General features: G+C 45.9%; 3 protein-coding genes across 3 annotated transcripts; all 3 read right to left on the bottom strand.

Moving 5' to 3' along the window:
- Positions 1-5,339: 5,339 nt before the first annotated feature.
- On the bottom strand, positions 5,340-14,495 carry LOC135826615 (uncharacterized). Its single transcript, XM_065339219.1, has 8 exons — positions 14,438-14,495; positions 13,340-13,549; positions 11,717-12,415; positions 10,911-10,954; positions 9,880-9,981; positions 8,928-9,089; positions 7,792-8,226; positions 5,340-6,535 (listed from the first exon to the last, which is right to left on the bottom strand). Exons 1-8 carry the CDS (start codon positions 14,493-14,495, stop codon positions 6,329-6,331), a joined length of 1,917 nt encoding a protein of 638 aa, XP_065195291.1. The 3' UTR covers positions 5,340-6,328.
- A 16,813-nt stretch (positions 14,496-31,308) lies between these two features.
- LOC135825993 (mucin-2-like) lies at positions 31,309-47,140 on the bottom strand. The gene is made up of 8 exons (XM_065338626.1): positions 47,011-47,140; positions 38,061-38,624; positions 35,631-35,671; positions 34,846-34,947; positions 34,260-34,436; positions 33,549-33,968; positions 32,774-32,932; positions 31,309-32,287 (listed from the first exon to the last, which is right to left on the bottom strand). Exons 2-8 carry the CDS (start codon positions 38,560-38,562, stop codon positions 32,066-32,068), a joined length of 1,623 nt encoding a protein of 540 aa, XP_065194698.1. The 5' UTR covers positions 38,563-38,624; positions 47,011-47,140; the 3' UTR covers positions 31,309-32,065.
- A 14,584-nt stretch (positions 47,141-61,724) lies between these two features.
- Positions 61,725-67,426, bottom strand: LOC135826420 (uncharacterized). The gene is made up of 3 exons (XM_065339030.1): positions 67,221-67,426; positions 63,773-64,024; positions 61,725-62,631 (listed from the first exon to the last, which is right to left on the bottom strand). Exons 1-3 carry the CDS (start codon positions 67,363-67,365, stop codon positions 62,348-62,350), a joined length of 681 nt encoding a protein of 226 aa, XP_065195102.1. The 5' UTR covers positions 67,366-67,426; the 3' UTR covers positions 61,725-62,347.
- Positions 67,427-71,899: the final 4,473 nt, after the last annotated feature.

Below are 71,899 nucleotides of genomic sequence, written 5' to 3'. Positions count from 1 at the left end.
AGAGGATTGAGTGCCACGTATATTCGCCGCTACGAATTAGCTCCATTGATGCTAAAACTACAGAAATGGTCTCCGAAATGGCACGGCATGAACGTGCGGAATAAAGCGACGACGCATCCTTCCTCTTTACAGAGAATCATCGCGCGAAACACTACCAGGAAGTGATGGAACGTAACTATAGACCGCTGGACCTATCTGGTACATGTATAGATTGAGAATGTGGCTTTCTCTAGTTACATTTCCACTGTGCCGAAAACGCATCAAGTACGACTTTCACAAACAGACGTGAATAGAGGATATGCATGATCCGTCAACTTACATTTACACACACTTGAACAGAATTAAAAGCGTTTCTGCTGTAACTCTGAGTTACACGGTTTTAGCCGATCATCAGACAGCAACAGGAGTTCCAGTTTTTTTGAGCTTTTGAAGTCGGTTTGGAATTTTGGTGCTCTGATCCATCCTTGGTCAGATCGAGCAGTGCTGCTGACATGTACCATTACTGTTCCTTTCCGGTAGATGGCTACGGCCGAGAGTCTTTTCGGCCCTACCTTGATGCTTTGGCTAAATCCCCTAGCATCATCTTTCATACCAATGAGCAACCGAAATCTGCGATCATGTACCAACCACGACACATCCCACTTGTCCTTAGGGTTCATGAACGTATGCAGTCTCCGCTTCAAGGTCCATGCTTTAACCGCACTGATCCCCAGGTACGACATCCTGTGTATAGCCGAAACATGGCTAAACAGCGCGATCTCTGACGGAGAAGTACAAATCCCAGGTTATAACCTTACCAGATGTGACCGCGAAAACAAGACTGGAGGCGGTGTATGTATCTACTACAAATCATCACTTCCCATCACGCCACAGCCAAATCTCCGCCTAGACGGCGTGGAAGCCGTCTGGATACTGCTGCGATCGAAGTCCCAGAAGCACCTGGTCGGATGTGTATATCGTCCCCCGCAGGAGCCTGTCGCGTACTGGACTCTCCTGGACTCTGCCTTCCATAGAGCGTCTCTGGTGACAACATCAATGACCGTTGTAGGAGACTTCAATGTGGACATGTTCCGAGGCCAGAGAATGGCGCAACGTCATCACCTTGAAGATGTCGCATCTGCTTACAGCCTCACAAACCACGTGCTGTCCCCGACAAGGATTACATCTCTCTGTCCCCAAGGTAGCACCATAGATTTAGTCCTTTCTACAGAGAACTCAGTGTCAACGTGCACGGTTGTTCCGTCCACCATAAGTGACCACTTTACCTTCCGTGCTACTATGACCTTTACTGTACAGACGAAGAAGTGCGTGCGTGCTCCACCAACACGTAAGCTGCACAAAATCGATATTCCGCTATTTCGCGAGGACCTTAAATATTGCTTTGCGCAAGACTTCCCCTCTGATGCCGATGTCGACACTTACTGGGAGCTCTGGCACGATCGGTTTATGACTGTGTTGGACACACATGCCCCGCTTGTACAAGGGGCAATGAAATCTGCAGAACCTGTGCCTTGGTCAAACCGCGACATTTATCAGCTGGACAAGAAGAAGAAAAGGTATCATCGCCTTTGGCTGGCCGACAAAGGAAATGTTCAAGTCCACCAGCAGTACCGGAAGGTTCGAACTCAGGCAACGAACATGTATCGCCGTTGTAGGAATGTGTACTTCGCACGTCAATGCCAAGAACATTCCAGAAACCCCCGCCAGATTTGGAAAGTCATCAATACCGTCACCGGACGCGGGAAGCAGAAAACCGAACCAACCTGCAACATCGAAGAGGTAGCCAACGTGTTTCATGACATTGTGACGGATCCAAAGCGCCCATCATGCCTAGCCTCTCCCGTCGGCCCACTTCCATCGGATAGCCTGCACACGTTCCAGCCAGCCTCTTGTTCCGTAATCTACCGTCTACTAAGTCAAGTCAACCCTGCGAAAGCAACGGGCAGCGACGGTGTCCCAGGATTCCTCCTGAAGTCCTGTGCCGAGGTCCTCACACCATCTGTCACCACACTCTTCAACCTGTCACTGAAATCTGGTGCAGTGCCTGCCGGTTTCAAGTTGGCGGCTGTAGGCCCGCTGTTCAAGTCTGGGGATCCGTCTCAGCCGACAAACTATAGGCCAGTGTCGCTACTTCCGATTTTGTCAAAGTTGCTGGAAAAGCTGGTCCAGCGGCAGCTTGTACGGCACCTCGACCACACCGACGCTATCCCGGAAACTCAGTTTGCATTTCGCCGGCAGCACTCGACGGGTGATGCACTAGCCTTACTGGTTGATCAGCTGCAAATGGCTCGCGACAAGAAGGACTCCTCTGGAGTGTGCTTCCTTGACATGTCGAAGGCCTTCGACAAAGTGCGGCATGCAATTATGATCCAGGACTGCTTTGAAATTGGAGTTGGCGGTACGGTGATGAAATGGCTCGTTAGCTACCTTACAAACCGGACACAGCAAGTCCGCATCGGTAGCGAACTGAGCAACATCACAGTATGCACAAGTGGAGTACCCCAGGGATCTGTATTGGGGCCCATCTTGTTCAATATATACACCCGAGCGGTAGCTGCAGTAGCTCACCCGACCCCTAGCATACAATTTGCTGACGATATTGCACTGTACCAAAGTGGTTCCAACACGGCAACTATTTCACTGGGACTCTCGTCATCCGTCACTGCGCTGGCCGACTGGCTCGAAAACCGCGGCCTGATATTGAATGAACGCAAAAGTCAAGTTCTGTCCATCTGTGGGAGGGATGCGCAAACCAGTATCGCTGTAAATTGCCATCAGACCCGCTTACCTGCTTGTACTGCGGCCAAGTATTTGGGTTTAACCATCACAGAGCAACTGACCTGGGACCCTCATATCCACGATGTTACAGCGAAGGTGAACAGGAAAGTCGGAGCATTGTGGCGAGCCCGGCGATCCCTTTCCCAGACGGCCAGGGTCCAATACCTAAAATCCGTTGTGATGCCCGACCTATTATATGGAAGTGTGGCCTATAGCACGTCCCTCTCAGCTTTCGCTCTAGGGAAACTCCAACGTCTTCAGAACCGTGCCATCCGCGCTGTGTTCAGCCTACCACCCACATCTTCGGTAAGCCACCAAAGGGAGATCATATCCCTCCGGAAAATCGAGGAGACACAACACCACCGACTCCTCGATCTCATCTGGCGCGGCCTGAACGGCCAATGTAGTACAGCGCTTTCCAAGCAGCTGAAGCCCGCAACCACGGCCCCAACTCGACATCAAGCCAACGCCGGGCTCATTCTCCCGCTGGCCAGGACGAATACAGACACTCGCCGACCGTTCTTCCGTGGACCTGCGCTGTGGAACACTCTGCCAGCCAGTGTACGTTCCTGCAAAGCCGTGGCCGATTTCGCAGCAGCCGTGTACCCGTACACTCTCAGGCCATAAACGTTTTTAAAAGAAGAGAAACAGTGACATGCCCCCCCCCCCACACACACGGACAGTATGTATAGGCATATAACGAACGGTCTTTTCCTGTTAGCTCTGTTTGTCCAATACATGAGATATAACGTCTTTCTTGTTGTTTTTCCTTCTCCATGTAGCTGCTTCCAGCATGGTAAACGACAGTACCATGGCCTTTTCAGATTTTCATTGTACCTATTTGTAGTACCTCCCGGGATCAGTATTTTCCACTTGAAATAACATCCACCCCAATGCCTCATTCTTAGCATTCTTTTATTCGCTTCCATGTAATTGGGCTTATTGCCCGTTTGGTATTGCGAATTCAAATAAAAAACAACAACAACAACAACATTTCAAGTGGTGTGTTTACTGCTTACTCGGCTGTGCACATTGGTGTATTGAGCACTGTCATGAGCAACGGCAACTCTCTCCGAGTGTCAACTTACAGGTATTATGCTTTGTTATTGGTGAAAGGAATTCAGGTGGAAACACCCATTCCAATAGGGCTGCACATTCGAGCCAGTTCCGTTATTGGTGTTCTCCTTACCTCTCCGCTCCTAGTACATGTACAGGTATGTTAAGACTACACTGTACGTACTTCAAATACTTTGGACCACCAGGAGCTTGATATTCGTGGATCCACTGTAACGTGGAGAGCTGCTAATAGCTTCGCCTCTACTCACTGTATACATAGTTAACAACTGGACAGGGTGCTAATGCTACATTGAGCGCTTTCGATTACACGCATTTCGGTCAATTCTAGAATTAGTTATTGTTGATGCGCAGTTCGATTACACAAAAAGTGACAAATTCCGTCGTTAGAATTGATTTTATCCAATTCCGTCAAATCCGTCAATTCTGAAGAGATGGCGGAATTTCTTTAAGTCTGGCGCCAGAATTGCACAGTCGGTGTGTTACTGGTCTGGTCATGACTCAAGCGCGCGAAGAGCCTCCCTGGCCGGCGTGTGCGCGATGCTGGGTCCACGTGCGCGCGAGGGTGTACGTGATCTCTTTTTACGATTCATCAATTTTGTTTGTGACATGACATGAATAAAATGCGTTGTGAATTCCAGTCGTTCGTTTACAAGGCCGGAATACGCTCATTCTGGTCATTCCAGAATTAAAAAACCAGTTCCAAAATTGTGTAAACGTGTAATCGAAAGCACCCATTATATTAATTATTATGTCTTGTATGGAGTGGCGAATATGTGCACGTGATCCCACTCCACAACAATCATCTTGGTTGATGCCGTGCACGTTGTCGCACAAACTCCATTGCAAAATCTGCATGTGCGTGCATGAAGGCAAATGTTTCGTCAAACACTATGGAATATTCTCACTGGCTGGAGAGCCAAGGATGAGTTTTAATACAGAAAATAAAAAGGACCAAGTGCTAGAGCTGTTAGCCACTTACATGTAGTTGTGGAACGTCAATACCGTCGGTCCGTGTAGTGCAATGTTATCGCATGAGCTGATTGTTGAGTAACTGGTGGTGTTAGTGGATAGTATAGCGTAATTTGTAGCTCATTGGTCCCTTTTTCTTTTCTATAAATATTCTCCTTCGTATTAAACATTAAATTACGTAAAGCCAATGAAGACTTTGACAGGCTTAGAGCAACAGTGACACCGCCAGTCATCTGGAATGTAATGCAGCAATATTACGATGCAGGTGTGTTCAACCAATACCATAATTGAGAATTTTGCCAAAGGGATGCAAAGAGCAATGCACTACATAACTCAATGAATAAAACTACTTGTAGAGGCGCACCCATATCACAATCATAGCAACAAATAAATTGTTCCAGTTTTCTCGTCACAAAAATATCAATGGAAACTCGTGACTGAAGATATTATCAAAAAAAGCAATAGGATGTATAAGCTTGGAGTGACAAAACAAGGATAAAAGTAAGAAAGAAGAGCGTAATTGATAAGAGATTAACATACAGGTGAGAATATGATGGGACATTCAGAAACGATAGCACTGTAAAATGTGGCGATGTATGGGCAACTATGCTACATAACGCTTGCCACTTATTGCGATAATACCAAGCCTGAGATACAACTTCACTGGCGAAGTGATGCACGTTTTATCGACTGTGGTAAGGAGAAGCAAAAAACAATTTGAACTGGGATGTTGAGCCAATTTAATCATGGATAAATAAAGAAAGGACAACATGTGTCGAGTTATGACCAACTGTCCATCAATGTGACGAGATGATAGTTATACAGTCGGCAGGTGCGGCAAAGGGGCACAAAACTGACTCCTTGTCAAAAAAGAATTATACGCACGGCTGCGATAACCTAACAGTTGGAATCTGTTGTACGACTTTCGGATGTTTTAGAGCATTGGCGCTACTCATAAAGACTACAGTCACGACACGTGACATCAGAATGGATGAAAATGTGATTAGTAAGTTTGTGCGCTGGTTGCGATGATGGGCTTACATGTATACGCCGAGATCTCCTGCTTAGGTATTGTTGTATTTCTGAAGAGAGCCGTGAAGTGCTACTGTTAGTCTCTAAAGGGAATGCATGCTATCTACAATAGAATTGAACGAGTGAGGTTTGTAATTCATGATAGAGAGAAGATAAAATTGAGCAAACAGTGCTCTATTAACCAGGGCCCAACACACAGCTGAAAGGTGACAGCTGACCATGGGAACTGTCAGAAAATGGCTGTGTTCGTGTTTTGTGTGTTGTGTGCGTTTGTACGTTTGTGTGCGTGTGTGTGTGTGCGTGTATGTGTGAGTGTGTGCGTGTGCACGTTTTGTGTTTTGTGTGTGTGTATGTGTGATTGTGTGTTTGTGTGTGCTGGTCGCGCGCGCGCGTGTGTGTGTTCACGGGAATTCGATTTACACAAAAAATGGAGGATGGGAATGATAGCATTGAGAAGAACTTGAGAAGTCTTTCATATCACTTTTGTGCTATCATACGTACATTCACCTGGATGACCACTGGCCTCTACTTGCTCCTTTGGATTGGTTGTCTGCGAAATGCCATCATTTGCACGAAACTGAGATCGATCCAATACGTCATATAGGGACGTCGGCTCGGCTGGAACCTGTTCGGTTATCTCCCGCAGGGTGTTGTATGTGTGTTCATCTGCGGTAGTTGGCTGAACAATGCAAGGAAAATGGAACAACAATGAGCAAATGATATAATAATAATCTTTACTAATTTTCAGCATTACCCAAAGGCTAACGCCGATCTGGGAGATTTCCTATTCATGTATGTTGATTGTGTGTTCAGCAAGTGATCAGTCCAGTAGCTTCTCTTAATTGTCTACTTCCACACGAGATCTAGATTTGGCGTTCTATTGGAAGTATTCTATACCTGTGTGCTTTGTCCCTGGTCTTGAGTACAAGTGTACCCTCATAACGTCACAAGCGATAGAGTACCAGAAGCTGCTAGTGAAATTGCAAACATTTTAGTCATATTCAACGAACTCCGAAACAGTCCTCGTATCCAATCCCATTCAAAAAGGAATAGAAGGTCGAGGAAAGAGCCAAGACAGGTAATGTATATGGAACATACAAGGAGCCTGTACCGTTGGAGGAGACTAGACTGAAACAGAGCGAGTAGACACGAATAGTATCATAAACTATCAGCGATATTGTAAGGAAATTATACAATTGCATGATACGTTGATAAGGATCATGTAATCTTAACCGCCCACCTCTCCACACTGCGCTCTTGACCCACATTCCCAACACCACTCCATAGCGAGGAAGATCGTCGAAGAGCGCAGTGTGGAGAGGTGGACGGTTAAGATTATTTTCAAATGGCCGAGTTTGTCGCTACTTCTGAGTTTTAAAAGATCATGTAAGTTAACCTTAATCTGGCCGTCACAAGAATTCAGCGTATTCTTGCAGTTTTTTTCTTTTGTTTCGGCTCGTATTGACTATTGGACCACTTAAGCATGTTTATAAGTTTGAACTGAATATGTCCATGCGTTATGGAAATATTTATAAATAAGGTGGCTGGGGCGGTACAACTTTTTAGGGTTCATTTTGATCACATTTTGACTGCATTTTTGAGTTTATCGGCAAGGTGGAGATGAAATTTGAAAATGTTTTCTGGTGAATCTCTGGAGAATAGCCTTCTCTAGCCTCCTATAGTTTTATTTTACTTTTGGACAAAATTTGAAAAAGGTTTATGAAAGGTCCGTGAAAAAATAACACGAACCTTTCATAAAACGTTTTCAAATTTTGTCCAAAAGTAAAAATAAAACTATAGGAAACTAGAGAAGGCTATTCTCCAGAGATTCACCAGAAAACATTTTCAAATTTCATCTCTGCTTTTCCCAAAAAAGTTGTACCGCCCCAGCCACCTTAATGATATCAACTAGACAAATCGATGATAATTCTTTACCTTCGACAGTTTCACTTCGTTGTCGTAAACAGATTCCACTGGGTTTGCTGAGGTGGTCCCCTGCTTGCCAGCTCCGGACACAAACGTGAAGTTGTCGTACTGATCCGCATTGAGATCTTGGTCGGCTGTAGTCTTCGTAGCAGGCTGGAGTGGCGAAAGAGCGTTTGCGTATGCCCCATCACCAACACTTTGCATAGCGTTCTGGGCCAGGGAATATAATCCTGTGGTGTTCATTAACTGGAGAGGCATTTGGTTGTCATACGCGCTCTCATCTGGTTTTGGAAAGATTCCTTCGTCCATCGTATCAGCTGCAGTCTCAGTTGTCTTTGCATTCACAATCTGCTGTCCCTGAAAGTGAGATACGACTCCATATGTAAAGGCAATGCCTTCAGATTTCAGGCTGCTGCTTTCCCTAGCGACTTTGAAGTCCGTTGGCTAAACACAGTACACACATGAAGGATATTATATGCTTATAGAACAGAAGAAAGGACCAAGGAACTACAGGTTACCCTATAATGTCCACTAACACCAACAGTTACTAAACAATCAGCTCATGCGATAACATTGCAGGAAACTGACCGACGGTATTAACGTTCTACAACTAACTGGCTGATTGGCGAGAAGCCTTTGGAGAATCATTCAGCAATATAAATTGACAAAATTAGAAACTAATGAATAATAAACAGCGTGATATCTCGGTATTCAGTCGTTCTCCGCAGTCCTGTCACTAATGATGATCAAAGATGAAGAGAGCAGCTTGAACAAAAATAGTTGTATAGTCCATTGGCGTTAGGCTTCATGCCTGTTTGGGTACACCAACTACATAACAACAGCTGGAATCACATTTACATGACGAGAAGGCATTTGATCATTCTTCTGCCAAAACAGGCCGCCAAGAATAATATCCTCCATAGTGGGTCCATCGCTGGTTACGATATGTGCATGCATCCTTTCCAATATTTACTCTTTTTGTCTTTCTACAAGGAAATGCAGCATCTGCAAAGAACACTGAATACATGATTGCCTTTCAGCACAGCACAAGCAGCTATCAACTACAAGAAAGATGGTGGCAATATCCTCTTCACAACATACAATGACAAGAAAGGAGAGATTCATGAAGCTGTTGCGGGACTTACCCTATCTGATTGGTTCGAGGAGACTTTACCAACATCAGAACTGCGAATCTCACCCTTCAATGGTCCTTCAGATGCAAGTTTGCTGCTGTCTCTGACACTTTCTGCACCAATCACTGCATAGGAGCTCTCCAATATAGCTCCACGAGTAAAGACGGAACAGTTCTGCAGCGAAAACAACACCGAACAGTTACGAAGGAGATGCGGTCTGTGGAAGTGAACACTCGGAGTTGTGACGCTCCATATTGGCCATCGTGCAAAGATGTATTTTGTGTCTTTGTTCTCGCTATTTCTTTACTGTTGCTTATAGTATCATCACGTATACATTGACACCCAGTAGGGAGAAAGAAAAGATTAAAAAAGACGCATTTCACGCTCTGGGTGATCTGCGGGTAACTAATGGTGTTCTGCTAGTCATTTGCACTATTGTACATTAGAACGAGGTCTGTCTCGTTGTACAGGAAATGACTAATCAGCGAAATTCCCGCCAAGGGCCTTATCAGAGTTTAAAGCCCGCTCAATCGCAATTTTACTGCTCTTGATGACGGGTCGAGGGCCTTGGATTAGCTCAATAATTATTAGTAATTTTAGTGATTAGTTTGATTTCTTTGGTACCCAGTACCCACCTACTAATAAGGTAATGGAGGTTTTCGTGGAAATGTTCAGAAATGTTGCTTTTGAGCAGTTGGATGATAATTCAGTTCTTCGGTCTGATTGATGTGTGGGCGAGGCGTTCATTATACATTTGTTCTACGTTCCGATGTTACACACAGTCAAAAGTGTGGTATTGGTAGAATTCAATTTTGTTGATCGCAAGCTAGGTACTCACCACTTTTTTGAGACATAGAAATAAAAAGATTCTTTGTTTCCAGCAGCAGCGACAATCGAGGATAATTAAAATTTAAAAGTATCCCAAACACCACACGCCATGGAAACAGTTGAGTACAATACTCACACGAGCGGGGGCATCATCCTCAAGATTTCCCTGGAACTCATCCTGGAGCTGATTCGGTTCGTCAATTAGAACACCGATGGAAGGCTGTTGATTTGAAGGATTCTACAAGGAAATTAAAAGAAATTTAAAGGATTGCGAAAAACAGGGAGGGGATAGAGAGGGGAGGAGTGTGTGCACGCAAGGGGAGAAGTGATGTGATACCGTTACCAAATATTGGGCCACATTGTTGGGAAAGCCTGCATATGAATATTGCCCATGCCTTGTTCCCGTTCAATACACAAAGATGGAAGAATAGCTGTGAAAAGCAGCGAGTTTTTACTGAATTAATCCCTTATTCCAATCATCACCACTGGTAAGAGTAAAACACTGTGTTAGCTGGTTGAAACATCAACAGTAAGGGTTCAATTTAGTACGTTTTGGGTGTAAAATATCAGACAATCAAAACCGTAACGATTAGCTGGTGGCTGGCCACGGTGCAGCGAAAACTTGAGAAAAGAAAGAAGAAATACGCAGACCGTGACAGAAGGCTGAGGACCCTACTTCACTCATTCCAGGCACGACCACCTCTGGAATTCCTCAGAGGACACACAACCTGACCTTCAACGTTGTGGAGTGATTAGCTGGAATTGAAACATTTTCGCTGCTTGTCTATTGTTCCTCACTGATCTGCTCACCTCTGTACACAAATGGAGACCGCCTCGATTGGCTTAATGGCCTCTGGGGAATCCTTGACTCATTATAATTTAAAATTCTCTCCGTCCTTCTTTATTTTTTCTTTCTTTCGGTGAAATGTCTGTTCGGCGAATTGGCCGCTCGGTGAACTGTCATTCTGTGAGTTGTGCATTCGGTGAAATGGGCATTCTGTGAACTGGGTATTCGGTGAGCTGTCGTTCGGTGAGCTGTCAGTCGGTGAACTGTCGCTCGGTGAATTGTCGTTCGGTGATATGTCGGGACACCCAGAGGTCCGATTTTCCGTATTAAACTCATTAGAAACATGTCCTGAGATAAACTACACAAGCAAGTTTGCTTACCTTACATGTACGTGAGGCGAGGTTATTGTGCAGTACGGTGGGCCCTACGAAAGAGAAGTTCAGCATTTAATAAAGCCGTAGAACAGTTAACTTCGTTGAGTAATATACCCACTCATTGCCCGGTCACTCAGTGTACCGTTGTCCATATAGAGAGGGGAAACAGTTGAAAAGGAAATGCTGGAACATGTATGTAAACTGGTACATTCACCATACTGTTTAGTGAAGGTACTAGGAAGAGAGAAGGCTCGTGGCTGCCTCTTCACCCGGGGTCCCGCATTACCTTGGTACCGATAATTTACATGTGCATGTTGCATGAACCAAAGTGGGGGGGGGGGGCAAATCCATTTGATACATCCAATAATGGACCAATACACATGGAATTAGGAAAACTCAATCTTCGTGCATAACAGTTTCTTCCTTTGTGGAATCATCAGCGCAGCACAGAGAAAACGAGGCCGAATCTAATAGAAATGACTATCTTTTCCAAAGGCACATTTCAACCAGGTTCCTTGCCAGAGTGCTCAGACTTACAAGTCAGTGAGCTCTACGTGATGCAAACAGCGAATGCATTTCCTGACATGAGAGTGCTCAACTACTCCAAGACCAGGAGCAAAACAGGAACATGAAAAATGGCATAGAGTACACCAACACAATCATAATCTAAACTCGGATACTCAGCCAGTAATAAATGTAAAAACGAGCATCATGTATTTCTTCCTTTTTTACAATCATAATCCTAACTCATATAACAACGCCTTGCCAAACAAAGGGATATTGGTTCTCTATACATGTAGGTGAATACTTACTGGCTTGTAACGCAAGGCCAAACTTCCCTTGTTGCCGTTTCTTCCATACAACTAGGATTAGAACGGCTATGATGATCACAGCTAAGACGGCTACACTAACACCAATAGGTGTAGTCGAGGACTGCTTCTCCTTGCTAGGTTTCACCAGATTGTTGTCGCCATTACCAGCGGTAGCAGTTGGGATAAACTCAACAGTGTACGCATTGGAGTTCTTAGCCTCTCTCGATACCTGTGCCAAATAATGAGTTGTTGGCCCGATCCTTCCATCAGAATAGACCGGATTACCAGTAAATGATGTTTTCGTTGTCCAGCTGGAGGAAGTGGAATGATCACCGTGCGGTGCTTGCGCGATGGGTGCAGTCGGCTTTGGACCAATGGCCTGGGTCGGTATTGCCATGGTACTGGACTGAGTGATATGATGTGTTGTAGGCAATTGGGTTTTCGTCGCGGAAGACTCTTCAGGTGACACTGAAATCGGTTTTGGTGAGATATATTGCGTCATCAGTGTTGAGGTGCTTGGTTTGGTTATCCGAGAAGTGTTTTGCTGCGCGAATGACTTAGTGAGTGTGGTGGTCGTAGCGGGTGAGACTGTATGTATCCTGGGAGCAGAAGATGTACGAGTAGATAGAAGCACTGTCGTTGTGGATGAGTGATTCTTCGCTGGGGAGAGCGTTGAGGTAGAAAATGATATACCTGTTCCTAGGGATGAAGTAAAAGAAAATTTAGAAAGGTAAATGATCGTGTCAGTTCCCGAAGGTAACTCAGAACGGCCGGTAACACCCGATGAACCATAGCGGCAGAGGCAGCGCCTAACGGCGGGGGTGAGGGGATAAGTCTCACAACAACGGGCGCAAGTGCCGAGAAACCCCATTATCCGCGTCTATGTACCCCTTGTGCCTGGCCACAAGTTCCCAGTTTCTTGTGAGTAGCAGCACGGCTGGAAAAACCGCTCCCAGGCAAGACTTGAACCACGTACCTTTCGTATCCCAATCATGGTCTTAGACCAACCCACTGTGCGTGTTTGGTCTTTTATGATGAAGTCCAAACAGGTGCGGAAGTGATAATAGTGAAATGAGACGAAAACTAGGGGTAAAACAATTATACCGAATATTCGAGTACTCGCTCCGGTTTTTCAACCATACTGGTACTCGGGATAAATCAGAGTACTCGTTCATACCTCATACATGCATTTACAACAGAAATCTGCTGTTTCAGAGCTGCAGTCAGCAGCTATTGATGTGCAGACTGTGTGGTGAACATTTGTACACAAGTAGAGAGAGCCCAAATGACCCACCAACCAGTATACCCGAGAAAAAGATGACTGCCAATTGTATCATCATTGTACCACGGTTGTATCATGTGATTCTAAAGCGCATGGTTTGCATTTTTTAGGAGATGAAGATACTCGAATATTCGATCGGAGAAAATGATGTCTATCAATAGTTTGAGGGGAAAGTGTTGCAGTGTGGCCATAAAAAAAAGTTTTATAAGTATGGCGTAGGCAAGCTGAATTCAAGAAATGGGCAAGAGTAATATGTTCCTGTATCTGATCAGGAAAAGAGGAGCATAGAATGGGGGAAATGTCTTTACCGTTTAGTACCGTACATAAAGGTAGTGTCTTACCTGTTGGGGAATAGCGCTGGCACACAAAGCTGAACGTCTTCGTGCAATCTTCATTATAAAGGAACCAACCCAATACGTATGCTTTGTGTATGTATCCGCATCTATTGTTGTCGCTATTGATGGGATAGAAAGGGTACCAGCGGATCCTTCTGTCTGTGTTGGATTTATAGACTGCAGACCATTGCCAGCCACCAGTGATCTTGGTGAGTCCTACCCAAATGTTGCATGTACGGCGGCACGCAGAGGTATACCCACAGTTGCATCTCTCCATTGCAGTCACTGCGCAGTTTTTCCAATTGTCGCTCTGTGTGCTCGATAGATTTCCGCCAAGGGTCTCACAATGGGCTTTAGCCTGGTGGAAGTTAAGTTCCTCGGAGAACAGTCTCATTTCAAGCTGCTGAGCATTTGGATCAGTGCAAAGTGTCCATCCTGTAGATCACATAACACCATAGATGGATAGCGTTCGAATTTCACAGAGCTGGTTTGCAGTGATGTAATAATTATGTCGATAGTTTGAAATGACAGTGTTGGTCTAGCGAGGACTCGAAATCCAGAGGAAGATAATATATAGAGCAACCGTGCAGTAGAGCTGCGGCAAGCACTCAACTGGAAGGAATTTACCTCAGCGTAAGGAAGTAAGGTGCTGTAGTGGTGCGTACGGCATACTCAGCCACAGATGCCCTCTGAACACTCCCTGAACACCCTCTCTACTTGCACCCTGGCTCCCCCCTTTATTATTTTTATTATTATTATTTTTTTATATTTTTTATTATAGCTATGAATAGGATGAAGACCGCAGACATCACGCAACTACGTTACTTGTTTGAAATGTATTACTGTGTATTTTATAACAAAAATATTATTGAAAACCCAGAATCGATTTTCTCGTTCCTATCATCAGTGGGAAAAACGGAACTAAGGATACAACCAAAGAAACTGAAAAAAAAACAGGCTTATGAATACGTATACAAACTGCCTCAAGGACTTTCAACTGTTGGACATAACGCGCACGACACAGTACAGAAAAATGAGAGTCATCATACACACCAAGACAGTCAGGACGAGATAACAAGTGTGGATACACAGCTGACGTCTTACGATCAACACATTCATCCGCCTCATCTCGCTCCTTCCCACCCGACTCCTCCTCGTCCATCTCATCGTCCTCTTCCTCGTTCCGCTCGTCATCCTCACGATCATCATCACCACCATCATCTGCCTTGTCCTCTGTCTCCTCACCAACCGTTTCGTCATCCAATTCCTCTTCCATCCTCTGATCATCCGTCTCATCCTCCGTTTCATTACAGACCACTTGTCTCCCACTTGCTAGCTGCTCGTCCCGTGAGCGGAGTTGTTCCTCCAGATCCGCTTCACTCACTGACTCATGATACTGCTCGACCCTCCTCCTGTTGGTACTGTCCACAACGCGCGGTCCTTGGCCATTTCTGGCATAGATCTCTGTGGAGTAGTTTGCTGTTGCCCTCCGAGGTCTCTGGATTAATGTAGGGGGCGTGGCAATTCGTGTGAGAGTTGGTGATGCCAGCGCGAGTGTAGGTGGGTCCACCCCAGCCCCCGCCACAAGAAGAGCCGGTGGCGATTCTGGTGGTGGCAAGGGCGACGGTGGTGCTGCTGGAGTTGGCAACTTGGGCAGCCTAGCTCTCCCACACGGCACCGCATTCTGTGTTGGCTCAGTCTGTACCACTGGCACAGGGGGTGGGTTCTTGCGCGGTCGGCCACGCTTCGGCCGCTTGGATTTGGCTGCATCCGGTAGAATATGCAGCGGTACATGCTGTTTGATACGTGCGGTCAGGTGTTGAAGGGTCCTACCAACGTACCGGCTACCACAATTCCGGCACTCAAATTAGTAAACCAAATGGCTCAAAAGATGGGATGGTAGGACGTCCTTCCTCACCATGAACGCACATATCGTCGTGAATACTGGAATGAAATGTGCTGCGAAGTATGTTCTCATTACTAGCGTCTTGACTGCGCGGCACATGGTCAGGGATGTGTTTCCTTTCCAAGGCAAACAAAGATAAATTGGGCATCGAGCAGGACCAACACTCACTTCTTTCGATTTGTCTGCTGTTTTCATTAGTTTATTTAAAAGTACATCTTCAGGGTATCCGTTCTTTAGAAACACAGACTTTAAGTATTGTACCTCCTCGCTGAGTTGACTTGGCGAGCAAATGCGCCGTGCCCTGTCAACTAGGTTCCGCACCAAATTCACTTTGTACTGGTAGGAGCAGTACGAATCATACACAATATACTGCCCGGTGAATGTGGGCATTCTGTATACGGAGGTAATGATATCATCATTCGATTTCTCAACCAATACGTCAAGAAACGAGAGTTTATTGTCGTGCTCATGCTCGCATGTGTATTTTAGAGACGGATGTAAGCTATTCAGATGATGAAGGAAGTGGTCGCACTGCTCCGTGGAATCAATACATGTAAACGAGTCGTCGGATGCAGCCAAATCCAAGCGGCCGAAGCGTGGCCGACCGCGCAAGAACCCAGCCCCTGTGCCAGTGGTACAGACGGAGCCATCACAGAATGCGGTGCCGTGTGGGAGAGCTAGGCTGCCCAAGTTGCCAACTCCTATGTTATTAGGCATTCTGCCTGTTTTGATTTCCACTATAAATAAAGTATACAACAACAACAACAACAACAACAACAACAACTCCAGCAGCACCACCGTCGCCCTTGCCACCACCAGAACCGCCACCGGCTCTTCTTGTGGCGGGGGCTGGGGTGGACCTACCTACACTCGCGATGGCATCACCAACTCTCACACGAATTGCCACGCCGCCCACATTAATCCAGAGACCTCGGAGGGCAACAGCAAACTACTCCACAGAGATCTATGCCAGAAATGGCCAAGGACCACGCGTTGTCGACAGTACCAACAGGAGGAGGGTCGAGCAGTATCATGAGTCAGTGAGTGAAGCGGATCTGGAGGAACAACTCCGCTCACGGGACGAGCAGCTAGCAAGTGGGAGACAAGTGGTCTGTAATGAAACGGAGGATGAGACGGAGGATCAGAGGATGAAAGAGGAATTGGATGACGAAACGGTTGGTGAGGAGACAGAGGACGAGTCAGATGATGGTGGTGATGATGATCGTGAGGATGACGAGCGGAACGAGGAAGAGGACGATGAGATGGACGAGGAGGAGTCGGGTGGGAAGGAGCGAGATGAGGCGGATGAATGTGTTGATCGTAAGAAGTCAGCTGTGTATCTACACTTGTTATCTCGTCCTGACTGTCTTGGTGTGCATGATGACTCTCATTTTTCTGTACTGTGTCGTACGCGTTATGTCCAACAGTTGAAAGTCCTAGAGGCAGTTTGTATACGTATTCATAAGCCTGTTTTGTGTAAGCAAAAAGAGCACATTGTTGCACTGAAGTTGTATTCGTAGGTTGACACTTCCTTCAGTGCCTTCTCGCCTTTGGTTATGTAATCTTGTTACCCTTTTTTGCGTTTCCTCTGGTGGTTTTATTGCACTTGTATCTTGATGTTACATGTATTTCTAACACCTTTCTATTTACAGTACTTAACTTCAGTTTCTTTGGTTGTATCCTTAGTTCCGTTTTTCCCACTGGTGATAGGAACGAGAAAATTGATTCTGGGTTTTCAATAATATTTTTTGTTATAAAATACACAGTAATACATGTCAAACAAGTAACGTAGTTGCGTGATGTCTGCGGCCTTCATCCTTGTTGCAAACCACCAGTTCTCAATTGGGAAAGGCCTTCGCGCTTATGGCATTGTATTCGTCGCAATGTTGTCTTTCGACTCCGCCGTACCGCTGATGTTGCTGCATGGCATACGCTATATGCGCTGTGTGTGTTTTGCTGTATACGCTGTTATGTCCGGTTTTATATGCGTATGTTTTTGCATGTACGCTGTTTTTGCATGCTATAAATAGCTGGTGTTATTAGTGTTCATTGTTAATTATTCGATGAAGTGAAATATACTGTGTAAAGGAAAAGAGTTGTCCTCGTGCCGTGTGGTCGTACGATCCTGACAATTTAGAGAATCTTAGAGGGTTCATAACAATCCTATTCATAGCTATATTAAAATTATTATCTCCACGTAGGTTATTTGTATATTTTATTTATTTATTATTTTTAATAACCGCAATCAATAAAACTAGCTGAACCGACATTTGTGTACTTTATTCAGCTAGTTTTATTGATTGCGGTTATCAAATTATTGTCTCCTCGCCGTGTGTTTATTATTTTTATTTATTATTATTATTATTTTTTCTTCCTCTATCACATGTATCATCTTTCCGTTTTTCCTTCCTCTATATAAATGTACCCCCCCTCCCCTCCCCCTGTGCCTACTCCTCCCCAGTTTTTGGTGCTCTGAAGTGTCGCTGAAGCCGAGACCTCAGGTCGGCGGAGATGCTCTAGTTTCACCACCACAGTTGCGTCTGCAACCACCTCTACCATGCAGTATTCTGTTCTCGAGGTTCGTGGTTTCTCGTAAAAAAAATACTCTGTATTTTGCCGGTAGCAGAGCTTGAACATATGTTATCATACAGCAAGCCAAATAGAGAGAAATATCCTTTTCAACTCAATAGGTACATGTACACTGAGAGGTCTACGAGGAATGAACGGAACAATTTTACCACTCCTGCTGCTGGTCTTCGGAACACATGCTCTAGCAGATCTACAGTACTGGCAACTGAAATCCGACCCCCTTGCCGGCGCGGCGCGCCAGCAAGGGGGTCGGATTTCAGTTGCCAGTACTGTACCTATCCATACCATTATCCATACACATATGTGTCAAGGTAGTGTACTACCTCAGGAGGTGCATCTGTGCCTTCCAGAATTGAGGGTTGTGGCGTTGCAATGGATGCGGAAAGCTCAGTCTAAAAGTAAAGATAACTGAGTTTAGAACGAGGTCTGTCTCGTTGTCCAGGAAACGACCAATCAGCGACATTCCCGCCAAGGGCCTTATCAGAGTTTAAAGCCCGCTCAATCGTTATTTTACTACTCTTGATGACGCGTCGAGGGCCTTGGATTAGTTTAAAGCCCGCTGAATATACTCTAAACTGGTGCGTACAACTCCCTGTACGCATAATAGTACGGTGCAGATAATGAACTCTGCATAACGTGTACGGTGTACTACTAAAAGCTACGCAATTCAGAAGTGTGTACGGTTTTTGCCTCCCGTATTCTTTCATCTGTACGAATTTTCTTTGTCAACAGTAGTAGTAGTAGTAGTAGTAGTAGTAGTATTCTTTTATTTTCCATCGGAAGCCTCAACAGTGATGAACACAACTCTTAAGAGGGCCGATAACAGGGTAGAGGGGTGTGGGGTGAGAAAAAAAATAAATAATAATAAGAGATATTTAAACTAAACTAAACTGATACTTGGAACAATAAAGCAGCAGTAAGCAGTAAGCAGTAAACACAGGTATACAATACAAGCGATGCAGATCAATGAGGCCGTTTGCTGAAAAGAAGATCTAAATACTTCTGAAAAGACGCTGCGTCTTTAAGCATGGTCATAATGGGATAGTGCAAGAATTAAAGAGATGTTTTTAAAAACGAATTTAAACTAGGAACGCAGTAAACACAGTTATACAATACAGGCGGTGCAGATCAATGAGGGAGTTTGCTGAAAAGAAGATCAAAATACTTCTGAAAAGACGCTGCGTCTTTTAGCATGGTCTGAAGGTGCTTAGCAAATGTAGTGCGGTGCTGGGTGCGCCACTCCACAGGCAAAGAATTAAAGAACAGGGCAGCACGATTTGAAAAGGAATTGACACCGTCAGTCGTCCGGAATTTAGATATTGCAATAGCAGCATTAAAAGAGCTTCTTGTTGTCCTAGGGCCGGTTGAAACTTGAGGGAAAAGGTCCGTCAGATTTGGGAGAGGGAAAACGACATGATTAACATGGATAAATTTAGCAATGCTACGAATAAGGTAATGTTCAAACGGATCAATCGACAATCTAGCTAACAGCGGCATGACGTCCTCTTGTAGTTTCGAGCCACAAGCAGCGCGTACAGAACGACGATAAACGGACGAGAGTCGCTGTCGGTCCTTGGCGGATAGCTTCATTGCAAAGCAAGAGCAGCAGTATAATAAGTCAGGCAGGATAACCGAGAGGATAAACTGCCGTGTTGCCTTCAAACTTAGTTGCCGAAAACACCGTCGAAGAGCGCCAATTTTCGTGCAAGTCTTCCTAACGATAAAGTCTATGTGACCAGACCAAGAAACATCACTGTCTACAATGACTCCCAGGATTCTCGTGCTAGACACTTGAGTCAGAGGCTGTTGGTTAAAAACGATTGGAGTTGAGAGGGGTTGAGAAGACTTAGAAATCATCAAAGTTACAGTCTTTGTTGTATTAATGCGCAGCCCAAGCTCGTCTAGATCCACAGAAATTGCAGATAACGAATCAGTAACGGTAGCGACGGCCTCAGCTTGTGTACGTCTGCTGGCATACAACGTCATGTCGTCAGCGAACATCGGGAGCTTGCAAGAAAAGGCCTCTGCTGTCAATGGGAGCTTCCGTACATATATGTTAAATAGCACCGGACCCAGAATGGTGCCCTGTGGCACGCCACTAGTGATTGCCACCAACGGAGATGTTCCAGTGTGGGTAACCACCCGCTGTTGTCTGGCACAAAGGTATGATCGGAACCAGGCCAGGGCCACTCCCGAAATACCGACAGCTGCGAGAGCAAGAAGAAGCTGTTGATGCTTCACCATATCGAACGCTTTTTTCAAATCAATACAGACAACCGCCGTGTGCAGTCCAGCGTCGCGCGAGACAAGCCAGTCGTTCGTAACCTTGGTGAGAAGCTGTCCGGTAGAACGGTGCTTCCGAAAGCCAAACTGGTCCACATGGAATGGGCAACGATCATTAAAAAAAAGATGTATACGAGAAAACACAAGCCCCTCCAGGAGCTTGGCTAGGATAGATGTTAAAGACACTGGGCGGTAGTTAGAAGGGCAGTCGCGGGGGCCTTGAGTTGACTTCAGAATTGGTGTAATGTTTGCAATTTTGAACAAGGATGGGAATTGACCAGACGAGAGGGAAGTGTTGAATAAGATAGCAAGTGATAGAGCAATTACGTCTTTTGATATTTTAAGTAGACACGGAAGAATGCCGTCCGGTCCAGGGGCTTTATTACTTTGGAGGTCACCGATCCGAAGCTTCACCTCTGCTACTGTAACGGCTGAAAACGTAGTATGGTCGTCGGATTTAGCAGGTCCCATTGGGAGCTTGTAATTCGCTTCCTTATCTGTGACAATCGAGTGAAAATAGTCGTTCAATCGCTCAGGTGGGATGGTAACCGTTTGCTTCGGAGAGGAACGCTTTGTGATCATATTCAAGGCTTTCCAGAACTGCCGAGGCTCCCGTTCATACCGCTGGCACTGGTCTGAAAAGTAAAGATTCTGTAGGTGTCGATACAAGTTATTGCACTGGTTGCGCAGCCGCTTGAATTGTACAGATAGGCTCTCGTCTCGAAAGTTAGTAGCTTTTAGTTTCTTGAAGACCGATTTGCGCTTTCTAATCAAGGCAAGGAGGGGCGAGGTCATGAACGGGCAATTTTTCCGACGGGACTTCCTGTGTTTCCTGGTTACGTACGGTGCGATGATATCAAGCACAGCATTGACTTTCCCTGTCCACTCGTCCAACATCAGGTCTGGGGTACGGGATGTAAAGATATGAAGATCGGAGGACAGCAGCATATCGCAGAAACGCTGAGCATTGAAGTTCCGGTAGTCTCTGCGTGTTTGATGGGTAGTAGTATTGCTCCGCGCATCCATGATGGGCACTGGGACGGAAGTAATGACGAGGCGATGGTCTGAAAACTCACAGTCCACGACAGAGGCTGACGGAACTCGATCAATGTTTGTGAGAATACAGTCAATGGATGTACGGGTAGAGCCTGTTATTCTTGTTGCTTCAGTTACTTTATTGGCCAGTCTGCACGGAAGTAGCAACGTGTCTTTAAGATGGTGGAACGCACTGGACGTCTGACGCAGAAAGTCCACATTTATGTCACCTAGCAACACAATATTCTCGCCGTCCAGCTGCTCCGTGGATGTAGCGAGCCGATTCCAAAACTCTACCGGCTCGGATGGGGGACGGTATATGCAACCAAACAAGGTACTATCTTTGCCTGTGCCAGCTCTAAGCCACATCAACTCTAGACTGGAGTGTGAGTGGTCCAAGATGTGCTTAGCCTTAACATGTTCCTTTACGAAGATGCAGATCCCGCCTCCTTTACGACATGGAGTGCAGGAGGATAGGCAAGTGCATCCATCAGCGCACGGCCTGTCTCGACGTAAGAGAATTGTGCCTGGTACAGAAACCTCAGTGTCCGAGATGCTTGAGTCGAGCCACGTTTCCGTAACCGCCAGCAGATCTAGGCAGTGCTCATCTATTAGCTTAGTTATAACATGGGTTTTATGTCGTAGGCTGCAAATGTTTATGTGGCCAACATTTAGTCGGTCGGATGGATGAATTGTAGAGTAGAATGCTGGGGTTGAGGGATTTGGAGACGAAGGGGTGAACACAGGAGCATGCGGGTTCAGGTTGCGTAAACCTATAAAAAGCGAGGATCAAAGTCATTACAGTTATCGACAAGGGGCTCTCAAAGCCCCTAAATAGCTCCACAAGCTACATACATGTATATGAATAAGAATGAGGCTCGCAATAAGAGCCCAGCATTTCATTTGCTTCCATTCTACTTTTAGTAGTCCTAAGTGGTGCTGAGTTACCATAACTTAGCAGAAGAAAATATTCTTTCATACCACACCAAGTCTCTCTGCACACAAACCACAAAACTACCCAATATAGTGGTACACAAGTGTTGTAAACCACCAGTTCTCAATTGGGAAAGGCCTTCGCGCTTATGGCATTGTAATCGTTGAAATGTTGTATTTCGACTCCGCCGTACCGCTGATGTTGCTGCATGGCATACGCTATATGCGTTGTGTGCGTTTTGCTGTATACGCTGTTATGTCCAGTTTTATATGCTTATGTTTTGCATGTACGCTGTTTCTGCATGCTATAAATAGCTGGTGTTATTAGTGTTCATTGTTAATTATCAGATGAAGTGAAATATACTGTGTAAAGGAAAAGAGTTGTCCTCGTGCCGTGTGGTCGTACGATCCTGACAATTTAGAGAATCTTGCAGGGTTCACAACATTTGGCGACCACGCCAGGATAGGAGCGAGCATGGCAGAGGAACTATGGAACAATTTGGAAGCCAGCTTTATCGACAATGGAGAGCGGTTAGGATTAGAAGGCGAGTTGTTGAAGGTACATGTGGAGCAGAGGCTCCAACAGTACGCGGAGCGTGAGGAGCGCAGTGCCAGACGGCGAGAGGAGGCGCTCCGCACCGAGTTTGCCAAAAGACTAAAGGAGATTAACGAGCGCATCGCCAATGCGCAGGAGGGTGAGGGTAAAGCCACGATGGGAGGTACAGAGGAATCTCCCAGTCACAGCGGTGGGCGTCAACCGGTGATGAAAATCCCCTCATATGATGGAACGCAGCCATTGGAGCGTTATCTTGACCTGTTCGAGGACATCTGTTCCAAGAACGAGTTCGAAGAAAGCGAATGGCTGCTGCGACTGCGCATTGCGCTAGCGGGTAGCAAAGCGGAGAGGATATGTATTGGATGCAATAATTACGAGGAAGCAAAACGAGAGTTGCTTGCCTCGCTCGGAAAGACTCCGGATAAAGCGTGGAAGACATTGCTGACAGGCAAGCAGCGGTCAGATGAGTCGTTTCATCAATACGTTGTCCGTGTTTGCCGAGAGGTAGAGGTGTGGGCCACACTCGCTATGACAGAAGATGGCGAGGTGGACACCAAGTATAGCTCCGATATAGGAAAAATGTCCCCGGTGCTGCAAGCAATGGCAAAGCAGGTAATCTTGGAGCAATGCGGACCTGAGATGAAGACGTACCTGGTCGAACGGCAGTGCTACGGGATGTCACTGCGCCAGGTACAGGAGCACGGCGCGTCTTACCAGGTCGCGCACGGACGACAGGGTGATACTGCCAGGAAGCCAGTAGAACGATCCGTGCCAAGGCCCACGGCGTCGGCACAGTGCATGGCGATATCGGTCGCAGATGCAGAGAAGCAGCTAAAGTCGCTGCCACAGGAAGGGAGAAAGGGTTTTCTGCAGCGAGAGAGACTCTGCTGGAACTGCCTCAAGTATGGCCATATGGCCAGAGAATGTCGGTCAGGCTCGAGATGCACGAAATGCCAGAGGAAACACCACCTGCTAATACATGATGTGTTGGATAGAGCAGGTTACAGCCGGGAGAAACCGACTGAGATAGTTACGGAGAAGAATGTTGGGTCGTGCTGTCTACACTCGCCAAGTGTGCGGCTGATGACCGGAGTGGCACGAGTTGAGGGAAGAACTCGAAACGCGAAGGTTCGCGTGTTCCTGGACTCGGGTGCTGAGGCGTCATTCGTGACTGCAGCGTTGGTGTCAGCAATCGATGCAGAACACGTTGGGGTTGAAAATGTCGAGGTGAAGCCGTTCGGCGCGGAACCAACCCAACAGCGCATGGATAAGTACGCCATCACGATCCAGGGTAGCTCGGCTAGCATTCGGGTACGCGCGTTCGTGAAACCAACGCTTGAGCTGGACCTGAAGTGCGCAAGTCCGCAGACCATTGCGCAGTGGCACAGTTGGGGAGTAGAGCTGAGTGACAAGCCTCAACAAGGGACATCAGACGAAATACATATGCTGATTGGGGCAGACTATATCAACGCGGTACTGCACAGCAAGAAGGAAGTTAATGGTGAGACGGTGTGGAACACAGAGATAGGTAATGTATTATCTGGTCCAGCGTCTGCACCAAGTCGAAACAGTCAGCCGGTGACCGTGTCATGTGTCACAGCCCACATTGAACAACTATGGCAGTTGGATGAACCTCCAGAACAACATCAGCACCTGCCATCGTTCCCGCTATGTCGCCAGGGCAGCGGGTACCAAGTGGGTCTCTTGTGGCGAAATGAGCGTCGCCCAACGGATAACTTTGCCCAAGCTAGAGTCATCGCAACGCGGCTTCTTGAAAAGCTGAAGAGGAATGGGAAGCGTGCGCTCTATGATGATGTGCTGATCAGGGAGTACCGCGAGCTTGGAGCAATTGAGCTGGAGCCATGTGAGAGCGATGCCGGGTACTATGTACCGCATCATGGTGTATTCCGCGAGCACGCTGCAACCACGAAGTTAAGAGTGGTGTTCAATGCCTCGGCGACGGCTCCAGATGGCAAGTCGTTGAACGACATGGTTGACCCTGGACCGTCGCTATTGCCGAGTCTCGCAGGTATGCTATTACGGTTCCGTGAATATAAGAGCGCGCTGCAAGCGGACATCCGCAAGGCTTTCTTCATGGTCGCAGTTAATCCCGAAGACCGTCCGTACCTACGTTTCTTGTGGCCCGGTCGAAGCGACAGCGATGAACTGTTAACCTGGAGGCTAACGAAACTGCCATTTGGCGTAAACTGCTCGCCATACATGCTTACTGCGGTGATTCAGCATCACTTGAAGGAGCTACGGGCGTTGTCGGCACCCAAAGAGCGAGATCGTATTGATCTCTTGCTCACGAGTTTCTACGTTGACGATTTGGTCTCTAGTGTCTCAAATGCCTCGGTAGCTAAGGAGATGCAAGAGTTCAGCGTGCGTGTGCTTACGGATGCTGGCATGGAGTTACGCAAGTGGCGAGGCAACGAAATCCCGTGCGATCCAGAGGCCGGAGATAAAGTTCTCGGTCTGAAATGGAAAACCAGTGATGACTTGCTCAGCGTAGCAGCGCTAGGCGAGTCCAATAGGCCGTCTGTTTGGACCCGGCGATCCCTCCTCAAGTGTGTTGCGTCAGTGTTTGATCCGCTAGGTCTAGCAGCACCGGCAGTTGTGCCCGGAAAGATACTGCTACAGCAAGCCTGGAAAGTCGGAGGCGACTGGGATGATAAGTTGCCTGATGGCATTGCAGCCGCATGTGCGCAATGGTGGGGAGAGTTGGCCGAAGTGGTGAGCATTGACCTACCACGTTGGATTTGCTGCAATCTTGACACGCCGATTGCGCTTCATGCCTTCGCCGATGCCAGTGAGAAAGCGTTTGGATGTTGTTTGTATGCAGTCGTCAATGGACAGTCGCACTTGGTATTTGCCAAGGCCAAAGTGGCACCTGTGTCTCCGCCCACGTTAGCCCGCCTTGAGTTACAAGCAGTATGTCTAGCGGCTCGCTTCGCTGAGTTTGTGGTGAAGGAGCTGCGTGTGACCGTCACGCAAGTCTATGGCTGGACTGACAGTCTCACTACCGTTCATTGGATCAGTAATCCATCGTACAAATGGAAAACATTTGTGGCTAACCGCGTCAGTCAAGTCCAAGAGATATCGAAGAAGGTCGGGATTGTGTGGAACCATTGCCCGGGCCTTCATAACCCAGCAGATTTACCGTCACGTGGGAGTAGTGCACAGCAGATCCGTAGTCCGTTCTGGAGGGGCGGACCAACCTGGATCACGGAGCCCAATGACTGGCCCACCGCATCCTCAACCGCAGCTACAGATGAGTCCAGTGTAGAAGTACGAGTGTCGGCCACCACCTGTAGTCGAGAATCTGATAAGGAATGGTGGCTCCGATTCAGTAAATGGTCGAGGGCACAGGGCATGGTGACTCGGATGTTGCAGTGGAAGCACACTGAGCCGCGTGCTGAACTCTATTTTGCAGCAGACAACGTATTGTACCGCATCGTTCAAGCCGCATGTTTCGCTGAGGATCTTGAGCTGATCAAGCAAGGTCAACCAGTGAAGCCCGGGTCGAAGGTGTATCAGCTTGCACCGTTTCTGGATGAGCATGGAGTGCTCAGAGCCGGGGGTCGACTTCAGCACAGCGAGTTGGCGTATGGAGCCAAGCACCCAGTCCTGTTAGGCAAACATCATCTGACCGAGTTGCTGTTGGAGAAAATGCATGTTGAAAGGATGCACCAAGGTGTAGAAGGAGTCTTGTCGTTCATCCGTCAGAAATTCTGGATTATCGGTGATCGACGGGCGCTACGCAACATTACTCAGCGATGTGTTACATGCCGCCGCTACAAGGCTAAGGCTGCCTCAGAAGTCTGCCCGCCGCTGCCGGAAGACCGAGTTGTTCACGAGAGGCCGTTCGCAACTACCGGTATCGACTATGCTGGTCCGTTGTACGTGCGCCGTGGTGAGTCATCTCCGAAGGTATGGATAGCATTGTTTGTGTGTGCCACCACCAGAGCAGTTCACTTGGAGGTGGTCGATAGTTTAAGTACTGAGTCATTCTTGATAGCATTTCGGAAGTTTGTCGCGAGACGTAGTTTGCCGTCTCGGATCAGGTCTGACAACGCTACAACGTTCAAGGCGGCATCTGACAAACTGAGTGTGCCATGGATGTTCAATCCTCCAGCTGCACCATGGCATGGAGGCTTCTATGAGCGAATGGTTGGTACAGTGAAGAGTGCCTTGAAAAAGGTAATGGGAACAGCGTTTCTGAAGGTTCAGGAGCTTGAGACCATCTTGTATGAGGTTGAAGCAGTGGTGAATAGTCGTCCGCTAACTTATGTGTCTGATAGCCTGGATGAGCCACCAGTAACCCCTGCAATGATGATGGGTAACATTTGGATGTCGTCAGCGAAGCCAGCAGGTACCCCGGACGCTGCGCATATGTCAGCGAGATTGCGTTACCTCAGTCAGACACTGAAGCATGTCAAGAATCGTTGGGAGATGGAGTACCTAAGTCAGCTGAACAAGCACCAACAGACCATGTCGCGCCCTTTAGCTGTGGGTGATGTTGTCTTTGTTCTCGATGATACCAAGCGCAAACAGTTCTGGCGTTTGGGACGGATCATCGAGTTATTCCCTGGTCGAGATGGCAAGCGTCGTGTTGCCAAGGTTAAGTTGAGCACCAGTACCCTGTTGAGGCCGATCCAAAGGTTAGTGCCATTAGAAGTATCGTCACAGGACGTGGCTCCTGGGCTTGCCGATACCGCTCAACCTGCTATCGTCCCTCAGCAGCCAGCGTATGAACCGCCAGCACCGTTACCACCACCACGGCAGCAGGAGATGACGCGTTCTGGGCGCGTAGTCAGAGCCCCGGATCGTTTTTGACTTGTGTGCATTGTTGTACGGCGGTGAGAAGCCCTTTGGTGGGGAGAATGTTGTAAACCACCAGTTCTCAATTGGGAAAGGCCTTCGCGCTTATGGCATTGTATTCGTTGAAATGTTGTATTTCGACTCCGCCGTACCGCTGATGTTGCTGCATGGCATACGCTATATGCGTTGTGTGCGTTTTGCTGTATACGCTGTTATGTCCAGTTTTATATGCTTATGTTTTGCATGTACGCTGTTTCTGCATGCTATAAATAGCTGGTGTTATTAGTGTTCATTGTTAATTATCAGATGAAGTGAAATATACTGTGTAAAGGAAAAGAGTTGTCCTCGTGCCGTGTGGTCGTACGATCCTGACAATTTAGAGAATCTTGCAGGGTTCACAACAACAAGTATAATGGAAGTGAGATAATGCATGTAACCTCGTTCTAAAATAGTTAGTGCATGGCAGGGAGGGTCTTATGGCTTGTTTGTGCCCTTCAGGTTAGCCCTCGGGCCTACGGCCCTCAGGCTAACCTGTCGGGCACTAACAAGCCATAAGGCCCTCCCTGCCATGCACTAACCTATAAGTAACGCGACACTCGACAAGAAAATCATGCAGGTGCTAGTATACCAGTTCTTACGGACGCCTGATTATTGGTAGTTAATTATTTTTAATCCTATGATCATGTAACCCATGAAGGACCGAGACCAGAGTAAATCCTTGCCCCCAAATAGGCACCGGCGGATAATGCCGGCAGAAAAATTGGCAGAATTCGGTACATTCTCTGGTAAGTTTCATGCATGTTTGGTATTTGGATAAAGAAATGGAGCAGAATTCGAGGAATTGCCCGCCATAAGGTTTGTATGTTTTTGCCAATTTCACTGCTTTTCGAGCAGAATCCGCCGGTGCCTACCCCCAAACCTTACCTGCACTTGCAGCGTCTGAGTGCGCCCAGAAAACAATCCATATAGCGAGGACGAGACAGCTCGAGATAGGATGATCCATGATAGAAAAGCTGAAGACAGGAATGGTATTACAAGCCTAAACGTTCCAGAACCAGCAACATCCTGGTTAAAGAAAAAACCAACATCATAAAAGTCAAATCAAAGCTCTGCACACGTTCATCGTGGCTTTTGTTTCGAGGGACCGAGTGGAAAACAGATGTGCATACGAGAGATGTACATATGAGAGATTTACATATGAAAGATGTACATATGAGAGATTTACATAATGAGAGATGTACCGTTACATAATTATGCAATTTCCGGCAAACACGCGATACTGTGCAGGATAATGTTCAAGAGACGCACAGATGAGGTGCACGCGATGAACTCGTGATCAGGGTGATTCAAGCATGATCAAGCAGTTCAAATTGACGCGTATTCATTTCTTGCCATTATGACCTGATCAGCTGCAAAGCCTGCAATGATTTCTTCTTCCAACTGTCTGTACTTTCTGAGGGCTGGTAGAAAAACTTACGGAGATGATTGCAACAGGATCTACATGGTCAGGGTGTGACAAAGTGGTGATCAGTCCGTGACGTCAGTGCTAGTATCCTATGGCTATGTTAGATGGGATTCATTTTTTGACTAAGCCATTGTAATCTAGCTTTACACTCACTGGTTCCTGCGTTGAGCGAGACTGTCAACAGGAAGTTCGATACCCTCCCGATCAAAGGACATGCTCAGCTCTGGTATCTCAATCACTTCCTGAGCATAGTAGCATCGGACAAAAGAAGGTTGTTCCAGACGTTTTCAGGTCGCACCGTCCCCTGTAGATAGACTGGCAACGTGACGGTCGACACGTAACTGGACACGTGACTTGAGCACGACTGCCATGTATGGAATACAATTCGAAACCTGGAAACGTTAAACCTTCGACACCACTCTCCGCTGAGTACACAGTGTTTTGGCTAGTTTACACTCACCCTCCCTGCCGTTGTTGAGTTATGTAGCTCCGTTTTACCTTCACATCCTTTCGTTTTTGGTAGGAATCAGAGACCCAACCTCTGGTGAAAAGGCAGTGCTGCCCGTGCTTTAAGCGAATTGAAATAAATGAATACAGCAACACCATTTACTGTGCGGCTCAGTAGGTGTACATATTTGGTTACGTTAGGGCCTGGAGAGCTGGGGCGGGGCAGTTGGAAAGTTAATCAGCTTCCCCAAGCTGAAATGATGAGCCTGGGGGGAAATGTATGTGGAACAAAATTCACGGGTCGCTTGAGACTCAGATTGAATTGTCAGCAACCGTAGGAACGCCACCACCCTGCAATGATCAAACGGGCAGATCCTACTTCAAAGGGGGTGGGAGGTGAATAGACCACGAGCAAAGGGGACAAAGACCGAAAATCCCATTCGCTGAATCCATGTTCCCTCGTGTATGGCCAGATGTGAAAGCGGACGGACCGTTTCCAGGCATGCTGCAAAAAAAAACAAACAAAAAAACGTCACGGTTCGCGTGAGACTCGGCCAAAGGCCTAGTTTTCCGCAGACCGACCGCTAAGTGGTCAAAGACCGAAAATTGCATTCACTGCATCCATGTTTCCCTCGTGCCACCCACGAGTTCCTAATTAACTTTGGGTCGCAGCACGGCTGGCAAAAAATCCTTCCGTTTCCAAGCAGGACTTAAACCTGGTACCCTCTGTTTCTCAAACACTGTCCTAGATAGGCCTAGTCTTAGACCATCCCACTATGTCACCCACAGTTTATAATGAGTAACACTGTAGCGTACACTGTTGTCAACAACCCTGGAAGAGACTCAAGTTTACAAAAGAGTGTTTTGATTCGCTCTAATTTTCTATCATGAGGAAGGATATAGGCAAAGAGGCAGGAGAGACTATACATGTAGGTGATCGTTTGTTTGTGCTGTTTGCAGCACAAACGAACCGGATACAGAACCAACAATCATCACAGGTAACAGGACAATCATAGGTACCTTGTAACGTTACCCGAGCCACCAGTTACACAGACGTCCAGAGCATTAGGCAGCAGGGTTAGCTAATCCAGCGCCAGTGTGACAGGAATATGCAGCGTTGATATGACATGTTCTGGCCTACTCAGCAGGTATATGCTTGGTTGTTTGGTGTATTTCAATACCCAAAATAAGCGAGAACTAGGCCTAATGATTAAAGGCCAATGGAAAAGCCACTTTAGAAAAGAAAGGAAGGAATTTGTTGATTCTGCAGATATGCTCTGATAGAGTGGTGTTGTGCATGACTGTTATACAGTAGAACATCTGTTTCCGTAGCACTTTGGGGCAGACGCTGTTCAGGAGGGCGTTGGATGAGGTAAATGTTCAGATGAAATCCAAAATCGTGCAAAAAGGCTCATACATGCACGATAATTATAAATAATATTGCTTCAGAAGTATTACAATTTTTTGAAAGACGCTTCACGCAGCTTCATTATGATTGCCTGCAAACGATTCAAATATTATTTTAGTCATGTAAAATACGCACATGATCAAATACTAGTAGGTCTACTTTGCATTGGCGGCGCCAGTGCAAGTAGCGTCTTAACCCTTCCGGATAATGAATACCACCACGGGTAATACCCCATTAATCTGCGTCAATTGATTTACCAATGTGTGGATTCGCTTTATGTTTGCAATTTCTGATGTTGTAGCCATACTTGGAGATCTACTCTTTTAGCCTCTCCTTTCCCATGCCCAATTCATTCCTGATGAAAGGGGGAAACCGATTCCCCCTATAATTCTCGCTTCGTGAAGCGTACTCTGTTTTGGAGGGAAAGGAGGCGTTCGGCAATTTCAGTTCGGATGTCCAGCTGCTTTGCTCTTCTGGGTCGGCAGGTGCATAAAATTAATGTGACATGGACAATATTATAATTATACACGCCTCCAATGTCGAGATGGTAACCACGCTCCATTGTTATACTGTGAAAGTAATTAACCTTTATATACCTTTAAAACAGTGCGTGGGAGAAGTGAAAGAAAAACATTGGTTACCATGATGAGTGGCATGGTAGGTTAGGAGAAGGCACGAGAAATGAAATATGTAGCTGGGGAAAAAGGTGACAAAAGAAAAAAATTAAAAAATCAATTATGACTACAGAAAATGAATGATGTCATTGTCAAAATGTAACTCGGATGGTGAGCCAATTAAATATTTGTGAAAAGAAGAAGGACAAAATGTTACAAGTTATGACTAACTGTCCACCAACCAATTTGTATCGCACTCACTGACTGTATAAGATCTGGTTACGTTGGTGGACAGTTAGTCATAACTCGTAACATGATGTCATTGTCCCCTACTGTTTCCTCTTAAACGGAGAGAACTTCAAATATAAATAACGTTTAAAAAATGAACACGGGCACCTTTTGGGTTGAAACCTTTATGAATGCCAGAAAGTGATTGAAAGGGCATTGCACTTTTATGGAATGTAAAATACAATTTAACGTTATTGGTGGAAAAGCCAGTGGCGACACGAAATATTTAAAGCAGATATACAGATTGAGTAAAGCAGATATATAGATTGAGTAAAGCAGATATACATGTGATTAAGTGAACATTTTTCGATCCTAAGCAGGCTTTTTATATCTATCGTAAAAAGGAAAGCAAAAGCTGATCATTTGTAGTATTTTAAAGAGGAACGTTCAATGCTTCGCTATCTTTGGAGTGTTGTCATACGTGCGTTCGTCTTGATGAGCATTCGCCTTGGCTTGCCCTGTTGAATTTCCGGACTCGGGAGTGACATCGTTGACAGGAAACTGAGAACGATCCAATACGTCGTATGGTGACGTCGGCTGGACTGGAACGGGCTCTGTTACCTTCCTGAGAGTGTTATATGTGTGGTCATTTGCAGCAGTGGGCTCCATCTGTTAGGAAGAGTAGAGCAATCAAATGGAAATTCCAAGCAAGGTTGATGCAGTTCCTGTCCAGGGGCGCATTACATGAGACACTGAATAGCGTTCAATTGTCTCAAATACTAGCTATATTACACTCCAGGAGTAAGGGTGGAAACGAGGTAGTACGTATATGATGTAGCATGCTCTGAGATGTTTGAACTTCAGCATTTGTGAATGATTCAAGGTCCATACAACGGATTAGGATCTGCGGTGAACTGATTTTGCGATCGAATAATAATTTTCAAAACTATGTTGGAGTCCATTCGAAACTGGGCAGGGAAAGTATGTTCACGTTGTCTCCTCAATCAAGATTCTACCGAAGAAAATCAAGTCACAAGAGAGAGAGAGAGAGAGAGAGAGAGAGAGAGAGAGAGAGAGAGAGAGAGAGAGAGAGAGAGAGAGAGAGAGAGAGAGAGAGAGAGAAAGAGAGTCGAGACAACAAGCGGCTTTACCCACCCAAGGTGATTGTGGATTTCCAGACTCGGGGGTGACATCGTTGACAGGAACCTGAGAACGATCCAATACGTCGTATGGTGACGTCGGCTGGACTGGAGCGGGCTCTGTTACCTCCCTGAGAGTGTTATATGTGTGGTCATTAGCAACAGTGGGCTCCATCTGGTAGGAAGAGTAGAGCAACCAAAATGAAAATGCCATACAAGGCTGGTGCAGTTCCTTCCCAGAGGCCTATTTCCTGAGACACTGAATAGCATTCAACTGTCTCAAATACTAGGTAAATTATACTCCAGGAGTAAGGGTGGAAACAAGGTGGTACGTATGTGATGTACCATCCTCTGCGAGGTTTGAACTTCATCACTTTATTCAAGGTCTATACAACGGTGTTAGATCTGCGGTGAACTGTTTATAAGACCATATGCTATTTCAAAACTATTCGTTCGTGACGTTGGAGTCCATTCCAAACTAGGCAGGGAAAATATGGTCAGGGTATATCCTCAACTAAGATGCTACCGAAGAAAATCAAGTAAGAGAGACAGAGAGAGAGTGTGTGTGTGTGCGAGAGAGAGAGGGTTTGTGTGAGAGAGATAGAGAGAGAGAGAGAATCGAGACAACAATCGGCTTTTCCCACCCAAGGTGATTGTGACTTTTCGGAAAAATATGCATCAGACGGTGAAAGTAAGCTCGAGAGAAAGAGAGAGCAGCGTAATTGTCTCCTGTATTATTTTCATTTGACAACTTCTAAATGCTGTCACGCAAATCCAGAATACAGTTTTACCTTGGAAAGTATCACTTCGTTGTCGTAAACAGACTCCACTGTATTTGCTGGGGTGGCCTGGTGCTTCCCAGCTCCGGCCACAAACTTGACGTTATCGTACTGATCTGCATTGAAATCTTGGTCAGATGTAGTCTTCATAGCCTTCTGGTGTGGTGATAGGGCGTTCTCATATGCCCCATCGTCAACACTTGGGTGAGGTTCATCTGCCAGGCAATACAGCTGCAGGGGTATTTGGCTGTCATCTGCGCTCTCATCTTTGGTTCGTATCTTTCTTTGGTCCATTGAAGCAGCAGCGAAAGTCACGGACGCCGTCTGGTTCATAGGCTGTAGTGGATGGATATCGAACACACTTTCATACGTACACATCTTGTCTACTGATTCAAGGTGGCTGTGTTCAGCAGCAGCTTGAAGTCCCGTGACCTGCGCAAATTCAGTGCATCAAAGAGAAAAATGAATTGGAGAGCAGCGATAAACTGTCCAAAATGAGATTTTCAAACATCCTGACAGAAAGGCGGAATCTTACTAAGCACCGAAACGTATCACTACAAGGATAGTAGGGCATGGTTTGCTGCTGTGTCCAGTATGCGAACCCAGTCCAGTCCGAATTGTAAAAAAATCAACACAGACCTTTCCAGGCTTTTCCCGTTTGAATCTTTCCCTCAAACCAATGAACAGATAAGAAAATAAAGAATATGAGTGCATGGCCCATACCTCGGTGGATTGGTTTGGGGGATCTTCACTCGTGGTGGCACTGGCTGTTTGAGCCTGAGTTGGTCTCATGGCAACCGGACTAGAGCTGGCGTTAACTAAATTTTCTGCACCGATCGCTGCATAGGCGCTCTCCGCAATTGCAGTGCCAGATTCTGCACGATTTAATATAGAGCAGCCCTGCAGCAAGCAACATAATCCGGATGGACAGAGCGTTTGTTATAGATGTCGCTTGGGGTAAATAGCGAATACCACTTGTTATAATGTACCCTTTGCCTCTCATGACTTAGCACTTCCGATCCAGACTGACTTAATTAAAAACTGTATGCCGGTACTAGTATTCACATGATGAAGAAGTCTCCTATTAGTATAATAATTATGATAAAGCGTAGAAAGTGGTAGAACAGCATCCTGTGGAGCAATCGGTATTCGATATCTAGAGAAACAATTTCCACCACGCAATTTCTCCAGATGTCAGATGGAGCGATTTGCAGGCCCCTCATTGTCCGTACACCATGGGAAAAGATAACACTTATTGCAGGCACTCCAGTGTCCATACGCCATGGGAAACGATCAAAGCAATACTCACATGGGTGGATGCAGCATCCTCGAGACTGCCCTGATATCCATCTTGTAGCCGATCCGGTTCGTTTACGACCGCACCATGGGCATTCTGACAATTTGATGGCCGCTGTGAAGGAATAAATATTTTGTCATAAAAGGAATCGTGTCATGAGTCAACTGTGGCATAGTCAAGGCGAGAATATAGGGAATGTGGAAATCAACACCATGATGTTGAATCTGGGTCTGATAACGGTACATGCAAGGGATCCTGAGAGAGCTTTATGATATTGCCCCAGAACACAGTTTCATTATTCAGAACGCTTCATGACTTGGCACATGTTCCAAAAATGTGGGTACACTGCCTGTTTGTGACTTTAATCTCATGGATTTGAGCTATTATTGAGAGGTATAGAACTTGCTCCAAATCCACGCATTCACACGAACATACACAGCACCACTTTCACGGTCCGGATGCGAAATGCGGTACTAGTGCCTATGTATTTGTGACCTCGCAATGGGGCGGTAAATCCATTTCTGGTTTTCTGGGTTCGCATTTGTATTGCATTTTCATCCATTGTGTTTCTCTTGCCCTGGAAAGAGGCTTGATTTCGGTTATTTTCAAAGCGACTGCTCACCAGAACTTCGTCTGAGTGGATCTTCACGCGATGGACCCACTTCAAAGGGTACTCACTTTCAGTCTTCTATCAAAACTCATTTTTACAATTACTTTACATGCCCATCCATTATGTAAGCCTTCCTGGTCTCGGTTTTCATGAAGTCATTAAGGAAAAGTCTATGACGCATGCTTACCATTTCATCCGCCGCAAGGTTGTTCTGAAGTACCATAGGACCTGGGAACAAACGATAAGTGTCACAAACACACACGGAGATAATATATCCTGGAAGTAAGGTCAGAGATGTTCCTTTCGGATATCTCAAAAGCGAAAGTTAGCGAAGAGAGGCGAAAGAAGGCCAAACCATAATCCAAACATAGACTACCCGTGCCGTATAGTTGCATGTTCAGTGAGTGACAATGTGAAAACTACTACATGTACATAACCGAAGGATGTACCCAGAGTGCTGACAGTGCTCAATACCACAAAGGCAGAGCGTAATACACAACAGAACAACAAGGATAATCAAGGCTTGCTTGCTGCTACTTCAAGTTTCATGCTCACGCAATCATCAGGCAGCAACCTGATGTTGCCTGTTGCCTGATGATTGCGTGAGCCTGAAACTTGAAGTAGCAGCAAAAAGCCTTGATTGTCCTTGTTGTTCTGTTGTGCACATGCACATACAAATCCCCTGTATACTCTGTGAAAAACTATAACTGTACTGAGAAGACCAAGGCGCAAGCCAAGTCGGAGAAGGCTAGTGAGTTTCTCGTCACTATCGCCGATTCGAGCACGAAACAGCTATATGTCACGAGACTGAGTAAATTCTCTGTATCCGTATTTCACAATTGGAATGGAAGCGATAACATCAGCCACTTCGGAGACATATTATCAAGATGATGAAAATGTGTCTCCTTTACTCTATCGCATTGTTACAAAAACCCTTCCCTCAGTTAATCCAGTGTGCCTCGACAGGTGTGACCACACACCACCCCCCCCCCCCTCCCCCCTCCCGCCCGCCGGCCCTCACCAGGAAAGATTATACTATTCACATGTATGCCTGAGCAAAATGAACAAGAGAGCTTGGAAGCTCAGGGCCCTACACTATGCTTTTATGCTTTTTTGCCTAGCTCATCGTACATGTTATAAGAACTGATGGAATTGTCTTTTCCGTTCATTGGCCACATCACTGTATTGCAAAAACGTTTCAATCGGTTTGAATATTATGAGTTAGGCAAAAGTATTTGCAGAATTTATTGCGGATTGTTGCTTTGCTCCTTCTTTAATTTTTATCTCCTTATATTGGAAATCAACAAATTTTGGCTGATGAGAAATAGAAACCTCTCTATTAGAGAGGTTAAGATGCACGTTATTTCCGACGTGACGCGCAGTTTCACGTCAAATTTGAAATCGATCGGTATTTTTGCTCTCACATGCATCCATTGCTCAATCATGCATCATTTGCCTATATGACAAATGTTGGCCTGCGATTTACTTTGTCCGGTTGGTACCAAGCGGTGAAATCAGCGAAATTAAATCGCTAGCGAACATTAGTTGATTTTAATACAGGAATCGAATTTTCTGGCCTTTTTTTAGTAATACATCTACATTGACCTGTTGAGCCAATGACGACGCCGAATGCATGGTTGCCTGTGGAGCACATTACATAACTTTACAGTCTCCTAAAATACGTACGTATCCTGTCCGACGGCAAAAGAGGCTGCAGATTTAGTTTTTCTGCGCGTCGACGGGATGTCTGCGACGCGAAAGTTCAGCTCGCGTTATTTGGCTCGCACGTCGAAAAAATCAACGCGAGTGACCTGCTGCTCACGTCGAAATTTGGACATTACATAACTTTACAGTCTCGTATATAAATACGTATCCTGTTCGATGGCAAAAGAGGCTGCAGATTTAGTTTTTCTGCCCGTCGACGGGATGTCTGTCCTGACGTTTACTGGGACCGGCGCTGACTCTGCCGATCACGGCGTTCTGGATTCGACGGGATGTCTGTCCTGACGTTTCCTGGGACCGGCTTAGACTCTGCCGATCACGGGCGTTCTGGACTCAACGGGATGTCTGTCCTGACGTTGCCTGGTACCGCCGGACTCTACCGATCACGGGCGTTCTGGAGTCGACGGGATCTCTCTTCCGACGTTTCCTGTGATCGGCACTGAATCGTTCGTTCACGCTTATTTTGGAGACGACGGGATCTCTCTTCCAAAGTATGTTTATGCTGACGCATCCTATCACCTAATCGGCGTCTATTCTAATTTAATTTCCTCCTCGTCTCCCTATTTCTTTCCAAATCCCACTCTACATCAGGGAGTCGTATGCATAATACGACGAATATTGGTACGGTACGGGACAGATACAGGAGCCCGCAAATATTGTGGACAGCTGTTATGTACAATCCTGTAGAGCCTTTGTAGTCACAGATACGGGACAGATACGGGACAGATACAGGATAGCGCCAGGCGTGACACAAACAAACAAACAAACACACAAACAAACAAATACCAAATTAAAGCTGTGTGGACCCTGGCTAGCGCCAGACGTTACTGAAGTAACGTCTTCTGCATAGCTACGGGAATAATTTCCCTAGTACCTTGTGTAGATTACTACTTACCGTGTTGGGAACAAATGTCAAACTTTCGTTGTTGCCGTTTCTTGCATACAACGAGGATCACAATGGCTGAGACGACAGCAACCAAGACGGCAACACTGGAGCCAATGGGTGCGGTGGAGTCCTGTTGCTCTTTGATAGGTCTCCCTAGATTATTACCTGTGGTTGCAACAACACTTGTGGACGACGCAGTTGATGCGCCGTTTGTCTCTCCCTGGAACTCCAAGTTAGTTGTTGATTTTGGATGTGAGGAGGAGTGATCAGCATTCCCAGTGGTAACAGCAGCGTTTGTGGCAGACGCAGGTGATGGGAAGTTTGTATTTCCATTGCCAGTATGTGCAGGTGTTTTTGTGGTGGTAGGGTGCGTGTCGTTTTTGGTGGTTATGGGGATGATGTGTACTTGCGTTGTAACGACTGGAGTGGACTTGGTTGATGAGGAAGCTTGAGCATTTGTTAACGTTGAATGTCTTGTGGATACTTTTGTGTTCGGAGTAACGGAGTGCATGCCCGTTGTGGTTGATTTGGGAATTGGGGTAGCCTTGGATGTGGTTGCAGAAATTGGAGGGCCTACATATATGCAGAAAGAAATGGAAACAAAAAGAGCTTGTCTCAGGTAATGTTCATTTGGTTTCAAAGTTTGATGTTGTATAGACGAGCCTAACCACTCATGATAGTCCATTTCCGCATTACGTCATTGGGCACGCATATCGGAAAATTTAGAACCTAATGAGTGTTGAGGAATCTTGACCATTAGGCGATTTTTTTACTTTAGATAGTTTTGCAGAATACTTTATGGCTATTTGGTTCTTTGGCTCTTGGAGAAGCCGTGTTCTGTAATTTTCGATACCTCCTTTGTCCTTTTCAGTGCCGAAGCTGGGTAGGCGATGAGCTGGAGCCGTGGAAGTCACGATTTTTGACTGATCTGGTGCACTGATGGCTGTGCAAAGTCACAATTGTACTTCTTGAAGAATGGAGGACCTGTACTCTTTAGCCTAAGCAGACGTTCCCGGAGCTTCTCTGAGTGGTCGTAGGCCAAGGGATATGCACGTACCAGAGTTGAAAACGTGGTTGGCGTGCCATGGTGTGTCTCGTCGTGTCAAAGCATGCCGAGCTTGCGTAAAGGTGAGTTTCTCATACTGACATTTCATACTGACATTTAGTGAGATTTTATTCCTTGTGAATATAGATTATTGGGCTGTTCATAATACAACATTAATTTTGAGAATGCCATCCACAATGCTCGACTCTGGTGCTCTGCAGGGTACAACAGTTATTTATTTTACTTGTCACTGTGGAGAAGCTGGGTCATATTTCATATTATCATTTTCTTAGTATTGACTCCCATCCATTTTCTCTATACCAAACCAGTCAAATATTCCTGCATATTTCACTCCTTAGGGCTATATTGGCTGCTTTAGTATATTTGACTGCTTATGGGTTGCGCTGTTGAACGGTGCCTAGTGCAGCATGGTCACTGTATGAATAGGTGATGGTGCAACGGTTGTGCAATCATATAACCGGAATTCATGAGGTTATCGTTCTGGAATTCGAAATACGGACTGTTTGTCGTGATAAACCAATATTGACTTCGTAGTTGGTCAGTATAGGAAAAAAAACTAGTAATTTAGTATAATAATTTCGTTTCGTTATTAGAGAGGTGGCGCACAGCCGAATGCAGGCATTCAAGACGCAGGTATACCGCTACCTGCGCGCCGAGAACTGGATGTGGGCTACTGACTCAGTCTAATCGCACCTATCTAGTATCTACATGTAGGTATTGCTCTCCTTTTCCTTCTTTTCTCTACTCTCTGTATCTCTCTCTGTCTGTCTCTCTCTGTCTCTTTCTCTATCTCTCTCTCCGTCTCTCTCTCTCTGTCTCTGTCTCTGTATCTCGTCTCTGTCCTCCTCCTCTCTCTCTCTCTCTCTCTCTCTCTCTCTTTCTCTCTCTCTCTCTCTCTCTCTCTCTCTCTCTCTCTCTCTCTCTCTCTCTCTCTCTCTCTCTCTCTCTCTCTCTCTCTCTCTCTCTCTCTCTCTCTCTCTCTCTCTCTCTCTCTCTCTCTGTCTGTCTGTCTGTCTGTCTCCCTCTCTCTCTCTCTCTCTCTCTCTCTCTCTCTCTCTCTCTCTCTCTCTCTCTCTCTCTCTCTCTCTCTCTCTCTCTCTCTCTCTCTCTCTCTCTCTCTCTCTCTCTCTCTCTCTCTCTCTCTCTCTCTCTCTCTCTCTCTCTCTCTCTCTCTCTCTCTCTCTCTCTCTCTCTCTCTCTCTCTCAGTCTCTCTCTCTCAGTCTCTCTCTCTCTCAGTCTCTCTCCCTCTCAGTCTCTCTCCCTCTCAGTCTCTCTCCCTCTCTCTCAGTCTCTCCCTCTCTCTCTCTCTCTCTCTCTCTCTCTCTCTCTCTCTCTCTCTCTCTCTCTCTCCACACTATACTTTCGCTTTATTTTTTCAATCTTTTTGGTTTCTCTTCTTCTCCCGATTTTCTGATGCGTGATGCCGAGACCATTGGTCGGCGGAGCCTGCAGCACCCATCACCATCCCTGCGTTGCATTTGCAGCCCCATTCAGTCAATGTCTTGTTAGTCTGTTGTTTGTCATTTCCTGCTTCTTTCTTCTTTTATGAATTTGGTGCGTGGTTTCAAGTTAAAAAAATTCGTAGCGCCGTAACGAATATTTTTCGCGAAAAAAGCTAATGAAGATCCGTAAACCGCTAGGTCGCGCATAACGTGTGAACTTTCGTAGTGGGTCGACAAGGAGGCCACACGGGCGCGAAGAGTCAAGACAGGGAGTTGTAAAGTATCAATATTTTTGTACACCAGGTAAGTGGCCGTCCGGGCTACTGATTGTTTTTACAAGGCGAAAGGTTTTACTTAGAAGTTGCGACTTCGGCGGTAATGTCATGAAGTTGGTTGCTCCAACGAGGAGCACACGCTTCTTGCCGAACTTGACACTTGACTGACTCACGACTGCCATCCGGAGCACACCAGGAGCACGTCGCACCTTCCGCTCGGCAAACCTGAAAGAAAGCACCACTCCCTGCTCACGCGGACGTGCGACTAGTTGTTGGAGGTGACAGCGTTGTGAATAGCTATACTGGCTCTCAACGTCTGTTTAGCACAACTCCATGAGCGACTCTGACTCACGCTGCTACCTGGGGCTTCACGAGGTGTTTGTCGCGCTGGAAACAAAGCGTCTCTGTAAGTTTGTATCCCTGGTGATGGTTTGGCCTGGAGAGCAGTATATAAGTGGTGCTTTTCAGGCACAATCTTCCTCAGCCTACTCAAGCTCAACTGATGAGGGGTGAATTCCCCGAAACACTGTGTATTGAGCAGGGAGTGGTGCTTTCTTTCAGGTTTGCCGAGCGGAAGGTGCGACGTGCTCCTGGTGTGCTCCGGATGGCAGTCGTGAGTCAGTCAAGTGTCAAGTTCGGCAAGAAGCGTGTGCTCCTCGTTGGAGCAACCAAATTCATGACATTACCGCCGAAGTCGCAACTTCTAAGTTCGTATTGTTGTCCCTCACGCGGACGTGCGACTAGTTGTTGGAGGTGACAGCGTTGTGAATAGCTATACTGGCTCTCAACGTCTGTTTAGCACAACTCCATGAGCGACTCTGACTCACGCTGCTACCTGGGGCTTCACGAGGTGTTTGTCGCGCTGGAAACAAAGCGTCTCTGTAAGTTTGTATCCCTGGTGATGGTTTGGCCTGGAGAGCAGTATATAAGTGGTGCTTTTCAGGCACAATCTTCCTCAGCCTACTCAAGCTCAACTGATGAGGGGTGAATTCCCCGAAACACTGTGTATTGAGCAGGGAGTGGTGCTTTCTTTCAGGTTTGCCGAGCGGAAGGTGCGACGTGCTCCTGGTGTGCTCCGGATGGCAGTCGTGAGTCAGTCAAGTGTCAAGTTCGGCAAGAAGCGTGTGCTCCTCGTTGGAGCAACCAACTTCGAAAGGTTTTAGTATTTTTAATCCCCCCACCTACCTACCCACCTTTACTGCAGGGAAAACGCATTCCAATAAAATATTGATGTCAATTATCGACACCCAGAAGTAACTGGGCATTATCCATCAGCATTCAATAATTATTTTCAAAATGAAACTCCTTCAAACCCACCCACCCCCAGACGAAAACATTTCGTTTTGAAAAGATTATTGGTAACCTTGCACGGCCCCTAACGAAAAATATTTTCGTAGATCTGCTCTGTTTCGGTTGTGTTTGGACGGATCTATCTTCATAGCAACTTTCGTTACTCGAACCCGGACGGTCAAAGTCTTCAGAATTTTCGTTTTGCGCAACCTGTCTATTAATTGAGCAACTCAGCCCTAAAACTTACTATGAATTGCATCTCTCTTTACTTCATGTCTCTCCTGGTGCAACAGGGTTAAAAACTATCTCAAGGAAAAATTGGACCAGAAAATTATTGATCCAGACAATGGTTCCAATACAGAGCGCAAGCGTCGCCAATTTGAGCAGGAGGCAGATACCAGCCATAAATCTTGATACCTCTGTTAACTGTACAGAGTCGGGTTGGCAGTGCAGCTTGAAACGGCTCGTTCTACAAGCACTTTAATTAACGAGAAGTCTCTAGTGCCAGAACTAGTGGTGGCCACCAGGCAGTTCATAGGAATTGCTGTATCAACGTCTCCAGTTGATGCCGAGTCATCGCCTAGCGGAAGTGGAAGCGGCAGTTATAGTGACGTGTTCTCATCGTTCAAAGGTGTAGATAAAGGCTACAAGTTCTTTAAGGATGGCCATGTTCAAAAGAGTGAACTTGTGACACAGGAGAATTTATTATTTGTTCGATGTAGCGTGCTGCCATCAATGAGGAAAGATGCAATTTACAAGTGTAATCTGTGCCTGTGTCCAGATGGCATGGTGAACCTTGCACTATGCACATGTACAGCTGGGTTGAGTGGTGTGTGCAACCATATTGCAGCCTTTCTCTAAGCACTGGAGGAGTATGTGCGCATAGGCCAACGTGAGGAGGTTGACGATTCCCAAACTTTGCAGGTGGAACCCACCCAGGCCTATTAAAGTCGTTCCTTGAGTCAGCCAATTGTTGACGTCAGGTTTACAAAGGCTGCATTTGTTTCCAAGCGTCAGTCGGCAAAGCGTAAACCTGTGTACAACCCCATCCCAGCGAACAAGCGTCTCATCACCGCTGTGCCTGTATTGTATAATTATCATAATGACATAGTGAACGAAGAGTCGGAATTTGGTGTTGGTGTGGGACAACGCAATCTACAGCAACCACAACTAATCCACCATCCAAGCCCATAATTGAAAGACCAAGACGATCAACAGCCAACTACAACAGAAGCTACGCACTCAGCGGACAAGGGCGAAAGGAGGGACGTGATAGCAGGGTGACGGCTGAGTTGAGTTCAATGGACCCGGTCAGGCGGGATGGACGAGACAGAGAGAGTACAGAGGAAGCGGAGGATGGAACGGACGGCGGAGGGAGCAGTGAGTCGGAGAGCAGTGATGGGAGTGATGGTGAGAATGCCGGTGAGAGTGTTAGTGTTGTGCGTAGGTTTCGTGGTAGCAAGTCTTCAGTGTACAATCATCTGCTAGCTAGTCCTGATTGTTGCAATTCGTATTCCGACTCTTCGTTCACTGTATTGTGCCGTGGTCGTCATGGTTATGGACTACAGTTAAAAGTGTTGGAAGCTATCTATCAGCGTCTGTACAAGCCTAATTTGTGTGTACAGAAAGATAGTATAATAGACCCTTTGCACAATAACGGTCACGTGATCCGAGACGGGGCATCCTCTTCGATTTTTGTGCAGAGTATCCGTTGTTGAGCATGGTGAAACACTGTATTTTTCCATTTTGGAGATGGAGGAGAGAGTGTCGAGTGGTTTGCCATCGATGGCTGTGGCACCCGTGGACGAACTGTCAAATGAAGAATGGCCTGTGAAGGAACTGAACAGTTTTCTGCTGAATGAGGGTGCGTATCTGTCTGGAAAAAGAAGGAGTTGTTGGAGCGGTAATTTTTCCGCAGTCAGTGGATATTTCGGATTACTGTAGATTGAAATTTATTTTTATTTTCTCTACCTTCTCTTCTCTGTCGATGTAGAGAACACTTCTCTATGCAGAACCCTGATGCTCCTAGAACTAAGAAGGGCACCACTTCCTCGAGTGTACAGTCGTCGTGCCCAACATTTCATGCGTCCCAGTGGATGACTCGATGAGTGATGAACCTCTGTTTCCCAGAGTGAGTGCCACACCAGGCTTGCTCATCTCTAACGCAGGGGCAAGTCGCCGACGACAGTGAAGAGGGAGCTGATGGAGTAGTACTAGTGAAGAAGCCCGTGGATAGTGTCCATGAGGTTTACTTTGGTGGCTATGTCCATAACGTGAAAGTCTGTCATATCGTGCACACAGCCACAGCTCGAACTCAGATGGCCTTCTCTGCACGCCTGAGCGATGAGGCTGCGTCTCTCTGCACTTCAACATCAGCAGCTCGAGCAGCGCCAGCAAGCAGTCGATCTTCCTTGAATAGCGAAGACAGGGATGGGTCATGCCTTTCTCTCAAGCTCCAGAGTCTCTTGGCAGGACGTTCCGCGTCTTCGCAAAACGATGAAAGTGACTGTCTTCATCGACAAAGTGTTCCGAGCAAAACCGTGACTGTGAACGATGTCGCAGCAAACTGCTGCCCTTCTCGCCAGATAGCCAGGATTCAAGAGAGTAGAATGCCAGCATCACTAGGGAACGCCTGGAAAAACAAGTGGGTTTCTTAGACAAGGGATGACGGTTGCTCCAAACAAAAACCCAACAGCAGTCCTTGGAAAGCATTTCGGAACTTCTTCCTTCAGACTTCAAATGAAAAAAGGCTGGGGAGTACATACATGAACATCGCGTCGGGACCGTGAAAACCTAGCCTGTCACAGGAAACTTGATCACGTCCTGCAGCAAACCATGCATGCTGGTTGCATGCCAAGTGTGCAGCGCGCGCACAGCATGCCCCGTCTCGACCCCTCTCGCTTATTGCGCAAAGGGTCTATTGGGTTGAAATTGTTCAAGTAACGTGTCGTGTTTAGTGCGGCCAAGCTTGGCCGTTAATGTTTTAGGTGTAATGTACTGCTGTTATGTGTTATCACGTTGTCTTTCCTTCCTTTCTCCTTTGTTCATTTCTCTCTTTGATTGTTAAAATTCACACTTGTAAATTTCACTGTTGTTGCTCTTAGTGTTATTTCTCTAACTTAGATTTTCTATAATAGTTCAATTTTTGTTTCAGTGTCCTTTAGTACAACGACGATTCCTGATGAGTGTTGTACGAAAACTTGTTTGAATCCATATTTTTTTCCCTACACCATTTCTTCATATTTTCATCGTTTTATTGCACATCGTCTCCACCGTTTTTACATTGCATGAATAAAGTACACAAATGTCGGTTCAGCTAGTTTTATTGATTGCGGTTATCAACATCTTAATACTTTTTGTATTCGTTCGTATCTGTCTGTTCAGGAAATGTTAACACGACAGTGTGACTTCGCCGGATTATGGTGAAAAACTCACCATTCGAGTTGAACTTTCCACCGAATTATCTGCATGTATTTTTCAGTTGACGCTTGGCTAAATTCCCAAGCTCATCTGCTGTGTATAGTAATACAACAGTCTGATGACTGTTATTTTTAATCACGAAGTTCCGAGTATGCTTGTGCCATTGCCATGTGAGAATTGTACTTTTAGTACCTTCATACAGAAGTATCCATCGCAGCAAGTTCATCAATAAGTTCAAATGCATATATCAGCCATAACGTGTACTATTATGCAAACAAGTTGTGATAATAGTGTCCGGATGATTTTTTCTGTCAACGACGAGCCCTAAAAATTCGTCAACATTCCGCACACGTAAATAAGCTGGTCTAGAATGTCAAACATAGTATTATAAACTTCCTTGCCAAAGATCAAAGCATTTGATCCTCAGCATTTCCCTTTCTACCTGAATCCGTACAGCAGCAATTTTCTTTGTACTTGCAAGTTCTTGAGGGGTCATTTGGCATCCTCCTTGGCGAAATGGGGGGATGTTCAGGCGGAACCCATGGCTAACACGAATATCTTGTATGTCGAGACCTCTGTCTGCCATAATGGAATCGCCATGCTCTAATAAACTGATTAGGCCGCTAATAAACTGATTAGGCCTCTCTGTTATGTGATGGCACGATCCGACACAGGTCCTTCGAATACTTTCAAAACAAACGTCACATGGCCATACCATGCAATGGCGATAAGGCATTTTACCGTTTTGTGTTTCTTGCACGCCAACCACGTCGTTGCACTTTGCCATGCCAACGAGAATGGAATATTTATGAAAATTTCAGTGGAGTCAATTACGACGCGAGTTGTTGCATACCACTGATTGAATGCAGGTGGCATCAATTTGTCTATTCTTCTCCTTGGAAGCCAAGTTGGCAGTTGGCGAAACTTGTGGTACATAAAATTGACCCAGGTTGTCACAGTGAGCGAGACTGTGTAAGGGCGGACTTTAAACGGTGGACTTTAAACCGGTCCAGAAGCTCAAATTCTTTCAGTCGAAGACGAAGACGGACGCGGACGAGAAAGAACTTCTCCTTCAGCTCTAGCTTCGGTTTGCTGCCTGGTTTGATGCCGTATTGCATCGCGTCATTAGGTGCCGTCTGTGAACCCATCCAAGTCTGCATCACATTGGTGGAATCGTGCAGAAAATTGAAACATGCCATGAACTTAAGAAAAGATGAAAATCCAGTGTAGAAAGACAACAAATTCTGGTTATATTTTACTCTGAGGATAGAGAACACATGTCTCTCTGCAGCATTTAACTTGGCTTCCATGTCCTCTGTGTATTTTTTCGTTTTCCAACATCCGTCCTTATCTACTCTAGCAAGTTGATAAAAACGAATGCATCTTAGGTATTGTCCCGCAGTGTGAAACTACCATACGATCAAGGGGCATCATTTGAGTTTGCCCAGCAAGTTTCGTCACTTACTAAAATATTCCTGGCAGATGAAGAAGTTACACGAGTTACACTGAGCCGCCACCAGTTCTGCATTGCTGGTATTGTACGTAGCGCAACGTTTACCTTCGTTCGGTGGCGACACTGATGGTGCAGTTGCAGACGATCGTCTCCAACTCCAGACATCTTTACCGCTCTGTTTTGTTCCTTGTAGACCAACCCATATAGATGTAACCGTAGTGCTGATCAACACATTATTGACGCATGTCTTTTGGTTGCCATTGTTGGTTTCAGCCAGCCAACTAGGCTTTGAGCAAGGATGAGGGTTACCGTTTAATTTCACCTTGTATTTTGAGACCCTCATCCTAGTGGTTAGGTTACCTGCAGATGGTGCACACGTAGTCCAATTTCCTACAGTGAAACAACAGATGGGTCGCAGAAAAGTCGGTGAAATGTTAGAAATCGCAATGTAGACATAGATAATGGAGCATGTTCTAGTAAAGGTTCCCACCTTCAATCTACATATCCCCTTGCATGAGCACACACATGTCCAACCACCTAAGCCGTCACTAATTAGATGTTAGTCGGACGGTGTCGGAGGACATCCTGCACATGACTATAATAGTCACCATAGCCAGATCAACGTCACAGCACTCACTTCCAGAAATTAGGGACAAAATAATCAAACCCTTCCACAAACCGGCTAGAATACCTAACTTGCAAAGTTGCAAAAGTGATCGCAAACTTAATACACACAACATTCGCACAGGTATCTGTGAAATATTTCTATGCCATCTCTTCATAAGAATACCTGAGCCAAGCCTGCGCAATTTCACATTGCCACTTGTAGTAGAATTCAGAAAATGAGGTTTTAAGTCACTTTTGCATTAACAGTCGCACCAAAAATTGTTGGTTGCGCGAGGAGAAGCTTGTCGTTTGGAGTAACAAGTGATCACTGCTGCTTTTCCTTGTCAGAGTCAACAATACACTTTGTTCTGCAGCGTTGGGATAAGTGTTGGAGTAGAAATTGCCGAGGAGACGTCGCTGAGGGGCGAGCTTTCCTGCGCAGGTATGAATTTGGACGTATTTCAGCATGATCGAGTGGAAAAATTCAAAAACATTTAATTCAAGAAAACCCCAAAAAGAAATATGGCGAAATGTCCTCAGTGCTAGAAGAGTTGTTCTGGTATCTGCCGGTGTATAGTTCTTGCCAATTGAGGACGTAGTTGACTGTTTTATCAGCGCTTATAAATTGGCTATTTTCAAGACGATCATTTGTGGGGTCGGGAGGTGGGGGGGGGGGGTGGTGATGGCGTATGCTGGCGTAGCTAAAACTCTTTTCAGGCGAGGCAATGTTGGCTTTATGGAGTGTGGTTCGTAGCTTGTTCCTGTACGCCTTGGTGTGACTCGTTTGTCGACCCATAAATACTGTGATTGTCGGCCATTTTCAGGGGCATGCAAGTTTCAAGGTTCGCTTCAGAGACGTTTTCAAGGGCTTTGAACGGTCAATCTACACCCCAAAGGGAACCTACTGCAGATTTTGAGCGAAATAGGAAAGATGGACTTGCACATATACTTTGGTATTCTCAGACATGCTCTCTAAACATATTTGAGGCACAAATTATGCAATAGAGTCCGCCAACTAACAGTTAAACCAGGTTTTGAACAGTCAGACGTGCACAAGGTAGCACCAGACTGACAAGGAGTACTGAGACATTACATGGCAAGGAAGTGAGCTTGAGCACTGATCGATAGCGCTAACCAAGGGCATTCCCACTTGCAAGGTTCATAGATATTGGTGATAATTCCAAAGCAAAGAGTGGACGGTCTCAAGCCGAACACAGGCTTCATTCCAAGGCACAGTGGAACGCTGGCTTGGTACACGATAAAGGGACGGTACAACCATTGGACAATACGGTCTAAGCACAATTCAACAACGAAAAGCAACAACCACCCACCTTGGAAGGCTCAATTTTATCAAGGATAAGAAATGAAAGGGAAGCTTCGCGAGGACGAATTGTAACAAACTGATATACCACAGTACTGTACTTGGGCAATGACTCTGAAGCACGATGGACAAACTAACTACCGTAATTCCGCGCATATAAGCCCATGGGCTTATGTATGAAACAATGCAGTTTGGGGATAAAATATCCAGTAAAACATGTTCGTTTTTTAGCCCATGGGCCAATATTCGAATTTTGAAGGTTCACGAAAAAGTACAAGTCCGTGCTCAGGGTCAGACTCTACTGGTAAACTGCACTGACCTGCTGTACCATGGTAGGAAGAGTCCTTTTTGTGAAAAATTCTACTTGACACGAGAGTCGCATTTGTGTCTGTTTATTAGCCCATGGGCTTATAAACGGAGGCGGGCTTATATCCGGATATAGGCCCATGGACTTACATGCGCGGAATTACGGTACAGTAACATGTATAGTATCACACGACGATCATTTCCCCATATAGATCATCATGGCTCTTGAGGTGTGCAATAACTGCTCAGAAGGTGAGCCAAGGATATTCTGACGGAAACAAGGAAAAGGTAGCACAAACCTGACAAGGAGTGCTGAGACATTACACGGCAAGGAAGTGAGCTTGAGCACTGCTCGATAGCGCTAACCAAACAGCCTTTCAACTTGGATGGTTCATGGAGATTAGTGATAATTCCAAAGATTCCCTTTCATTTGTTATCCTTCATAAAACTGAGCCTCCCAAGTTGGGTGGTTGTTGCTTTGCGTTATCGATTTGTGGTAAGACCGTATTGTCCAATGGTCGCACCGTCCCTTTATCGTATTCCACTGTGCCTTGGAAATGTAACATGTGGTCGGCTTGATGGCGCTTACCTTCCACTCTTTGGAATTATAACTAATATCCATGAACCTTCCAAGTTGGAAGGCTGTTGTTGATTAGCGTTATCGAGCAGTGCTCAAACTGACTTCCTTGCCGTGGGATGTCTCAGTACTCCCTGTCAGTCTGGTGCTACCTTGCGCATGTCTGATGTTTCAAAACCTGGTGTATTTGGTGGAATCTAACGCATAACTTGTGCCCCACCGTTTTCTTTGTTTCCATTTTAACATATTTCTTTTCTTGTATATTTGGACAAAAGCAGCAGACAGCTATGTCGTTTGCAAAGCCTGGGCAAAATGGAAAGCTAAGGAGGGGATAAAGTGGCTAAGCTAGGAAGGAGAAAAGAAATGAAATACCATCTTCTCCAGTTGACTTGAACCTCCAGCGGATTTGCTCCGTTTTAACTTCTGAAATTGTTGCCGGACTACGCTAGTCAAAGGGTCGCCAAGATCCGCAGCGAAAAAGATACGGGGACAGTCGAGTTAGGATTTTCAGGATGACTAGCAATGAAGGTGAGCAAGATACGGCCTCTGTTTTTTTGTTTGAAGTTTTATTTTACATCGCAAACCAAACGGGCATTGATGCCCAATATTATGATGGCGATAGAATAAAAAATGTGGCTCGATAAAGCTGCACTTGAGAAAACGATAAAACAGTCAATAGGAAGTATTTGTACCGGTAATTACAAGTCAAGTTCGAACGAATTAACAATCAGAGAGAAATTGGAAGATGAGGACCTATGCCAGAGGGAGGTACTATTCGGCCATATTAACCGTAGAAAAACACTTTCAGTTCAAGGCTGGTGACTCCAGCCAACCCAAGAATTACCCACCAGTCTCCCTATTGCTGAAAGTGTCGAAAGCGCTTGAGCGTATTGTTCATAAGAAGCTTCTGCAGTACCTCAACATGAATAATGTCTTGCCTGCTCGTCAGTATGGTAACCGACACCAGCATCCCCTACGTACCAACTCACGCAAAAGAAAAACAGATTACACAAGCGCTGGCTAGGAGACAGAGGAAATGACATCCTACTCTCCCAGTATAAAACAGCCCGGTCTCAGGCATCCAACGCAATCCGCAGGAAAAGAAACGCTTTTTTCACCAGACAATGTGAGCAGCACTCTCATGATCCAAGGAGAATGTGGTCAACCTTGAACGCGGTAACCGGCCGCTCCAAGGCAAGGCAGGACCCAGTGTGCGACGTTTCTGCGGTGAGCTGCTTCTTCCATAGTATTGTCACTGATCCAAGTCGTCCGGACACCCTACAGATACCCCATGGTCCCTGCACCCGCGCCTCACTATCAGCTTTCACGCCAACGGCCTGTCCCGCAGTACAGCGATTACTCGCCACAATCGATCCTGACAAGGCCACGGGTAATGACGAGATCCCTGGCCGTCTGCTGCGAGTCTGCAGTGATATTGTTGCCCCGCACTTATGCGACCTCTTCAATGCCTCCTTGTATTCCGGTCGCCTACCGAAGCCGTTCAAACACGCCCTGGTAAAGCCGCTTTACAAAGCAGGGGACCCAACAGTCGCCACTAACTACAGACCCGTGTCATTATTACCAATTGTTGCGAAGCTGCTAGAAAAGGTAGTACAACGCCAGCTTACAAGGATTTGCATACCGTACAAACCACTGCACTGAAGACGCTTTGGTACTCCTAACGGAGAATATTCTCCATGCAAAGGACGCGCGACTAGCCAGTGGTGTGTGTTTGCTGGACATGTCGAAGGCTTTCGACAAAGTCAAGCATGACATTCTTGTACGCGATCTTTTCGAAGTTGGCCTTCACGGCACTGCACTCCAATGGTTTGCAGACTACCCCGAAGAACGCACCCAACAAGTGCAAATCGCTGGATCCATTGGTGCTCATGTGGCGTCCCGCAGGTTTCCGTTCTCGGACCCGTGCTTTTCAACATCTACACCAGGCATGTGCCCACCATTGCCAGTCCGTCCCTCTCGGTGCAGTTTGCTGACGATATTGCTCTTACGTTCAGCCACCCTGATTGCCATGAAGGATCGCGAGTTCTCACAACGTCTACAACCGAGACTGCTAACCACCTCCAGGAACGGAATCTAATCCTTAGCACTAGCAAAAGCCATGTCCTGCAAATTTCCGGCCAAGTCATTACTACTGTCAAATGCCGTGGAAACCCGCTACCAGCAGTTCCCCATGCGAAGTACCTGGGCATCACGCTAGACGAGCACGTTCGATTTGACGAACACGTTAACAATGCTGTGAAGAAGGCCTCGCAGAAGGTGGGAGCACTCTGGAGAGCCCGCCGTTGCCTTACAAGAAAGTCCAGAGAGCAGTACGTGAAATCCGTTGTGATGCCAGATTTGCTCTACGGGTCCGTGGCGTTCTCTGGGTGCCTTCGACAAGACCAGCGGTCCCGCCTTCAGGTCCAGCAAAACCGTGCGACGCGCGCCGTATTCGGCCTGCCACCTCGCGCAAGCACCCAACCTCTGCTTGCTCGTCTGCAGCTGTATGGCATCGAAGAGCTCCACAAGCAAAAGACCCTTACTATGATCTGGCGTTGCTCAAATGGTCTGGCAAGCAATACACTGCAAGCCCTTCTGGAGCGTCCCAGTACTCGACCAACGCGCGCGCAACGCAGCTTGGGCCTTCTAGTGCCCAAATCTGCCTCCAAAGCCGGCCACGACCGTCCAACCGCTCGCGGGTCCATTTTATGGAACACCCTGCCATCCGACGTGCGTGGTATTACCCAGTTCCACCAGTTCAAACAAGCCTGCCTCCCGTTCTTTCTTGCTAGCAGTAGCACCCACTACCGAACACTACAGGAACCTTTGAATGTTTGCGGTACTCCACAGTACCAGTCATGTGATTTTTACCGCCTTCCCGGTGTTGTATTCTAACGTTAATGTTATTTATTGACTGAGCGTTCTTTGCTTTGTACTAAACCCTGCTATCATGTTAGGTTATTTCCTACAATATTTTACTGTTTCCATTCGCTTCCATGTAATTGGGCGACACCGCCCGTTTGGTTATGCGAATTCAAATATAAATGTACCTACCTACATACATTCCACAGCAGATGCCTTAGCGGTAGCTGTAGAGAATGTCGATGAGGCACAAGCCACTGGGCAGCACACCGGAGTGGCATTTGTCGACATGTCAAAGCCTTCAACCAGGTAAAGCACAGCATTATGGTTGAGGACCTCTTCGAACTGGATCTCACTAGCACCGCTTTGCAATGGTTCTCAGACTACTTGATGTATCACCGGCATTACGTGGAGATAGGGCAAACCAGAACCACAACATATGACAGCCAGTCAGGGGTTCCTCAAGGGTCAGTTCTCGGACCTATCCTCTTCGTATGTGAGGGATATTGCCCGCGATCTTGCCCCTCATGATGTCATCACCATTCGGTTTGCTGATAACATCTCGTTGCGTGCGAACAGTTCACAGCCAGAAGTTATCTCCCAGCGCCCCACTGCACGTGAAGAAACGTGGACTGATCCTTCACGAGACCAAGACACAGATACTTGCCACACCACACCATAGAGCAACAACCCTCCACATCAATGTTATAAGCAATTCACAAATCCTACCAGTAGTCATATCTGCCAAAACCTTGACCTGCATTCTGACTCGGACGTGAGTTGGACCACAATGGTGGACCATGTCGCTCGTTGCGTTGCCTGAACAATTGCTGTCCTGCGACGAATGTCCAGACCTTACAACAACAGACCTGCAGGACTCTGCGCTGGTCGTCTATCCTTTCCGCGGCAAAGCAAAGGCGAGCAACATTCTGCTGAAGCGAGCGCGGAGCTGAAGCTGGATTGCTGACTGTCGTACATGCTGTTCACTCCACAACACCGGTGCATAATGATGTACAAAACGTCGTGTGTGTTCAACTCAAATTCGTATTCCGTCAACGTCAGTGTCAGCAAGTACACCTTTTTATTACCTTTTGTTCCCAAAATACCTTTGGGACAATATGTTCGTGCTTTTGTATAGGACTCGTACTTTACACTGGTGACAGGTATTTACGTATGTACAAGTATGGGGAAATTTTGATGTTGTAGCGTTGCTCTCTCGTATTTTCAGTAGAACCAGTAACTGAGTACAATTTTTTAAAAAGTTTCCTTGCATTCCTTACATTGTCGACAGATATGCTGTGTACCGGTTTTGTGGCACACTGACTTTCCCCTTTTGTCTTCTCCATTCTTGTACAGCCATGCATAGCTGGGTTCTCTTCATGTTATTGTGATAAATTTCATATTAGAGGTTGGCCGCCTTGCTACTTTCTCTCCCCTCTCCTCTCACCCACGTCATTCTACTTAGGCGAAGCTGTGGACGCAGCATACTGCTGCTATACTTCAACGCGGGAATGCATGTAATAATATTAAACACGATTGGGTACTGGTCGGTGCTGTGTAGGTTGGTGTGTATGTACTAGCTGCTCCAAACCAAAGCAGCGGAGCTAGCGGTGAAGCGCACCCCAGTGGCGCAGGTCGAGTTTGTTGCGCACCACTGCTAGTTCTTGCAATTGAAGTCCCCAGCAAAGATGACTTGGTAGAACAATGTTGGGATAGAGATCAGTGCACAAACGAGCATGTCGCAGTAGTGAGCGATGTCAGCGCCTTTCACTGAAGGGGGGGGGGGGATATGTGCTGCACACGATGATAGGTGTGACCGAAACAAGGAGGGGTTTTAGCTCGAACCTCAAGACTTCACAGCTGGGGCACTAAAGATCCAGGCGAAGGTGGACATTCTTTATACGATTTTGCCGCACAAGGGTCGCAACACTACCATAGCCACGAGTTGCAGTGTCAGATTTATTACTACTTGGCAGATAATGGCGGTCGATCTCAACACAACATCCTCATTCTAGACATAGTCACGTCAATGCTCGCGTTAAACCAGGTTGCAGTCAAGCAGATGATGTATGTGGAGGCTAGTAACCACGGACAGCTCTGGAAATCCTTTTATTCCCGTAGCTATGCAGAAGACGTTACTTCAGTAACGTCTGGCGCTAGCCAGGGTCCACACAGCTTTAATTTGGTGTTTGTTTGTGTGTTTGTTTGTTTGTGTCACGCCTGGCGCTATCCGTATCTGACGGCAAAAAAGCATAGGATGTTATAAATTTTTCAATTCTCCTTTTTTCAGGCATATCCTGGGATTCGAACCCGCACTATCGCCCTACATGCATTCCCCGATACACTTCGCATTCATACCCATTCTTCCAAGTTGCGTTACGTTATTATCTTGCGTTTGAAAGCCCTATTTGAATATTGCGGGAAGCTGTATGTGGCCAGCTGTGTTTGATGGTACGGTACGGTACGGGAGACGGTGTCGTATTACCCTCGATCGTACCTGTCCCGTCCCTATCCCCTACCGTACCGTGCCATCAAAGACGGCTGGCCACAATGCATATAACTCAAATAGGGCTTTCAAATGTAAGATCACAATGTGAAACAACTTGGAAGAATTAGTATGTATGCGAAGTGCATCGGGGGATGAATGCAGGGCGCGCGATAGTGCGGGTTCGAATCCCAGGTTATGTCTAAAAAAAAGGAATTTTTTAAAGAATTTATAACATCCCTATGCTTTTTTTTGTCTAGGTCATCAAGGCAAAAAAGCATAGCGTAGGGCTCTGAGCTTCCAAGCTCTCTCGTTACAGAGCGACAGGCTGTGAAGTGAAATTTATTCAATACACAAGTAGGTACAGTGTATTTGTGTAAGACGTATCGCAGAATATATGAATTTTAAATCGTAGTTCAAGAACAGAAAACAGCAGCATAGATTATAATTGTAAAAATGAGAAGAAATACATGAGAACGAGTTATGCAGCAACTATCCACGGCTGACATAATTGTGTTAGTATTTGAATCAGTCTATCAGGTGGAATAACAGTGGATTTGTAAACTGACAACCGCTATATTCAATATTCAGTTGCTCTTCACATTCTGCGCATGCGCTGCATTAAACATTCTTTTGTTGTTTATCAAGTGGAGTTATTAATTTATTTATTTCTGCACCTCGTGGCATGTCAAGACAGCCAATTGAATTGAGGAGAGGGTGAGACCGACCACGGAAGAAGAGAAAAAAGAAAATGAATAGTACGTACACAAAGTGGGAAGGGATTAGCAACTTACCAAGCAATGGGATGCTCAGCGAGCTACGCAGCGGAAGTGGTTACTGTGATTTTGTTTACTGGGAGATACTGAAGTGCTGTCGGACGAGGGTACGGAATTTGAGCATATCTTGAGTTTGTCTCTAACACTGGGAGGCAGTTGGAGCCACGTGGAGTAGGAGGGAAAGAAAGGGGAATTTACGAATAGGGTAGACCTAGCTAGGGGGAGACGAACGCAGCTTCGGGTGGCGCCACCTGAATTGAACCAATTTAGGGACTGTAATGAGCAGGGTGCTGGTTAAGAAAAAATGAATGTGCCAGGGTGCACTTGGAAGCATCAAGGTAATGTTGCAGAGTGGTAGTGGATGCAGCAGCATACAAGTCTAGATTTGAGATAATTATAGCGATCAGTACGAAATATGATGCGCAGTATACGGCGATGGAGAACTTCTAATTTACCTATGTGGGTTTTGTTAATGGTGGACCAGGCAGAGAAGAGGGGAAGAATGTATGGTTTTTTAAATGAATCCGGCAATTTTGGGGCAAATGGGACAAGTGACTTGACATTATGCCGACAGATCGGCATACTTTGGACGACACATGATCAGCATGGTGAGACCAGGAGAGGGCGGAATCGATGACAATACCAAGGTGTTTATGGTGGGGCGCTACAGAGATAGGGTGACTGGGATCATCCGGAAAGTGGAAGATGGGCACTGGATCTGTGGGAGGGGAAAAAGGAGGAGCTCGGTTTTGGTCACATTTGGCCTAAGGTACCAAGTGCTCATCCAGTGAACAATGTCGTTGATACAGGTCTAACCTTTGGGGTACAGGGTGGCGTGAGATGAGGAGGAAGCAAGGACAGTGGTATCATCCTCAAACAAAGAAATATTGGGAATTGCATAGGGGAGGTCATTAACGTATGTGAGGAAGAGCAGGGGACCTGAAATGGAGCCCTGGGGCACTCCGGATGTCACAGACTCGGGGTCAGATAAGGTTCCATTTACTGTGACGCACTGATTTCGGTCCAAGAGGTAGCTAGTTATCCAGGCGAGTAGGGAGCCGGAGACACCATGGGCACGAAGTTTGGCGATCAGGCCCTTGTGCCACACGGTGTCGAAGGCCTTGGAGAGGTCGAAGAAACAGATGCAGGAGACCTGCGGCTGGTCTTTTAGGGAGCAGAGGTCTTGGATTATGCGGGGGGGGGGGGGGATAATACATGTACTGTATCAGGGTGATGATAGAGATCGTCGTTCACCCTGCATTCGGCTTTTTTATTTGTTTTCATTTCACCGTCCAACGGCAGACGCCAATGCAAAGGAGGGGGCGTTAGCCAACCATGGCAAGAGAAGGAAAAGGAAAGAAAAAAGGAAAGAAGAAAAGAACGCATCAGCGGGGTGAAATTTATCACTATGTTGACCATGGTGAATAGTAGCGAGATAGGCTAGCAGTAGAGGCGATTGAGCTTACAACTTGGCATGCCATTTAACATGGTCTTTGAACTGTCTAATATTGGATATTGTCTTCATTTCCATGGGCATGTTGAGCCAATACGAATACGCAGAAAAGATGGGGGATTTCCATGGAGCTATGAAGCCGAGACCTCTGGTCGGCGGAGCTTAATGGGCCCCACCACCACACTCCATCGTTCACCCCAGTGTCTGGAGATAGGTGGATTTTGTAGAAAAAAAATTTGGTAAACATAGTTGACAAAGCTCTGGGAAATGCTGTGCCATTGTGATTGTCCCGTGCAAAAGTAAACCAATTATACTTGCTGAGATGTTCCGGGACAATGTTCAGTCTAATACGATGGAACAGAACGCATGACTGTCTCTGCGACAGAATAGATATGGGGCTGGTGGAGGCAAAACCATATAGATCAGTAGAGTGGAAAAGACAGGGTGCACCAAAAATATTTTTCAACACACGTTTATGATGTATTTCCAGTACCCGTACAGCAGATTTACGAAGCAGGGAATGCCAAGCAGTGGCGCCGTACAGAAAGATCGGAAGAAGGTAGCATTTATAACTTATTGTGGTTATATTCCCACTTCATAAACGCTAGGGTTTATAGGGTTTATCGGGTGTTAGCGGCCGTCGTGAGTTCCCTTCTTGAACGGACACGATAATTTTTATTTTCTAATTTTTTTATTCCCACTTCATAACTACGATGGTGGGCAGCTGACACTATCTCAATGCAAACGAAAAATGGGGTTTCAAACATCGAAACGTTGACACGCAAATCTATAATGGATCGCATGGACCTTAGAAACCGTTCTAAGCCGGTCATGTATGGGTACATACCATAGCCGAACGGTGAAGAAGGACATGACTTTCCAGGTGTTCCTGAGGGTGGTGATATGGCAAGCACCCTCGCTATGATCACAACAAAGGCGATCGTAGAATTCCTAATTGCGCTACACATCCCTGTCATGACTCAGTTCAGCACAATCCAATAGGGAATCGAGAGATAAGTGAATTGACATCAAAGTGATAAAAACCGGGTAGATGCAAAGCAAAGTATAAATGTCTGTGGCCGTAGAGTGTTTCGTAAAGAGAGCCAATCAGGATGGCCAGAACTTAGATATCGCTCAGTGTTACATGGGGTCTGATCTGAACAGCAAGGGAAACAGTATTATGGTTAAATTTGACACATGCATCAAGTGTTCTAGTGTATACATAGCCGCCCAGTAGACAGTACCGTGCTTTGCAGGACACAGACACACCAGGCTCAAGAGTCAGATAAGCGGATGTTTGCACAGGCAATTGAGCGGCTACAGAACATTCTAATTCCATTTTTGTCCTGGCAAGATGTGCATCTGGTTAGCAGACAGGTCTCTGGTATCAACAAGAGTACATAGCCTCCAGAGTGTGCAACGCCGATCCTGCTCTGCATAGGGTCTTGGGCGAGCGGAATAGGATCTTCTGATGTCATTCGTACACTCCACACCAGCGCAAGGCCGTTTCGAGGCAGGGCACCATTGTTTTTGATCCAAGAGTACCCGCGACTCCCCATGTTCCCCTCAGATGTGTACGGTATTATGACGCAAAGATCCGATTCCGCTCGACCAACACCCTATGCAGAGTTGGATCAGGCGTTGCACAATCTGGGGGGCTATGTACTCTTGGTATCAACGGTTACTTAGCAGAGTTGGCTCCGAATATGAAGTCAGCAGCAGTAAAATATAAGTTAATAGCTATCGATCTGTTATCATGGCTAGACTTTGTATATTAAAATTAATTTCGAATTCTGATGTGTAAAGTACAATCAAACCACCCTAGCGCCCTTTCACTGGGCTTGAGGCATTATATATTTGGTGTTGTACGCCAAATTTGACGTGAAATTGTATGTCAGGTCTGAAAGAACGCAGCTTTACCTCTCTATTACCTGATTCTCTGCATGAACTTGTGAGGAGGTTCATGAAATTCTAGCCGTTCTCTAGGATTAACGCATGTTGGAAGCAGTGACGAGGGCAGTCTCTAGAAAAGTCAGGGGCGACTGCGGAGAGATGAACACACTACAATTCTTAGCTTAGACTCAAGTAGCGTTTTTTGCAGAAGGTTGACAAGGTGCCAACCGCTTTTGTTGGGGAACAGGCTTCCATCATATTCAATTGAAAACAAGCATTTCTGAGAAACTAGAAAAGGGTGAATAGCCTCCCTGTTCCATTTCATTAGATTCCATTTCCGATCACAACAGCAATGCATTCCGTGCACAACTCACGAACAAATTCGGAAATGGTGTGTAGCTCGAAAAGGACAAAAGAAACGATTTATGTTTGATTTATGTTTGGGACCTAAACCAAGAACTGTTACAATGTTTCCAACGGATCTAAGAACAAACCACCACCATGCGAACATCACCTCACTCAACCATGCGTAAACTGCCCTGTGACAAAATTCTTCCCTTTCTCTCTCGCCCTCTGTCGTTCACAGGTATCAAAGGAGGCGAAACCGCCTATTTGTTATGCGACGTAAAATATACTTCAAAGACAACAACAACGCAGAATGACGGAATTTAAAGTTGATAGATCATCAAAATCAGCTTCAAAATCTTGAAGACCAGGTTGACTGATACCTTGGATACAATTGCACAACATACAAAACAGTAACCGAAATTCTGTTTGAAACCCACAATATCCCGATGGATTGGGTTATTTGAAGGACGATAGCAACCACATAATTATAACCCTGATCAACGACTAAATCATGGAAAGATACACCGAGTCCTGTGGAGTGCACCGTCACGCGCAAGAGATATTATTGTGTGTGCTGTATTTCGGTAGCTTACCAGGTGCATCTGCCGCTAGGGTTTATCGGGTGTTAGCGGCCGTCGTGAGTTTCCTTCGGGAACGGATGCGATAATTTACTCTTTATAACTCTTTACCAGGCGCCTTTGGAATCCAGATATCATTAGCGTAATGGCAGTGCCGCCAAGCTCCTCGGGTAAATGCCACATTATTCTCATTTTCTGCACCTACAGAGTAGAACGTTTCCATTGTCCTCAAGGTAACTCATGCTGGCAGTGTGGAATCACCGGATTTTGTTTGCAGGAACTTCTCAATGCTTCTGCTGAGAATCTCACCAGTGTGTTTCACCTGGCGCACACAGGATGCCAATGGAGCGGAAACACAGGGTGCATGACATGGCTAGTCCTCGATATGCTCTTCGTCTTCTGCTTATCTCCTCAAATACAGTGGAATTTGGATAAGGTGGTCATGTACACCTCTGGAAGTGGAAACAGTACTAAGAAGGTGTACGTCAGACTATGGCCAACTGCAACCACGTTTCTACGACTCAGATGGGTTTGATCAGGGATTGTGCATAACATTTTGAAACCCGACTGCATTACAATGGAAATTCAAGTTTACACGTGATTTTGTCCGTAGTATGAATCGACTATAAGCAAGTGTACGTCGTACCTGGGTACGTACTCAGTGAATTGAACTTTAACAAAATTACACAAATCTCAACTGATCAGATGGGTATGGAAACGTACTGCCTTAACTCGTATTGCCTTCCCTTCAGTCTGAAAGTTTAGGTTTTGCGATTTTATGTATGCAGAAGCATGGCAAGCGCCAACTGAGCGATGAATATCCCTGTGCCAAAGAAGGTGCATGCCATGCTTCGACTGCTTGTAGCACAACATACAATGTCCTGGTACAAGTCGCAAATGTTTTGCCCTAGCAAATTCAGCCACTGATAAGCATGCGAGTGTAAACACAATACAAGCAATGCGCAAGACATTACATTGGTAGTACATGTACAGAAAGGCTGCAAAATCAGAAGTGGCAGTATGCAAAGCAGACCCAGTTGGCTGGCAGCACTGCATCCGGATATTTGCTTTAGACCAGTGCTGTTCCATTGGTAGCAAGATGTTGCTCTCTTTCAGATGATCTGCATTGAACCCTCTAATTCTTCTCCCTGACCTTTTCAGTTCCAAGCCGTTTTGTTACTAGTATTTCAGCCTGCTGGTGTGGCACTTTAGCAATACATTTCCCATTCATTATGTCACTGTGCTCTATCTTTATTTCTGCTTAGCATACTTTCTCCTATTTCTGCAGCTAGACAGAATCATGAGGTATCTGTTCAGCATTTTCCAAGGAAAATTAGAACTTCTACCTGGCAAACATTAGGCTTTTATAATGTCAGCTGAGTGTTTTCGGTGACAACTTGTTCCGCTGGTCCCGGAGCAGAGCACAAACTACACTCACAAACTCTATTCCAAACGAATAATATGTGTAAGCATGCAACAAAACTGAAGGACCCAACAACCTCTTACAAGTAGGATCTGATTACAAGCATGGGTATTTGATGCTTAAATTGACTGCAAGTACTCAGCAAGACATGCAGGTTGAAGCTGGAAATGCGATGCAGTCGTGTTGCCGTAAAAGACGCGTGGCAATTGGTGAATATAGCTGCAATGCGAGGTCATAGAAAATAGAAAAAACTGGTGACAAACACAACTGGCGAAATTTAGGTCAATACATGCATGATTACAGTGGATAATTACAATGTGAGGTTCATCCGCCGTCAGTAGAGGACTCAAGTTGCCAAAGTCTAAAATACAAAGTTCACACATTTAATGGAAGATCGAACATGAGGGATTTCATCACTCCGCGTTTCAAGAATTGAATGGAGCACCATACAATTATCTTACAATAACCGTGCTAGAACAGTTTCCTCGTAAAAAAGAACGCAAATACAGAGAAAAAGACAAACTTCAAGCTCTTCAATATCATCTTAAAAGTTTTCCACAAGTGTACTTTGAAGCCTTAAGCCTTTAGCGAGGTGATTGAAACAGCGCAAGGAAAACAGAACAGTGTTTGTAGAAGGCATGCAACAAGTAGAAAAGGACACTTCAGTGTATGGTGTAAGTTAAGATTCGTGTGGCACCTCTTCAGCAATATCTACTTGCGCTTAGTAAGCAATATCTATGTACACACCCTCGCCGCAGTTGTTTTGCTCCGGCTCTGCTGTTCTGTTCCCGTACAGCTCACTCTCCGTCATGACTGCTGGCGTTTCAGTAATACTACTATGCACATCATCATGGCAAAGCTGTGATCCATCCTTTGGTCCGGACGTCTTTGATCTGCTGCGTAGGTAGAGCTTGATAACCATAGCCGCCGTGATGAAGCCAGTTGCATACGACCCAATCGCAACGCCAATCACCACCCCCGATGAACTGCCCTTGCTCACTACCCCTACGAGAGGCACAAAATTGGGAGAAAAAGGGCTCCGCCTCATTACATTAACACAATTGTTGTGGAAATGACAGCTCTGACATTACAGTAAGGAGGAAGAATTGTTCTGTAGACACTGTAAGAATTTACATGTAAGTTTTTTAAGTCTGAGCATGTTTCCTGCACAATTTGTCCTCTCTTTTCCAACACAGTAAAACAGTCCATTCCGACTTTCATCGTTTTTCCGTATCCGACTAGCTCTGGACCAGGCTCTGGACCAGGCCTGTGGAAGTGTTTTAAATATTAGCAAATCCCACTACGTAAGATAGAGCAGATTGTAGGTCAGTGTATGTGTACAGATGTGCAGTTAAACATGTTCATCCGATCATTCATTCGATAAATTTGATTGATCTTGATTGATCTTCCTCATGAAAATACATGTAAAGTCCTAACCAGGGATGTTTTATTGATCGACGTCAGGAAGAAACGTTTGGCCCGATCGTAATCAGTACAGTTCCACCTCCCAACGACACACGTGCACTCTTCGACCCAACACATTCACCGCACCAACACTAGGACAAGTGCTAGTTGAGTACACAGGATAGGAAGACTGCATATCAAACCGGTAGCATTTAGTTAACTGACCGACTTCAGATTTTCGCCTTCCACTAACTAGCAGTTGGCTTATAATGCTCGACAAATTGGCAGATTCGGCTCGATAAGCAGTGAAATCGACAGAAACATACTAAACTGATGGCGAGCAATTCACCGAAATTTGCTAGTACTCTTCATCCACATACCAAACATGCATGAAACATACCGGACAAAGTACCAAATTCTGTCGATTTTTCTGCCGGCAATATCCACCAACGGTTACTTCATAGTGTTTACTGAGAGAAGAGCTGCGTCGTGTACACATAAGAACTCAACGGTACGATGATTACCCAGTGGTTTGAGAGAGTTGCAATATGAGAAAATGGACTGCACCTACCATGGTCATAGATAACAGAGAAACTATGTTGTAAACCTTGCAGGCCCTGCCATTATTAGATCAAGCTATATACATGCTATACATGTACCAGTTCCCTTATAATTTATTGGCATGGTTGTATTTGAAGAAACTCCTCCACTATTTCCATTAAACAAAAAACGTTCCACGTACGTATTGCCTCATTTGGCGGATTCCCACCCACCGATGACAAGATGGTTGGTGCCGGTTTTCGGGTTTGCAACATTGGTGTGGTTGGTGACGCTGAAAATGATGGCGATGCTTGTGTTGTAGTGGTAGGCTGCGCTGAAGGTCGGGCAGTTTTAGCCAGAGTCGGATTAATGGAGGGCATGTTCATATTGGCGGAAGTGGCTGTGGACTGGAGACTTGATGTCTCATTTGATGGGATTGTATACGTCGGTTGGTCTATTATGAGGGAAAAGGTGAAAAGATCAACACAATGTATGGTAACCAGCTCGTGGGACAGGCTGTATCCAACAACTGTTGGATACAGCCAGATATAATGTTCATGATATAATGGCGGGCCAAACCAGTAATGACTCGACATTATGTGAGTATTTCAAAATATTTAGTCCTGACTTCGCCGACGTATTCCGATACAACAAACATGTCCCATTTATTCTACTGGATGCTCCTCTCCTCTATAACACAATCGGCTCCAAGGGTAATAAATACCAGCACTTTGGGGTCAGCGGAAATGTCTACAGTACTGCTTTGATTTAGTTTAGAATTAACTGGATTGATAGAATATTCTCGTTCAATGCTAACTCAACTGGTGTACAGTTTTATTGTCTCTAGGCATAGTAACATGTTTAGCCAATGAAGAAACTCCTGGCACATATAGTAGTTCGATGTGCCACAATAATCGGCCTCAAATTTATACATCCCGTGAATGTACATGTACGTGGCGGAGACTTTTGCAAAACCGTTCCGAGTAACACTTGGGGCTCCTCCAGCAGAATGTGTTCAACTCCAACTCGCACACAGATGCATGCGTAGACCAACCCACACGGATGTGATCTGTGGAGAGGTGGTCCCTTTTAACGCATTTATGAGGCAATCAGTTAGTGTTTTATTGACGGGTTCAGCAAGCCAGCCAGTCGTCGAGCAAGGATCACTGCCACTATCCAATTTAACCTCGTTTAGTGAGACTCTCATTCTGGTTTTAGCAGGTGGTGCACACGTAGTCCAAGTTCCTGAAGTGTTAATATTATTATTACTTGTAAGACATTAAATTTTAGCGTCCCCTGTCACTGGATTTACTGATGTAGACAATACACTGCAATCAATTTTACAGTTTTTGGAGGTATAAAAACGGAGGAGACTGGTTGCATGGATCGTGTCTCCGTATGCTATACAGTCACACCCAGTTGAAATGCGTATGCTATGAATGATGATACTAGATACAAGTAGATTTGTTTATATTTGAGACTCTAGATCCGAAATGGGGGGTTATGTCGTTTGGCGCAGTATTAAAAAATGCATTTGAAAGTTGAGTTTTCTGTATAAAGCGATATAGTTATAAATCACTAAAAATAAATAAAAGCACCCATAACTCTGTGAAAGATAAAGGTTTTGGACCTAGGTTTTTACAGAGTGATCTGCTGGGGCACAGCAATGTCATGGTATAGATAACTCAAAATGCTCAAACATTGGATGGGATTTTGAGGCTCAATTTTTGCATCTCGCAGTTACAGTAGCTTCAGGCTGAGTTCACACGACAACGAAGTAGGACCGAAACGGAAGCACATCGTTGCGTTTACTTTTATCGTTTACCCAACAATGCACGGAAACGCATCCCAGAACGGAACGAAATGGAAACGCACTTCAAAGTATTTTGAAACGTTTTCAAAAACGTTTTCGTTCTTGTTTAAACAGTGAAAACGATTGGAAACGAAACCCGGTCGTGGAGCCCATTCCGAACGGGAATATATCGCACGGAAAATATTCAAACCAAGTGCACAAACAGGGTTCATGAGCTAGCCAACTCTAACTAGCGTGTTACTTCTCGCCCTTGCGCCAGGTCAGCACGTGCCACTTGAGCTTGATGTCCGTTTTAGTGTGCATGGTTCAAACCATTTGCTGTTCTCGTGTAAATGGTTTGAAAACGATTCGCGGACAGCGCGTTTGCGATTCGTTCTGCTTCGTTTCGTTCCGTCCCCGTGCAAACGCAGCCACAGAGACAGTAACATTTCCTCATCCTAGGGAAGCAACGAACATAGGGATTAAAGCGGCTTGGAGTGGCTCAGACCTGACCACGCACTGATTGGCCATACACAAGCACCATTTTGATTGTTAAAACAGTGTACATGCGGCATACCGTGCCTCCAACATGTGATAATGACATTACGATTAAACAAACCCAATACCGCAGCATTCGCTTTTGATTTCATAGAGAGAGATTTAGATAGAGAGAGAGGGAGAGAGAGAGAAAGAGAGAGAGAGAAAGAGACAGAGAGAGAGATAGGGAGAGAGAGAAAGAGAGGAGGTAGAAAGCCACGGATGGATAGACTGGGGGCACTAATCGAATCTAGGTACAGCTCAGTTTGGGAACTGTCGCCCTTTGTCTATATAACCCAGTATAATTATAAGTTGAGTTACTTTTGCCACTAGTTAATATCACTCTTCATTGTGTCGAGTTTTCCTCCTCATTTTAGTTCATCATGCAGTGAGTGTTCAACAGTAAAAAAAGAAAAAAAGTGCACAAACAGGGTTCAAGAGCTAGCCAACTCCAACTAGCGTGTTACTTCTCGCCCTTGCGCCAGGCCAGCACGTGCCACTTGAGCTTGATGTCCGTTTTTGTGTGCACGGTTCAAAACGATTTGCTGTTCTCGTGTAAATGGTCTGGAAATGATTCGCGGGCAGCGCGTTTTCGTTCCGTTTTGCTTCGTTTCGTTCCGTCTCCGTGTAGATATAGAGTCAGGGCGAATGCAAGAGTCTTGCATTCGCCCTGACTGTATATCTCTCTCTCTTCCCCGGCTATAATGTTGTCATTTCGTTCGTCATTGTCTCCGTCTCTTCTCTCCACTAGCGAGAGAGAGAGAGAGAGAGAGAGCTTGGAAGCTCAGGGCTCTACGATATGCGTTTATGCCTAGCTCATCATGCATGTTATTGGAAATGTTTTTTCCATTGATTGGCTACAACATTGTATTGCAAAAACGTTTCAATCGGTTTAAATATGAGTTAGGGGCAAGACATTAATTCCAGAATTTATTAGGTTATATAAACTTTCTCTTTGCATTCGAGAGTAATGCGACACCGTCTACCACCTTGATGACCTAGGCAAAAAAGGATAGGGATTTTATAAATTTTTCATTTCTCCTTTTTTCGAGACATAACCTAGGATTCGAAAACGCACTATCGCCCTGCATGTATCCCCCGATACACTTCGCATCCATACTCATTCTTCCAAGTTGCTTTACGTTATGATCTTGTATTTGAAATCCTTATTTGAATATCGTGGCCAGCTATCTTTGATGGTTTTTTCTTTTCCATATCCACGGGAATAAAATTAATGTTATTCCACCTGCCTGTTCCAGTTGTCCATTGTATGCTGGGAATAAGACGCTTTATTAACAAGACAAGTCATATTAAAACGTACCATACTGCGGTATTGCAATTGCACGGGCTGTAGTTGACCTCGGAGAAGACGTTCCTCCATTCCTGCCCGCCAACTCGGCTAGTACTATCAACACGATCGCAAATACCCAAACGGTGATATTCATTTCCATATTGGACTGACTCATTTCGGCAGTGCCCCGCCTCGACTTGAACGATACAATTAATGAGTTTCTAGCCAGCGATCGTCCTGCCCACACCACGCAAACATCACAGAGGCCAATATGAACGTTAGAATCCCCAGACGGATCTCAGAAACAGGGTGACTCGTAGCCTTGGCCTCAACTAAGACCTTGCTCAAATCTGAAATGACGCCTGTGTTCAGAACAGAACAGCGATGAGGTTAAATGTACATGATAGTACATGAACACAATAGCGAAAGTTTCCAGATTGCCTAGAGTGCTCAACACTACAAGGATGGAGCATTACCACAAAGGCAGAAGAGAACTCAGTTCTCAGTTCTCAGTTCTCTTCTGCCTTTGTAATAGTACATGGACATGTAGACCAAAGCACAGCCAAGCAAAAGAGAATGCGGGCCTGGTCGGCATGCAGCCAGTGGTAACTGAAGAGCGGACGTTTGGCACGAGGAAATGAGTCGATATAGAACGTGCTCATTCCATCATTGATTGGTAACGGGTGCATGTGTTAAGCAGACATGATTCAAGTACAGTATGAATGTTTAGTTGGCATGCTTAGCTCGCAATCCGTTTTCAGGGGCAGTATCGGCTTCCAGTATGTGCCGGTCTACGGAGATTGTGATTCTGAAACGGAATGATGACCACCTCGATCAAGTCATGCGTTTCGTCATTTCACTACTTAGGCGGTAATGGGCATCTTTGAAAAAAATAAAATGGAAATCATTTACTGCGAGCATGTCTGAGTGAGACGGATATGATTGGCTATTTTTCTTTCTGGTTTGCCTTAAATTATGTAGGCAGGTTTCCTTCGGCTATACCAACACTATGGAAAGGATTCGCTGTACAATTTTTGGAGCTCCTCCTGCCCGTGTAAACGTCAATAAAAGCCCGAAACCAGACTGAAGTTGGAGACGTCTACAACGTACTCGAGAGACCTAACTACCACCATGGTGATATCACTCCAACCCACCCTGGTCCGACCGCCCCGTCACGAGACGGAATCATGGCGGATTTGATCGAGTGGATCAAGTATCAAAATCAGAACCACAGTCCCGGAGACCAGGTTGATCGGTAAAATGGATGCAATTGTGCGATATACAAAACAGTAACCGAAATTCTGTTTGAAACCCCCAATATCACGATGCACTGGGTTATTTAAAATACAATAGCAACCACATAGATCCCTGATCTACGACTAAGTCATGGAAAGATGTAACACCGAGTCCTGTGGAGTGCGCCGTAACGCGCAATTGCTAGTGCCCTGAATGGATACAGCCATACTCGAATACAACGCTACAGTATGTTGAGCCTCACGCGCCGGATTATCAAGCAAACAACCTCTTTTTGGTATCTATTAAATGTGTGTTGTATTTCGGTAGCTTGCCAGGTACCTTAGGAATCCAGGTATCAGTAATTTACTTGCAGTGCGGCGAAGCTCTCCGAAGAATTGGCACATTATTCGTATGTTATGCACCTACATAGTAGAACGTTTCCATTGTCCGGAAGGTAATTCATGCTTGCACTTGCGGTGCGGAAATAAACCGCATTTGTTTGCAGGAACCTCTCAATTCTTCTGCTGAGAATCGCACCAGTGTGTTTCACCTAACGCACACAGGATGTCAATGGAACGGAAGCACAGCGTGCATGACGTAACTAGTCCTCGATATGCTTTTCGTCCTCTGCTTACCTCCCCAAATACAGTGGGAACTCGGAAAAATGTACATGTACACCTCGGGAAGTGGAAAAAGTTGCTAAGCAGGTGTATGTCGTACCTGGGCACGTACTCTGTGAGTTGCACTGTAACAAAAGTACATTTGGGGTTTGCAATGTTATCATCATCTGGCTGTTTGGATGAAATGGCATCACGAACCGTACCTACAAAGTCATGAAAAGACGGTGTAGAAAAGTACTGCACATGATGTCATGTGACATTGTGACATAGCATTATTATTCGAAGATGTCATTGGCAGAACAGCTAAAACAATTATCCCTTCTCTTACTGGAAACAGTCAAATGGGTCCAGCATGACAGAACAAGGCACCTAACGTTGTGAGGCACATAGTGCCGGCAGTAGAATTATGCAGTTCAAGACCGAAACTTAAAGGGGAAGTTAAGGCAAAAATTAAAATTTCACCAGTTGTAGTCTTCGGGATGCTGAGTCGAATGGTCTTGGTCCGAGGAAGCTGAGACGCTCCCTTCCTACTTGAATCCCAATCAAACTCGCGCACTTCCACCGAAACTGGGTGACTGCGCCCTACTAGATGGGGATTTGTATGCAAAATGTCACTAAAAGCGCCATTTCGTTCTTATAAAAGCACGGATGACCGCGATTGGCCCATATGTTGTAGTCTTTTGGACGCTGAGTCGACTGGTTTTGGTCCGAAAAGGCTGCGATGCAGCGTTCCTCCTTTATTCCCAATCGAACATGGTTGAACAAGTGGTCACGTGGTCCTGGGTGCCCAAATCACCTGGTCACCACGCCAGCAGGTGACAACTTTCACACCAAGGTTCAACTCGAGTTCAACTCGAGTGACAGGACTGCACCCAAAAAAGGTGAAACAGGCTAGTAAGTTGTACCCTGCAGGCACGGTGACCAGGTGACTGGCGTACGCAGGAGCACGTGACCGCTTGTTCAACCATGTTCGATGGGGAATAAAGGCGGAACGCTGCATCGCAGCCTTTTCCGACCAAAACCAGTCGACTCAGCGTCCAAAAGACTACAACATATGGGCCAATCGCGGTCATCCGTGCTTTTATAAGAACGAAATGGCGCTTTTAGTGACATTTTGCATACAAATCCCCATCTCGTAGGGCGCAGTCACCCAGTTTCGGTGGAAGTGCGCGAGTTCGATTGGGATTCAAGTAGGAAGGGAGCGTCTCAGCTTCCTCGGACCACGACCATTCGACTCAGCACCCCGAAGACTACAACTGGTGAAATTTTAATTTTTGCCTTAACTTCCCCTTTAACGTACTGGAGTGAGTACGAGGTACAGAATAAAAATACACACAACGTAATAACACCTGAATATGGAACGAGAACCAAAGCTGTCCGTACAGAGGGCAGGATTACGGAGGGACATTAGGTTGAGGGAGATGGGAACGAAAACGTTTGAAGCAAAAAGGTCCTTCCGGTAAGCCAATAAAAAACAGATTGCACAAACGGTGTAACTGCTGCAAACACAACTGGGTACTGGAATTTTGCTGCCATGTAGACGTGAAAAACGCTCAATCCAAACAACTATCAGGGAACTCCTGATAGAACATACATGTGCATGATGTATAGAACTGACAATTCAATACAAATTGGGGCAATGAACAGAGCAGGTCGAGTACTAACAGCAGGAACCGTCGTGTAAATTTGCTTCTTGCGTACACGACAGCCAGTCGATTCAGAATAGTTAGTGGACGCTAAATAAGGAGATTCTGTGTCATGGCATGATTGAGACTAACGCAAACTAAGAAGAATACAAAGAGGAAAAATGAAGCTGGAAAGAAAATTGTTTGTGCAAAAATGCAGTATTAGGAAAGCTTCATCGAGGAAACAGAAACCTGTGGAGACGACCGTACCGTGTCATGTCAGCTAGAAGTATCCTTCCGTTGCGTGACTTGCAATCAGCAGCATCACCACATCAGTATCCCGACGGTTCTCCGAAAACGCGTTCACAGAACGATGATTCACAGAACGACGTGCACCCTCATGACGTTGCAGATATGTGGCTTGATTATTGTAGTTGACGTTGATTTAGTGACTTTGGCAAGTTTGAGTCGTGTCAAGAAGTCATGTAGGATTCAGTACTAGGCAGTAGTGGAACGTGAGTGGTAGTCTTTGCCGATTTTTGAGGGTATCCTGGATTTGGTTTGCAGTGCGTGGAAATGGCTCGCAGTGGAGGTCCCAGCACTGGATGTTGTATCAAAGGTACGACCTCGTAGCACGTGCTAAACCTAAACAAATTCAAAAATTGACTTGGGTTTGTGGGAGCCGGGTGTGAGAACGCCCACTCGTGCCGTTGTGACAGATACCAGGGCCACGTTGAGGGGCCCTATCCCACCACGCATGGCTGCTTCCGGACTTTTTTTAGGTTTGGATCCCGCGCACGGACAGAATGGGCAAGAAAATGTGAAAATATGTAAATGCATTAATTTGGCTCCGGGGTGACTCGCACACCATGGCACTATGCCGGCGTTTTGAGTTTTTACGGCCTGGAAAGCCTGTCAGTGAGGCGAAAGAACTGTCAAATCATATCCAGAGGGCCAGCATAGTGGCAGGAGTGTGTGGTGAAACATCCCCTCAAATCCATCGAGAGACACCAAAGTTATGGTCCGTTGAATGCCATATGAAATTTACGACCAGGCTGCTACCAGGCTGTTACCTTAATTAACATATCTACAAGCTAAGCCACGGCGGATTATGCCGACATAATTGTTGGCGTAATTTGATGGTTGAAATGTTGGAGCATAATTTGCAATCCTTACGGAGGTAAGAGCATAACTACATGATTGTACTTCGATTGTACTTCGAAGTATC

This window comes from Sycon ciliatum, chromosome 10 (genome assembly GCF_964019385.1).
Source record: "Sycon ciliatum chromosome 10, ocSycCili1.1, whole genome shotgun sequence".
NCBI lineage: Eukaryota > Metazoa > Porifera > Calcarea > Leucosolenida > Sycettidae > Sycon > Sycon ciliatum.
This window is presented reverse-complemented; position numbering and strand designations above follow the sequence as displayed.

Coding starts and splice junctions, on each gene's coding strand:
- LOC135826420 (XM_065339030.1), bottom strand. CDS start 67,365: ATGAGTCAGTCCAATATGGAAATGAATATCACCGTTTGGGTATTTGCG. Junction 64,025..67,220: donor AATTGCAATACCGCAGTATG/GTACGTTTTAAT, acceptor CCCTCATAATAG/ACCAACCGACGTATACAATC. Junction 62,632..63,772: donor TCCGCCAAATGAGGCAATAC/GTACGTGGAACG, acceptor TGCCTCTCGTAG/GGGTAGTGAGCAAGGGCAGT.
- LOC135825993 (XM_065338626.1), bottom strand. CDS start 38,562: ATGCACTCCGTTACTCCGAACACAAAAGTATCCACAAGACATTCAACG. Junction 35,672..38,060: donor TGACATTTGTTCCCAACACG/GTAAGTAGTAAT, acceptor GTTTGTTCCCAG/GTCCTATGGTACTTCAGAAC. Junction 33,969..34,259: donor CCCCAAACCAATCCACCGAG/GTATGGGCCATG, acceptor GAATTTGCGCAG/GTCACGGGACTTCAAGCTGC.
- LOC135826615 (XM_065339219.1), bottom strand. CDS start 14,495: ATGGACGAGGAGGAGTCGGGTGGGAAGGAGCGAGATGAGGCGGATGAA. Junction 13,550..14,437: donor GGCGGATGAATGTGTTGATC/GTAAGACGTCAG, acceptor ACATTTGGGTAG/GACTCACCAAGATCACTGGT. Junction 8,227..8,927: donor CCTCGAACCAATCAGATAGG/GTAAGTCCCGCA, acceptor TACTGTGTTTAG/CCAACGGACTTCAAAGTCGC.